The 70,413-nt window shown below is 48.8% G+C and overlaps 3 protein-coding genes across 6 annotated transcripts; all 3 read left to right on the top strand.

The window, feature by feature from the left end:
- The first annotated feature begins 9,084 nt into the window (after positions 1-9,084).
- Positions 9,085-18,039, top strand: LOC116967914 (protein fosB-like). The gene is made up of 4 exons (XM_033014575.1): positions 9,085-9,548; positions 14,665-14,946; positions 16,636-16,743; positions 17,568-18,039. The coding sequence occupies exons 1-4, from the start codon at positions 9,420-9,422 to the stop codon at positions 18,021-18,023; spliced, it is 975 nt and encodes a 324-aa protein (XP_032870466.1). The 5' UTR covers positions 9,085-9,419; the 3' UTR covers positions 18,024-18,039.
- A 14,879-nt stretch (positions 18,040-32,918) lies between these two features.
- LOC116967915 (vascular endothelial growth factor A-like) lies at positions 32,919-53,441 on the top strand. The gene is made up of 7 exons (XM_033014576.1): positions 32,919-33,431; positions 48,812-48,833; positions 50,015-50,211; positions 50,688-50,767; positions 51,854-51,883; positions 52,500-52,565; positions 53,257-53,441. The coding sequence occupies exons 1-7, from the start codon at positions 33,339-33,341 to the stop codon at positions 53,294-53,296; spliced, it is 528 nt and encodes a 175-aa protein (XP_032870467.1). The 5' UTR covers positions 32,919-33,338; the 3' UTR covers positions 53,297-53,441.
- A 4,065-nt stretch (positions 53,442-57,506) lies between these two features.
- cipc (CLOCK interacting pacemaker) lies at positions 57,507-69,865 on the top strand. Of its 4 annotated transcripts, none has more exons than XM_033014299.1 (4): positions 57,507-57,618; positions 63,445-63,669; positions 66,401-66,558; positions 68,165-69,865. In XM_033014299.1, the coding sequence occupies exons 2-4, from the start codon at positions 63,474-63,476 to the stop codon at positions 69,101-69,103; spliced, it is 1,293 nt and encodes a 430-aa protein (XP_032870190.1). In that variant the 5' UTR covers positions 57,507-57,618; positions 63,445-63,473; the 3' UTR covers positions 69,104-69,865. The 4 variants fall into 4 exon arrangements, with proteins under 4 accessions (XP_032870190.1, XP_032870191.1, XP_032870189.1 ...); XM_033014300.1 differs by having other exon boundaries at positions 57,514-57,613; XM_033014298.1 differs by having other exon boundaries at positions 57,514-57,655.
- The last annotated feature ends 548 nt before the right edge of the window (positions 69,866-70,413 follow it).

The following is a 70,413-nucleotide window of genomic DNA, read 5'->3' as shown; positions in this document are numbered from 1 at the left end:
GCATCCCCACAGACAGAAACAAACACACACACACACACACACACGCATACACACATGCACACACACACACACTCACATTAAGCACAAGCAAGCAAACACAAGCTCAAACACACATACACACACACATATACACACACACACGCACGCACACGCACGCACACACACTCACACACACTCACACACACTCACACACACACACACACGCACGCACAAGCACACTCACACACACACACACACACACACACACACACACACACACACACACACACACACACACACACACACTCACACACACACACACACACACACACACACACACGCTTGTTGAGATGAGCCAAGTCAGCAGATGGTGTGTGAGTTTTTGGCCAGTCTGGATCAGCCTCAGCATGCAGGACCCCTGCTGTGAGTTCTCATAACCGCATTACTGACTCTGCCAGAACTGGAAAATGTAGCTGCAAGGCAATAAAAGTGGAGAGGCTGGGATTATTTTACTTGGAAGGAAGGAGGTCGAGGGGAGACTTCATTGTGGTGAATAAAATTATGTTTTATGTAATAGGGAGGATTTCTTGCGCAGTTTCCCCCTGGCAGTATGAATATTGACTTCTATAACTTTGTAACCTTTGCTTTCCCTCTCTCTCTGTCCCTCTCCCACCCTAGTTTCACTGTCCTCCTGATTAATGTTACTGATTGTGTGCCTTGTACTCACCTTCCCCTCAGCCAATATTGAAACACTCTACATTCCCTTGAGCATCGTCTGCTTTGATCTGTCATTTTCACACCTTACCCTTCCATATCTCCAGGCTCCCTCTTCCCTGATTCTCAGTCTGAGCCAAAGACCCTATAAGCGAGCAAGATGGATCGCTTGACGAAAAAGACGTAGTACGGTCATGGGCAGATTCGCGGGTAATTTTCGGCCCCATTTCCGTAACCGGCTTCCGTCTCCGCACCAAAGATCCCGTAGCGGAGCAAAGATACAAGTGCGGAGACGGAAGCCGGTTACGGAAACATCCTGGTAAAAATAAAAGTTCTTTGGGAAAAATCTTCTCCTCATTTTCAGAATTATAATTTATTAACACAAACTGTTCCACCGCAACGTTGATTACACTGCGAGTAGGGTCGGGTCAGGTCGGGTCGGGTCGGGTTACTGAAATGGATGAAAAAAAGGCCCACGTTCCGCTCCGTTGCGTACTACACGTCAGCCCATTGCATTTAGCAGGAGTGGTCTATCTTGCTCCTCTATAGGATCTTTGGTCTGAACAAGGCTCTGGACCCGAAATATCACCCATTCCTTCTCTCTTGAGATGCTGCCTGTCCCGCAGTGTTACTCCAGCATTTTGTGTCTTCTTTCCTTTAGCCGAGGGTTCAAAGAATAAGGGACCCATTCTGCTGCAATGATCTTATGAACAGCTCTGATGGAGCAGGCTTGTTTTATATTACAGAGGCAAGCTTTCATTACTCTACACCATCTGCAAATTTTAGTTTAGATTAGTCTAGATCAAGGGTGGGGAACCTGTGGCCTTAAGGCCGCATGCAACCTCTTGGCCATTAAGTGCGGCCTTTTGAATGAATCCAAATTTTGTAGAACAAATCCTTTATTTTTATTAATATGTTTTTGTTCATCTTTTATTATTTTTATTTTTATTTAAAAATGAACGTATTTAAAATACCAAAGAGTAAAAGAATATTCAACAAAACAATCCTCCCCGAATGACAGCCACAATTAAAACATTAGCAAGTCACGAGGGCTATTTTAACACCTGTTATGCTCATGATTTAGTTCTAATGCGACTCTAGAATGTACATTAACTTTGACATGCACGAAAAATGCTTTCTTGCTTTTCAACCACTTATTGCTGCCAATCTGCATTCTCTTACCTAACCCAAATCAAGACGCCCTTAAGGTCATGAATGACGGATACCCATCTAGAAGATCAGCTGAAACTGCGTACCTCCAAGTTGCAACCAAATATTCAAATGTTTTCCCACAAAAAAGCAGTCACAACAAAGTAATTAAAAGATTAGTTAACTTTAGAATTAACAAAATGTTTTCATCTTCTTGAAGTTAGTACATAGTAGTTAGATTTTTACAAAATAATGTACATTTTGAAGTGTATCTAATTGAAGTTTCTTGGATGTGGCCTTATTAGATTACAGCTAGCTTAATGCGGTCTTCCAACATGAAAAGGTTCCCCACACTTCCAAAAGACTTGGTCTGCATTTATCGACTTACTACAAGTATAAGATGCAACAAAACTCTGAAAAGAAATGGTTTCAGGACCTGGTGAGGGGGGATGAAAAATACGAAGTTGGTATAAACCTTCCAGCTCTGTTTCCTTAACATAGCTTTTGTTTCTTTTTCTCTTTTTTCTTTTCTACGGCCTATTTCTTAACTTTTTTCTCTAACTCTTCGCGTATTGAGTCTTTTCTCTTGATCACTTTTTTCACACACTCACGATTCTATCTCACTTTCTTTACCTTTTTCTCTTTTTAAAGCTTAAAAAATGTGAAGTGGTACAAGAAATGTATTAAGTTATATTTGGCTTGTATTATTGTAATTGTATTGTGTTTTGTATTTAATTCTGTCTTTACTTTGTGTACTAGTCATGTCTCTACTATTTATTTCATTCCTCTTACATGTTTTTCCTCTACATGCTCAATTTTTGTAAGGTGTCCTTGAGACTCTTGGAAGGCGCCCATAAATAAAATTTATTATTATTGTAATGTACTTTACTTCTAATAAATAAAATAAAAAAAAAAAAAAAAAGAAAAGGTTCCCCACCCCTGGTCAAGAGATACAGCGTGGAATTAGCCCTTTGGGCCACCGAGTCTGTGCCGACCAGCAATCCCTGCACACTAACACTGTCCTACACACACTAGGGACAATTTACAATCTTTACCGAAGCCAACTAACCTACAAACCTGAAAGTACACAAAATTGCTGGGGAAACTCAGCGGGTGCAGCAGCATCTATGGAGCGAAGGAAATAGGCGACGTTTCGGGCCGAAACCCTTCTTCAGACCTACAAACCTGTACATCTTTGGAGTGTGGGAGAATACCGGAGATCCCGGAGAAAACCCACGCGGGTCACAGGGAGAACGTGCAAACTCTGTACAGGCAGCACCCGTAGTCGGGATCGAACCCGGTTCTCGGGCGCTGTGAGGCAGTGACTCTACCACTGTGCCACCTTGGTAGAGGAATTAGACGGAAGGTGAAGTGAAGGGTGGTGGAGGTCTGGAACTCACTGCCCAAGAGGGTGTAGGAGGAGGAACATTTTAGTACATTCACACGGGACTTCAACATTGACTTGAAGAGTCACGGCCTGCAGGTAGACACAAAATGCCGGAGTAACTCAACAGGTCAGGCAGCATCTCTGGAGAGAAGGAATGGGGGACGTTTTGGATCGGGACCCTTCTTCATGACCTGCAGGGCTGGCAGGTGGGATTGGGCTAGGTGGCAAAGAACAGACGGTGGGCTGAAGGGCCTCCTCAGTGATTCCACTGTTAGTCCAGGTTTAAGTTTATTATCATCACATGTAGTGAGGTACAGTGAAAGGCTTTGTTGCGAATTCACTACACTTAAATACAATCACATCAAACTCAGGTGCAACAGGTAGAGCAAAGTGGAAGATACAGAGTGCAGAATATAGTTCTCAGCATTGTGGCGCATCAGTTCCACAGACAAAGTCCAATGTCCGCAATGGGGTAGAGGTGAATCGGACAGTACCCTAGCTTATTGAAGGACCGTTCAGAAGCCTGACAACAGAGGGGAAGAAGCTGTTCCTGAGTCTGGTGGTGCGGGCTGTCAAGCTTCTGTACCTTCTGCCGGATGGGAGCAGGGAGAAGAAGGAATGTCTGGGGTGGGACAAGTCTTTGATTGTGTTGCTGCTTTTCCGGGGCAGTGTGAAGTGTAGATGGAGTCAGTGGTGGGGGGGAGTCTGTTTATCCATTTTGTAAATAGCCGTTGGTTAATCCTGTGTGGGAGACAAATGTAGAATTTTCCAAACTGAGGGGGTCTTTGTTGATCAGCATTCACAAAATCCAGAACACTGCAGGACCCTCACCGTGAATGCCAAGGGCTTGGGAAGTGTAGTACAGCAGAGGGAGCTAGGAGTACAGGGACATTGTTCGCTGAGAGTGGCATTACAAGTGGATAGGATGGACAAAGTATTATAAAGGACATTTCCCACCCCGGACACTCCCTGTTTGAACTGTTACCGTCAGGCAGACGGTACAGATCTACAAGGACAAGGACAAACAGACTTAAAAACAGTTTTTACCCCACTGCTATAAAGGCACTAAATGTAGCCGCCAAGGAACGCAGGGGCGATACATACATACATGAAATCGACAGAAGGATGTAGGGCTGGGTGTTTATGCGTGCTATTTTTATGATATTTATTTTAGTTGTTTATCTTTTTAAATATTTTACTTTGTATGTATCGTTAGCTTTTAGAAATGTTTGAATGGTGCACTGACTGGCTGACATTTTACAATTTCGTTGTACATGGTTCATGTTACAATGACAATAAAGAAACTATTCTATTCTATTCTATTCTATTCAAGAAGACTTTCCCTACATTGTCTTTCATCATGGGCACCATATCTGAGGAAGGATGTGCTGGCTCTGGAGAGGGTCCAGAGGAGGTTCACAAGAATGATCGCAGGAACGAGTAGGTTAACCTATGATGAGCGTTTGTCGGCACTGGGCCTGTACTCGCTGGAGTTTAGAAGAATGAGTGGGGGACCTCGTTGAAATGTACAGAATAGTGAAACATAGATACACAGAGAAACATAGAAAATAGATGCAGGAGTAGGCCATTCGGCCCTTCGAGCCTGCACCGCCATTCAATATGATCATTGCTGATCATCCAACTCAGTATCCTGTACCTGCCTCTCTTCATACTCCCTAATCCCTTTAGCCACAAGGGCCACATCTAACTCCCTCTTAAATATAGCCAATGAACTGGCCTCAACTACCTTCTGTGGCAGAGAATTCCAGAGATTCACCATTTTGTGTGAAAAATGTTTTTCTCATCTCGGTCCTAAAGGATTTCCCCTTTATCCTTAAAGGGGAAATCCTGGATAGAGTGGATGTGGAGAGGATGTTTCCACTGGTGGGAGAGTCTAGGACTAGAGGTCATAGACTCAGAATTTTCCCCAAAGTAGCGGAATTGAGAACCAGAGGGCATAGGTTTAAGGTGAGGTGGGAAAGATTAAATAGGAACCTGAGGGATAACAATTTTACACAAAGGGTGGTGGGTGTATGGAATGAGCAGCCGGAGGAGTTAGTTGAGGCTGGGACTATTGCAATGTTTAAGAAGCATTTTGGCAGCTACATGGCTAGGACAGGTTTAGAGGAATATGGGCCAAACGCGGGCAGGTGGGACAAGTGTAGATGCGGCATGTTGGTCAGCATGGGCAAGTTGGGCCGAAGGGCCTGTTTCCGCACTGTTAGACTATGATATTCTTGATAGTTTAGTTCAGTTTAGTTTATTGCCACGTGTACTGAGGTACAGTGAAAAGCCTTTTGTTGCGTGCTAACCAGTCAGCAGAAAGACAATACATGATTACAATCGAGCCATTTACAGTGTATAGATACATGATAAGGGAATAACGTTTAGTGCAAGGTAAAGCCAGCAAAGTCTGATCAAGGATAGTCCAAAGCAGATAGTAGTTCAGCACCGCTCTCTGGTTGCGGTAGGATGGTTCAGTTGCCTGATATCCTCAGGGAAGACACTGTCCCCGAATCTGGTGGTGTGCGTTTTCATGCTTCTGTACTTTTTGCCTGATATTCTATGATATTCCACAAAAGGCTTTGGAGGCCACAAGTCAGTGGATAGATTTAAGGCAGAGATGGATAGATTCTTGATTAGTACGGGTGTCCGAGGTTATGTGGAGAAGGCAGGAGAATGGAGTTAGGAGGGAGAGATAGATCACCCAGTTTGGATCTTATAGAAACATATAAAATTATAAAAGGACTGGACAAGCTAGATGCAGGAAAAAAAATTCAAAAGTTGGGCGAGTCCAGAATCAGGGGCCACAGTCTTAGAATAAAGGGGAGGCCATTTAAGACTGAGGTGAGAGAAAGACCTTTTCACCCTGAGAGTTGTGAATTTGTGGAATTCCCTGCCACAGAGGGCAGTGGAGGCCAAGTCACTGGATGGATTTAAGAGAGAGTTAGATAGAGCTCTAGGGGCTAGTGGAATCAAGGGATATGGGGAGAAGGCAGGTACGGGTTATTGATTGGGGACGATCAGCCATGATCGCAATGAATGGCGGTGCTGGCTCGAAGGGCCGAATGGCCTCCTCCTGCACCTATTTTCTATGTTTCTATGTTTCTATGATTGAATGGCAGAGTAGACTTGATGGGCTGAATGGCCTAATTCTACTCCTATCACTTATGATCTTATGATCTTCTTCGATTATATTCTTGCATGGAGGACTGCCATGTTGCAGGAAGGACAATGTTGTTGGTTTAAACCGAAGATAGACACAAAATGTTGGAGTAACTCAGCGGGACAGGCAGCATCTCTGGAGAGAAGGGATGGGTGACGTTTCGGGTCGAGACCCTTCTTCACCACACGCTGCCCTGCATGGAGGTGTTGGGCTGGGCCCGGTGTAGCAGTCTGCACTCACCTTTCAGCATTGAGCAGGGACCTGGGTCAGCAGCCAGTCCATGCAGCAGGAACCACAGGCAGCGCTGATCCAACACACCCGTTAAACCCAAGCCCTGTGTGCGCTGTGCTGGTTGGGGGATAAATACTGGGCAGGCCACCACACGCCGTTGAAGTTTTGGGCTCACTTGCAAATGCCGGGACTCCGTGAACTCTCGAGAGGATCAGTGTTCTGATCACAAGGTCATAAGTGGCAGGAGCAGTTCGGCCATTCAGCCCTTCGAGCCAGCACCACCATTCAATGTGACCATGGCTGATCATCCCCAATCAGTACCCCGTTCCTGCCTTCTCCCCATATCCCCTGACTCCGCTATTTTTAAGAGCCCTATCTAGCTCTCTCTTGAAAGCATCCAGAGAACCTGCCTCCACCGCCCTCTGAGGCAGAGAATTCCACAGACTCACCACTCTCTGTGAGAAAAAGTGTTTCCTCGCCTCCGTTCTAAATGGCTTACTCCTTATTCTTAAACTGTGGCTAAATGTTTAAGAAGGAACTGCAGATGCTGGAAAATCGAAGGTACACAAAAATGCTGGAGAAACTCAGCGGGTGCAGCAGCATCTATGGAGCGAAGGAAATAGGCAACGTTTCGGCCCGAAACGTTGCCTATTTCCTTCTCTCCATAGATGCTGCTACACCCGCTGAGTTTCTCCAGCATTTTTGTGTATCTTAAACTGTGGCCCCTGGTTCTGGAAATTGCCTTCGAAGAGGTTTGCTGTCGAGAAATGCTTACATTTCCTCGTTTTCCTAATCAATTATTAATGTCAAGTTCTACGGTTTCTTTCCCAAACTTTGTCTGAAGTTTCACTGGCATTCAGCGGCAGAGCGGGTGTAATGTTGGTGAAGGTGTTGTGTTTTCATTGGAGTTAGGCCAGCGCTAGCTGGGTTCAAGTAACAGTAACTTGGCTCTGCTTACAGGAATCTCGGCCCTTCCTCATAAATCAAGCATTGCCCGCTCCCGGAATGTAAACACGACTGTCTGAAAAAAAGATCTCGCTGTGGGGGTGGCCCCTCCCTCTCTAAACGCACCTGGGGCTAACATCTCTAGAAAGGCGAAGAAAGTAGTTTTCGCTGGTGAACTCTCTCGACTCAAAACGTCACCCATTCCTTCTCTCCAGGGATAGAAACATAGAAACATAGAAAATAGGTGCAGGAGTAGGCCATTCGGCCCTTCGAGCCTGCACCGCCATTCAATATGATCATGGCTGATCATCCAACTCAGTATCCTGTACCTGCCTTCTCTCCATACCCCCTGATCCCTTTAGCCACAAGGGCCACATCTAACTCCCTCTTAAATATAGCCAATGAACTGGCCTCAACTACCTTCTGTGGCAGAGAATTCCAGAGATTCACCACTCTCTGTGAAAAATGTTTTCCTCATCTCGGTCCAAAAAGATTTCCCCCTTATCCTTAAACGGTGACCCCTTGTCCATGTGCCTGTCTAACTGTTTCTTAAATGTTGGGATAGTCCCAGCCTCAACTACCTCCTGTGGCAGCTTGTTCCATACACCCACCACCCTTTGTGTGAAGTTTGGGCCGGAACCAGCGTGCATTATCCTAGATACAACAAACTCAACTAAGTTTAAACTAAAACGTCTTGTGGGCACCTTTAAAAAAGAGGAATGTCAATTATGCAGCTTCCTCTAAGTTATTTGTTAAAAATCTTTTCGCGGTTTGTTCTCGTGTTGAAATTTACAACCGAGAGTCAGAAATATTAGTCGAGACACGGAGAGACGGGCACAGAATGCTGGAGTAACTCAGCGGGACAGGCAGCATCTCTGGAGAGAAGGAATATACACTGAGCTATCGTTTAGTTTGGTGGACCAGGCCCTTCGGCCCACCGAGTCACCAGACATTAACACAATCCTACACACACCAGGGACAATGTTACAGTTCTAATTAACCTACAAACCTGTACGCCTTTGGCTTGTGGGAGGATTCCCACGCAGGTCACAGGGAGAACGTACAGACAGCGCCCGAGGTTGGGATTGAACCCGGGCCTCTGGCGGTGTGAGGCACCAACTCTGCCGCTGAGCCTGCGCCACTGTGCCGCCAATATATACATGTATTTAAGGGATATATTATATATTGTTTGCAGGTAAGAGCGAATGGATGGTATATTATGCACCCCTGGAGAAATTTAAATCTTATACTATTTAAAAGATAGAATTTATGGCATAAAATTAAAAAATAAAGACTTGGTTTCTATTTAAAACTCTGTCTATGTTGAAGCCGCTGTCTAGAGAGGGATTCCCTCTGTCGTCATTGCTTGGTTACCAGTAAACAGCAAACTACACAGTTCCATATTTGGGCATGTACGTCAGGGATCCCGGATGGGCGGCGCTTCCTCGCAGGAGGGGTTTTATCGCGTATCCTGGGCAATAAAACAGAGTGGGAGCTCGGTTGGAGTGCCATTTGCAGCTCGGGCCACGGCGGTTTCACGTCTGCTAGTCGAGGACCCGCTGGTTTTTTCGTCGAGCGCGGAATTTGACCATTTCCCTCCATCTGGCAGCTTGCTATTCTAATGAGCCTGACGTCGGTGGATACATGGTTATAAGAAGGCAGGGCGAGGAACTGGTTCATTCATAAAGTGAGCGGCGCAGCGAGTAGGAGCAGCAGCAGCGGGAGCACCATCATCGGACGCTAGAACACCGCACAGGATTTATTTTAAAGAAAAATAGTTGTTCTCTTACAAACGGGAAACTGGATTCAAGAGGAAACAAATCGTGGCTGTTCAACGATTGGGAGGACATGTACCAGGGATTCTCAGGCGACTTCGACTCGGCTTCAAGATGCAGCTCTTCGCCCTCGGAGCCTCAGTATCTGTCATCCGTGGATTCCTTCAGTCAGAGTATTGGCAGCCCGACCACCGCGGCCCAGGTAAGCGGAGCTTAATACCAGGCGGAGTTTACATTGCAAAGTGCCGGAGTAACTCAGCGGGTCAGGGCAAGCGTCTCCGGAGAACATAATACTCCAGCATTTGGTTTAAACCAGCATCTGCAGTTCCTTGGTACTACCCTTAAACTTTAATACGTGTTGCAACCGGGAGTATTTGTGGTAACAATATTAGCAATAGATAAAGGAAAATGTTGAAGATAGACACAAAAAGCTGGAGTATCTCAGCGGGACAGGCAGCATCTCTGGAGAGAATGAATGGGTGACGTTTCTGGTCCAGACCCTTCTTCAGACTGAGAGTCAGGGGAGAGGGAGAGTAGAGGCATGGAAGGGTCAGGTGTGAAAACGACAGCTCAAAGCAGACGATTATCAAATACATGTGGAATGGTTATTTGATAGTTGGCTGAGGGGAATGGTGGCATCGAAGCATTTAACCGGGACAGAAATATATTGATTATTGAGATGTGCAGGTCAATAAAGGTCACTGTAGCTGAATTGGGGCAGTTAATATTGGTGTTAATGACAAATGCATGTGGCCGCGGCTGCATTAGAGCGCCGGGTCGATTGCAATCGATTTGAGGGTGAATAGCAATAGTTTGCTGCAAGTTGGAAACCTCTCGCCTGCACTGGGACGCGGTTACGTGCGTAAGGCTGACGTATAGGAACCCTCCGGGTGACGCTACGCCGGCCCCGCCCCCCCCGGGGCGCGACGTGCTGACGTCGGGCCGCGTTCTATTTTGGAACGTTGCTAGGGCAACCACGCTGTCGGCGCGGGTCCCGCCCACCGCTCGGTTATTTTATGAATGGAAAGCGGCGGGTTCCCGGACTGGCTACATTCCGCCAGGAGCCGGGAGTGTATTTCATTCATTGTGATGTGTGGCGAAGCGGAATACTTACACGCTTGCTTGCTTGCTTGCTTGCAGCCGCTGTACAGCAGGCTTGTAAACACAGCATCTCACAAGAGATAACGCCAGAGGCAAACAAAAAATAATATTAAATGAATATAGTGCAAAAAATAAACTCCAGTCTCTAGTGCAACAAGGCAGCCTGGCGTAACAAGGAACTGCAGATGTTAGCTTACAAAAAAAACACAAAGTGCTGGAGAATTCAGGGGGTCAAGGCAGCATTTGGTGGCGTTTCGGGTCTGACTCTGAACCCTGCGAGTTTGTAGTTCTGAGTTTATTTGGAATGCTCAATAGCCAGATGGTTTGATGGACAGATGCTGTTATGGAATCTGGACGTCCAGGAACCCCAGCTGCTCTCTGGCAGGTCGATTTGTAACTCGATGCAGTGGTCTGCACCACGGTATCCGCAGTGTGTGTATGTATGGCAGAGAGGAGGTGTCAGGAACTGCAGTTTGTCAGGAACTGCAGTTTCTGGTTTAATCAAAATAAAGCGTAGGAAAGAACTGCAGATGGTGGTCTGGAGAAGGGTCTCGACCCGAAACGTCACCCACTCCTTCTCTCCAGAGATGCTTGCTGCCTGGCCCGCTGAGTTACTCCAGCATTTTGTGTCTATCTTTAATCAAAAGGAAAAGCGAGTTCAGGAAGAAAGATACAGGCAGCTTGCCTTCCTGGGTTAGGACAAAGAATATAAACATTGCATGTTTGCACCACAAACACTGTTTAGACCGCATGTGGGGTGTAGTGTGTACTTCTGGCCACCACACTGTTACTGTAGGTAGGATTTATGTGTTAGAGAGAGTGGAGGGGGGGGGGGGGGGGTCACGGATATTGCCTCTATTATATTGGAGGACTTTAGTTATGAGGAGAGACTGGATGGACAGTTTTTCTCTGGAATTGCTTTCTCTGGATCCAATGAAGCCGATGAATAAACTAAGAGGGCAAGATAGGAGAGACAGAATCGTTTTTTCTCCCCCATGTAAGGGGGGGGGGGGGGGTCAAAACAAGGAGGCAGAGGTTTAAGACGAGCAAAAGTTTATTAAAGGAAATCTGAGGCACAAGTGTATTTTTGGAGTGGTTGATATCCAGAACGCGCTGCCAGACAAGTTAGTGGAGTCGAACACATTTTAGAAACTCCTTCACTGGCATTTGAATGGGTACGCCAATTTATATTGATGGACACAAGGGTCGCAATGGGCATGATGGGCCGAAGGGCCTGTTTTTCTGTGACGGCCAACTCTGACTTTCTAAAACCGGCGACCACGGGGTACAAAGGCATGAATAACATGATTAGATTTGTATTAGGGATACAATCATACAATCATACAGCGACTCCCCCCTGAACTAAGAACAGTTGTTAGATTCTCGTTTCCCTCTCCCCTAACTCTCAGTCCGAAGAAGGGTTTCGACCCAAAACGTCACCTATTCCTTCTCTCCAGAGATGCTGCCTGAGTCGCTGAGTTACATTAGTTCATAAGTGATGGGAGCAGAATTAGCCCATTCGGCCCATCGAGTCTACTCCGCCATTCAATCATGGCTGATCTATCTCTCCCTCCGAACCCCATTCTCCTGCCTTCTCCCCATAACCCCTGACACTCGTACGAATGAAGAATATATCTCTGCCTTAAAAATATCAATTGACTTGGCCTCCACAGCCGTCTGTGGCAAAGAATTCCACAGATTCACCACCCTCTGACTATAGTTACCCCATAATTTTAGTGGGTAGACAGAAATGCTGGAGAAACTCAGCGGGTGAGACAGCATCTATGGAGCGAAGGGGGGTATGTCTATTGTATTAAGCAGTGTATAGAAACATAGAAAATAGGTGCAGGAGTAGGCCATTCGGCCCTTCGAGCCTGCACCGCCATTCAATATGATCATGGCTGATCATCCAACTCAGTATCCCATCCCTGCCTTCTCTCCATACCCCCTGATCCCTTTAGCCACAAGGGCCACATCTAACTCCCTCTTAAATATAGCCAATGAACTGGCCTCAACTACCTTCTGTGGCAGAGAATTCCACAGATTCACCACTCTCTGTGTAAAAAATGATTTTCTCATCTCGGTCCTAAAAGACTTCCCTCTTATCCTTAAACTGTGACCCCTTGTTCTGGACTTCCCCAACATCGGGAACAATCTTGCTGCATCTAGCCTGTCCAACCCCTTAAGAATTTTGTAAGTTTCTATAAGATCCCCCCTCAAGCTTCTATGCAGTTCATTTGTATTACCCGTCTCTTCATAATGGGTTGAAGTGTTATTTTTGAATCTCTGTGGCTGCCTGCCCACGACCGGAGACCTGTGCATGTGTTGCAGGATGAGTAACCTTTGTATTGGGTCACGGGGTGATTCGTTACACAATTATCACCAGAGACGAGGCGCGTATTGACGCACAGACACGCAGAGAGGAACCTTCCTGCAACCAGTGACTATCACAAGGCGACTCCTCCTGGCCAAACCGTGAACTGCTTCTCTAATACTCCACAAGATATTGACACACACAAAACACTGGTGTAACTCAGCGGGACAGGCAGCATCTCTGGAGCGAAGGAATGGGTGACGTTTCAGATCGAGACCCTTCTTCAGACCCGTTCCTTCTCTCCAGAGATGCTGCCTGTCCCGCTGAGTTACTCCAGCGTTTGTGCGTCTATCTTCGGTTTAAACCAGCATCTGCAGTTCTTCTTCAGTCTGAGAGTGAGGGGAGAGGGGAAACGAGATATGGAAGGGTACAAAGCCAGTCCATTCCCTTGAAAGCTTTTCACTGTACCTCGGTACACGTGACAATAAACTAACCTCAGATACAAACTATTCATGTTCCTCAGAGATGCTGCCTGACCTACTCCAGCTGAGCTACTCCAGCATTTTGTCTTTTTTTTGTAAATCAGTATCTGCAGTTCTTTGTTTCTGTTAGTTTGTTGTCGTGTCTACACCAGCTCAATTGGGTTGTGTTTTGCATGAAGCTCAAAGTAAACAGTCAGGTGTTAAAGTCTGATACATGTCAATGCAAAACGGCCGAAGGGTGCAGAGAACAGTACAGCACAGGAACTGACCCTTCGGCCCACAATGTGGCTGCCGAACCTGAAGCAAAGTTAGACTAATCTTGTCTCTGCACATGATCCATCGCCTCCATTCTCTGCATTCTCATGTGCCTATCCAAAAGCCTCTTAAATCCCACTGTTGCATCTGCCCCCACCACCACCTCCACCCCTGGCAGTATGTTCCAGGCACCCACCACTCACAATGTAAATACAACACTTGGCCTGCACATCCCCTGTTGACTTTGCCTCCCCTCATTCTAAAGATGTGCCCTCTAGAGCTTGGCATTTCCACCCTGGGGGGTGGGGGGGGGGGGGGTGTTATTGTATCATCTGAAGTAGTGCAAAAAAAAATACTGAAGGCCAATAATGGAATGAGTATACAATGTGGCATCTCATCCACTCGAGAGTATGGTGTTGAAAGTGAAAGATTGGTCAGCATGGTCGAATGGCGGCGCACACTCGATGGGCCGAATGGCCTAATTCTGCTCCAATGACGTGTGTGAACATGAGCATGCTGTCCATACATTCCCTCCACAGATGCTGCCCGACCCCCCCCCCCCCCCCCCCCCCACCCGACCCCCACCCTGAGTGCCTCCAGCTATAAATGCCCAGATTAGGCGACAACCTTTTCAGTAAAGCAAGCCACATACTTGCTCATTTTTGTATATTTCTTTACGTACCATGTTTTTGTTTTAAATAACAAATAAGGATTCATGATCTCTCTCTGTTAGAACAGGGAATGGGTCAAAGGAGGGTGACGGTTGCCATACTTCCTCCTCCCCCTCCCCCCCCCCCCCCCCCCCCCTCCCCCCCCCTTCTCCTCTTGTAAGAGGTTCCCAAAAGCAAAACTCAATTTGAATTAGTTATGTGTGTCTCCAGCTATCTCAATGTATAAGGAACATTTGGACAGGTACATGGATAGGACAGGTTTAGAGGGATATGGGCCAAACGCAGGCAGGTGGGACTAGTGTAGATGGGGCATGTTGGCCGCTGTGGGCAAGTTGGGCTGAAGGGCCTGTTTCCATGCTCTGATCAAGAGGCTGAAACTCTCTGGAGAGTTTCCAACCTCTTGCCCCCCCCCCCCCCCCCCCCCATCAATGCCCATCCAGCCCCAAAATCCAAGACCTCCTCATGAACGATGTCCTCCGTTTGAATGTGTTTCAGGAGTGTGCGACGGGCGTTGGCGAGTTGCCAGGATCCTTTGTGCCAACTCTCACCGCCATTACCACCAGCCAGGATCTCCAGTGGATGGTTCAACCGACCGTCATTTCCTCGGTGGCTCAGACACAGCCCCAGCCTCCACTCCCCTCCATGGCCCATCCATCCATGGACCCGTATAACCTCCCGAGCACCAGCTACTCCGCCCCTGCCATGTGCTCCTATAGCAGCGGCGAGCCGTCCAGGCCCGCCCGAGCTGGCCGCTCCAGAAGGGCCCGCGATGAGACGGTGAGTGAGCCTTAAAGTGCGCGCTACACACACACACACATACTAGGGTCTAAACACACACACATACTAGGGCAGGCGGCTCCAAACGTGGAGGCAAAGTCTATTTGGATATATTTAAGGCAGAGATGGATAGATTCTCGATTATTACAGATGCATTTAAAAGAGAGTTGGATAGAGCTCTAGGGGCTAGCAGAATCAAGGGATATGGGGAGAAGGCAGGCACGGGTTACTGATTGTGGATGATGTATGGCGGTGTTGGCATGAAGGGCCGAATGGCCTCCTCCTGCACCTATTTTCAATGTTTCTATGGGTGTCTGAGGTTATGTGGAGAAGGCAGGAGAATGGGGTTTAGGAGGGAGAGATAGATCAGCCATTATTGAATGGTGGAGTAGACTTGATGGGCCGAATGGCCCCATTCTACCCCTATCACTTATGATTTATGATCCTCTTCTATGATATTCTTGCATGGTTGTAGCAGGGAACTGTAGATGCTGGTTTAAACCGAAGGTGGACTCAAAAAGCTGTAGTGTCTCATCGGGACAGGCAGCATCTCTGGAGAGGAGTGGGTGACGTTTCGGGTCGAGACCCTTCTTCAGACTCCATGACACCTTGGTGAACCAGAGATGGACATACTTCCAGCAGGGAAGCAGGCCCTTTGGCCCAAACTGTCCATGACGGCCGAGTTAGCATTCTGTGGGCTCGTCCAATTAACCCCTCATACCTACCCCTTGTCCCTCCAAACCCCTGCCCTTCCTTGTCTTCATAGGTTCGTAAGTTCTAGGAGCAGAATTGGCCTTTAGAACCGGTTTGGAGCCAGTAGATGGGACATGTTGGCCAGTGTGGGGAAGTTGGGCCGAAGGGCCTGTTTCCACGCTGTATCACTCTATGACTCGTGGTCTACTCTGCCTTTCAATCATGGCTGATCTATCTCTCCCTCTCAACCCCTTCTCCCCATAACCCCTGACTCCCTTACCAACCAATATTCTGTCCATCTCTGTTTTCAAAGTATCCACTGACTTGGCCTCCACTGCCGTCCGTGGCAATAAATTCCACAGATTCACCACATCATATTTCTCTGGGTGCCCTTTGAAATTCTTACTGTAATTGTATCTGCTTCCTCGAGAAACGGACTGCCCTCTGAGTGGAAAGTGAGATCCTTATTAAATCCCCCCCCTCTCCATTCTATGCCCTACCGTTTTAGCATGTGGGAGTGGGGGGATTCGCGTTATCCATGCGCCTGGTGATATTGTAGCCATTTGCCTGCGTCTAGGCCACATTGCCTCGATTACACCTTCCTCCAACCCCTTGTCCGAATACAGAACAGAGTTCCCTCCACAGTGGCCCATCAAACACTACAGGGCAGCTAGATCCTGAGTTAGTCCGTGTGTAGGTTCCCCATAATGCGAAACAAGGGACTGCAGATGCTGTTTTTAATTCCAGAACGTGTTTAATAAACACTGTCCAGGTCAGGACCTTTGTTTGACTGAATGAGGGTGAGGATGGAGGGTTGCAGAGAGGATTTTTTTTTGTTGTTGCAAGGATTGAGGGGTTTTGGGTAGGGAAGAGGGCTTTTGAGGGAGAGGGGTGTTGGATGGAGGGTTGTAGGTCGTGTTTCGCAGGGCAGGGAGCGGGGTTACCGTGGGAGCAGCGGGGACTGACCGAGCACCTTGTCCGTCTGCCCATTTACAGCTGACCGCCGAGGAGGAGGAGAAGCGCCGTGTCCGCAGAGAGAGAAACAAACTGGCCGCCGCCAAGTGTCGCAACCGGCGCCGGGAGCTGACCGACCGTCTGCAGAGCGTAAGTTGCTCCCCGTCCCCGTCTTTCCCCGCTCCCGTCTCACCCCCCACCCCGGCACCTCCTGCTCCGGCTATCGTAGCCTAGTTCCTGCTATCCCCCTCCACGTCTGGGTGTGAGAGTCTCTCTCTATCTACCCGCGTGTCTGTGTATCTCTCCGTCTCTATCTGTTTGGGTCTCTGTCTGTCTCTCTGTCTGTCTCTCTGTCTGTCTCTCTGTCTGTCTCTCTGTCTGTCTCTCTGTCTGTCTCTCTGTCTGTCTCTCTCTCTGTCTCTCTCTCTGTCTCTCTCTCTGTCTGTCTCTCTGTCTGTCTCTCTGTCTGTCTCTCTGTCTGTCTCTCTGTCTGTCTCTCTCTCTGTCTCTCTCTCTGTGTGTCCCCCTGTGTGTCCCCCTGTGTGTCCCCCTGTGTGTCCCCCTGTGTGTCCCCCTGTGTGTCCCCCTGTGTGTCTCTCTCTGACTGTGTGTGTGTCTCTCTCTGTCTGCCTGTCTCTCTGTCTCCCTCTCTGTCTCCCTCTCTGTCTCCCTCTCTGTCTCCCTCTCTGTCTCCCTCTCTGTCTCCCTCTCTGTCTCCCTCTCTGTCTCCCTCTCTGTCTCCCTCTCTGTCTCTCTCTCTGTCTCCCTCTCTGTCTCCCTCTCTGTCTCCCTCTCTGTCTCCCTCTCTGTCTCCCTCTCTGTCTCCCTCTCTGTCTCCCTCTCTGTCTCCCTCTCTGTGTTCCTCTCTGTTCCTCTCTGTTCCTCTCTGTGTCTCTCTGTGTCTCTCTGTCTGTGTCTCTCTGTCTGTCCGTGTGTCCAAGTTTCCCATTAACCGCCTCTGGTTTCCCCTTCAGGAGACGGACGAGCTAGAGGAGGAGAAGGCCGAGCTACAGTCTCAGATCGCCGAGCTTCACAAGGAGAAGGAGCGGCTGGAGTTTGTGCTGGTGGCCCACAAGCCCGCCTGTAAGATCCCGTTCCAGGACCCCCTGAACACGCAGCCGCCGAGTGCGGCCGGTGCCGAGGTGAGCTCTCTCGGATTGCCCCTGGGCATGGACGGGAAGGAGCCCACGTTGACCGGGAACTACCCGCCGGGCTACCAGCTGCCGGCGGAGGTACCGTTCAGTAGCCCTTTCTACCCGCCTTGCCAGACCGTCCAGCCATTTTTGAATAGTAGCGCCGACACCTCATACACGTCTTCATTTGTGTTCACCTACCCAGAGGGAAGTAGCTGCGGCCTCGTTCACCAGCGGAACAGCAACAGCGACCAATCCTCCGACTCTTTGAACTCGCCATCTCTGCTGGCTCTCTAACCTGCTCTAAACTCATGCACCCACCCACCCCCCCTCTACCCGAACCCCCTCTCTCAATCGTCCAGCGCTGCTTTACCCCCCTCCGGGCCCAGAGTGGACGAGGGATGGGAGGGAGGGGAAGGAGGGGATAGGGGGTCGGGGTAAGTGTGTGTGTGAGAGAGAGAGAGAGAGAGGAGAAGAAGTTGTTGGAGGCAAAATGCTTGAAGGGGGGGAGGAATCGCCAGCCTCGGATCACCCCCCCCCCCCCCTGTACCCGGGGACAGCGAGAGGATGAGGGGACGTGAGGACTACACTGTCGAAGGGCTCCGTCTTCAAATAACACACGCTTACACACCCGCTTACACGCGCACACACACCCACACATACACACGCTTGCACTCACCCACTCTTTCACGCTTACACACACTTACACACTTGCATGCCTACTTACACACACACCCACACACACTCACACCCACACACACTCACACTCACACTCACACACACAGGCTTACTTACATTTTCTCACACACACACTTACTCACACACTTGCATGCCTACTTACACACACTTACACACTTGCATGCCTACTTACACACACACATAGAGGCTTATTTACACTTTCTCACACATACTTCACACACACACACTTGCTTACACTCACACGTGTATACTCACACACACTTACTTACATTTCACTCACTCACAGACACACTCACACTCACACACTCACACACTCACACACTCACACACTCACACACTCACACTCACACTCACACTCCCACACACACACACTTACACACACACACACGGGGTAAATCAAGCCCCGTGGGGTGAGCCAGTTGCAGGCTTTGTGTTGGCCGTGTGCCAATATCACGCCAACACACCCCCACTGAATGTACGTTTGACCTGTTTTTAAGAGCAACCCCAGAGCCAGCGAATGCCCCGCTCTCTGGCCACGACCTCTCTCCCTCTCTCTCTCTGTGTTTACGCCAGCTGTACAAGCTCCGGGACGATTTGACTGTAATGTGGACAGAGCTGTTCTTTGGCTGATCGTAACTGGTCGCGGATTGTCCTCCTCGAATGTCCCCTCTATCCCCTCCGGAGTTTGGCCAGGGATGTTGCCCTAACTTACTGTGAATCCAGACATTTTGTCAATTGAGTGGAAAGATGACGCGGTTTTTTGTGTGTATCTGTGTGTGTGTGTGTGTGCGAGAGAGAGACAGGGGGGGGATAAGGGGGCGATCTATTTTCTGTAATGTAAAGAAAATGCCCCCCTCCCCCTTCAAGACGTGAATTTATTTTAAGAAAAGATTTTAAACTGCCAGAAACCAAAAGACAAAAAAAAAACGAGGGCGGCAATTACTAATATAATACCCGTCCTGGTTATATTATGACTCTTTGTATGGGTCACCGAGGTCAAGCTGGCTGTAAAACAGGCCCTTGGGATCTCTATTAACTTCACCCCCCCCCCCCCCCCCCCCTTCCCCCACCCAACCCCAAGCTCTTCAGCCTAGGTCATAAGTGCCGGTAGTAGAACTGAAGTAGGCCATTCGGCCCATCAAGTCTACTCCACCATTCAATCATGGCTGATCTATCTCTCCCTCCGAACCCCATTCAACCTGCCTTCTCCCCATAACCCCTGACACCCGCACTAATCAAGAATCTATCTATCTCTCTCTGCCTTGATGGGGGCTATGTCAGTCACGTTCACCACCCCATAGTGTGGCTTCGCCCTGTGCTGACTAGTTCGTCTGCCCAAGACCAACACAAAAAGCTGGAGTCACTCAGCGGCTCAGGCAGCATCTCTGGAGAGAAGGGATGGGTCGGGTCGATGGCCCTTCTTCAGACCCATTCCTTCTCTCCAGCGATGCTGCCTTTCCCGCTGAGTTACTCCAGCATTTTGTGTCTATCGTCAGTTTAAACCTGCGTCTTAGAATAAAGGGGAGGCCATTTAAGACTGAGGTGAGAAAAAAACTTTTTCACCCAGAGAGTTGTGGAATTCCCTGCCACAGAGGGCAGTGGAGGCCAAGTCACTGGATGGATTTAAGAGAGAGTTAGATAGAGCTCTAGGGGCTAGAGGAATCAAGGGATATGGGGAGAAGGCAGGCACGGGTTATTGATTGGGGATGATCAGCCATGATCACAATGAATGGCGGTGCTGGCTCAAAGGGCCGAATGGCCTCCTCCTGCACCTATTTTCTATGTTTCTATGTGCAGTTCCCTCCTACACATATTGAACATGGCACTGCTTGTACCAATGAAGCCTGTAGCTGTGTATTTGTGTGTGGAGAGGTGGGGGGGGGGGGGGGGGGGGGGGAACACAGTTGTGTTCCCAGTGGATTCCCTCCAGGGCAGGTTCTGTGGAGAATTAGGAGGGGGTGGGGTTGAGGGGGGAAGCAAATTGGCAAGGAGTAAAGACACATTGCTACAGAAGTGTGTAGCAATGTGAAATTGCCTCCTTTTTTTAAGATGTCCCTAACTGAGCCTGTGACTGTCCACTGAGGTTCGAATGGTCGACTCGTGATGAAGTTCCCTGCCCACCCTTCACCCTCTCCTGCCCCCATGCTGAAGATGCCAATTTAGAATGATGCCAGCACACCCTGGTTCCCTCAGCCACTGAGAATCAGAGTGGTGATCACTTTATCCACCCCCCACCTCCCCATGCTACTGTCCTATGGGTGTAAGCACTCTTCCTACATGAAGTACACCCACCCCACCGATTGGCAGTCTCGCTATAGCCAGCTGCCTCCATTTTATATTTTTATATTTTAATATTTATTTTTTTATTTCTATATGTACTTTTAAAGACGTGCAACTTGTTTTCTTCGCAAACAGAAGGAAAAAGATTAGATTGAATATGGGACTAGCTGTACAAAATGTCTGGAGCCATATACTGACTTGTTAAAAATGATTCCTAAAATGGCGGCGGGGGGAACAATTTAAGAGTCCTGCTGTGAGTCTATAGGATGCAAAAAACTACTGACCTCCCCTCGTCCCTTCTCCCTCTATGAAGCCTTGGTGTGGGATCAACTTGCTTCAACCTGCCACTGCTTATCCAGTGTTACTTCATCAATAGTGTCTAGTTTTGAGCTCTAGTTACTTAAAGCTTTTTTTACAAAAAAATGTTTAAAAATTTACGGTTATAAAAAAAAACTGCATGGAGACTTGCTACATCATTTCAGAAAACAGATCTGATATTTACTGTGGCCCAGGATTAACTGAAACTGTGTCGCTTCTGATGCTTGTATACTGTATGTTCCTGTGTCTGTATTATCATTATGTTCACGGTCGTTTATCAAAGATTATTCTGTAATTATTTCAACAATATAGAAATCTGTTTCTGAATTGGTGACGAGGGTTGTGTGTGTGTGTTTGTGTGTGTGTGTGTGTGTGTGCTCTGTGGCATTGCAAAAGATTTCAAGACCGCTTTCTTTCAATGCCCAGTTTGGGGACAGTTCTGGTGGCCGGTGCTAATATCCACTCACCCAACCCTTGACTAAAGCCTCTACGACTACCAGATTTGCCCTTGCCAACCTTGACCAGTTGGCAGCTCTGTGGTGCAGCTGGCAGAGCCGCCAGAGACCCCGGTTTCGAGCCTGACCTGTGCGCGTGTGTGTGTGCGTGGAGTTTGCACGTTCTCCCCGTGACTGTGTGGGTTTCCTCCCACATCCCAAAGACGTGCGGCTTTGTAGGTTAACTGGCCTCCATAAATGACCCCTCGTGTGTAGGGAGTGGATGAGAAAGTGGGATAGCATAGAATTATGTATGAACGGGTGATCGGTGGGGCAGCTGTGGAATAGATGGGCCGAATGGCATGTTTCCACGCTGTATTTCTAAACCAAATCCAGCAATACTATAGAAAAGTTGATTGTATTTAGCGACAAGTATTTGTTCTCAAGGGAAGTTGAACCTTGTGGGGTGCAATGGACCATGGAGATTGCCACCAACACCAAATTGTCCTTGATCTTTTTTTTCAATGGGAAAGCAGGCTTGGAGGGCCTGAATGGCCATTCCTATCCCCTGTGTCTTGTGTTGCCATTCCCTCTGTGGGCAGAAGCTACAAAACGTTCTTCTGCTGAAGATGAACCCAAAATGCTGGAGTAACTCAGCAAGGTCAGGCAGCATCTCTGGAGAGTAAGAATGGGCGATGTTTCGGGTTGAGACTTGAGGTTCAGGGGAGAGGGAGTCTAGAGATATGGAAGGATAAGGCGTGAAAAAGCCAATCAAAGCAGATGGTGATGGGAGAAAAGTCGAATGGTACATTGTGAGCTGAGGGGAAGGTGACAACGAGGCACACAATCAGTAAAATGTTATCAGGAGGACAGTGAAACTAGTCGAAGAACGAGGATGGGGGAGGGAGGGAGAGAGGGAAAGCAAGGGTTACATGAAGTTGGAGAAATCAATATTCATACCGCTAGGGTGCAGGCTGCCCAAGCAGAATATGAGGTGCTGTTCCTCCAATTTGCACTGGGCCTCTCTCTGGCAGTGGAGGAGGCCCAGGACAGAAGGTTCAGTTTGGGAACGGGAGGAGGGGGAGTTAAAAGTTAAAGCTACCTGTTCTTTGAGACCTTGAGAGGAGATTGGTGTCCTCTTCACTGGAGAAGATCCACTGTCAGGGGGGGGTGGGGGGGGGGGGGGGGGATAAGTGGGTCAGTTGTATGAACCCATCCACACGAGGTCAGTATTGGTCTAATTTTCTACTCTCAAACGAGCCACAACTCTGGGAGATTTGCTGCAGTCTTTGTGCAATGTTTCTCCAGGGCATGGAGCTGCTGGTGGCATCCGCAGAGCCCGCTGGATGCCTGGGCATGAAGTCACGAGCCCCATTCAGTCAGGGACCTTCACTGTAACCCCCCCTCCCCCCCCCCCCTAGAATCACCATCCCACAGCCTCTACAGAGAGTATGTGTGGAATCAACTCTTCATGTGAAACTGATATTGAGCCGCACTTTAATACTGAACTATTTATCATTCCGACAATCTCATGGACTCCTCTGTCTCCTTCCCATTCTTGTGTGTCTCTATGCATCTCCCTCTCCATTTCTCGATTTCCCACTATTTCTCTCCGTCTCTCTCCGTCCCTCTCCCTCCCTCTCCCTCCCTCTCCCTCCCTCTCCCTCCCTCTCCCTCCCTCTCCCTCCCTCTCCCTCCCTCTCTCTCCCTCTCTCTCTCCCTCTCTCTCCCTCTCTCTCCCTCTCTCTCCCTCTGTCTCCCTCTGTCTCCCTCTGTCTCCCTCTGTCTCCCTCTGTCTCCCTCTGTCTCCCTCTGTCTCCCTCTGTCTCCCTCTGTCTCCCTGTCTCTCCCTGTCTCTCCCTGTCTCTCCCTGTCTCTCCCTGCCTCTCCCTGCCTCTCCCTGCCTCTCCCTGCCTCTCCCTGCCTCTCCCTGCCTCTCCCTGCCTCTCCCTGCCTCTCCCTGCCTCTCCCTGCCTCTCTCTGCCTCTCTCTGCCTCTCTCTGCCTCTCTCTGCCTCTCTCTGCCCCTCTCTCTCTGCCCCTCTCTCTCTGCCCCTCTCTGCCCCTCTCTCTCTGCCCCTTTCTCTCTCTAGTCCCCATGACCTTGTTCCCCCAGACTCACTTTCTACGACCATTGCTCTGACGCCCTCAATCCACCAGAGTTTCATGCACTTTGTGAAATTAAGGTTTATTTTGATATTTATGAATATTTTGCTCCTGTTTCACGGAAACCTGAGTTTGTGGCATCAATAATCTGCATGAAATCTGAAATCTGCGATGTTTTATTATGTGTTAATAAAGGAACCATTGATGCTAAATCCACATTTGTATGTGTTCATTATTATAAATAACTGCATTTTTTGCTATCTTTTTTGCCTGTAATGTTTCCAAGATTGTGCCCAACCCTGGGGGTATTAGCGTGCCAGCCCACGGAAGATCCACAAACTCCTATCACAATCGCTCCACACTCTTAGATCTCCACTCCCACAATAAACCTCTACACTGTGAATGGCTCGATTGTAATGAGATAGACACAAAATGCTGGAGTAACTCAGCGGGACAGGCAGCATCTCTGGAGAGAAGGAATGGGTGACGATTCGGGTCGAGACCCTTCTTCAGACTGATTGTAATCATGTGTTGTCCTTCTGCTGACAACAAACAGCTGTTCACTGTACCTCGGTACACGTGACAATAAACTAAACTGTATAATCGATGCAAGAAGATAATGCTTGCCTCCATTGGTCAGGGCATCAGAAGAGTCGTATTGTAGCTTTACGGGACGTTTGTTGGGCTGTATTTAAAGTATTTGGTGCCGTTCTGGTCGCCCCCATTACATGCAGGACGCAGAGATCCTGGAGAGGGTGCAGAGTAGGTTCATCAGAATGCGGGCTGGATCAGAGGGCATTAGCTGAAGGAGGGGGTGGACAAATTTAGATTGTTTTCTCTGGAGCATCGGATCGCTGAGGGGAGCCCTGATCGAAGTGTGTAGTATTGTGAGAGGCATAGATAGGGTAGACAGTCTGAACCTTTATCCAAGGGTGGAAATGCTACAAACTCAGGAACATAGACAATAGACAATAGGTGCAGGAGTAGGCCATTTGGCCCTTCGAGACAGCACCACCATTCAATGTGATCATGGCTGATCATCCCCAATCAGTACCCCGTTCCTGCCTTCTCCCCATATCCCCTGACTCCGCTATTTTTAAGATCCCTATCTAGCTCTCTCTTGAAAGCATCCAGAGAACCCGCCTCCACCGCCCTCTGAGGCAGAGAATTCCACAGACTCACAACTCTCTGTGAGAAAAAGTGTTTCCTCATCTCCATTCTAAATGCCTTACTCCTTATTCTTAAACTGTGTGGCCCCTGGTTCTGGACTCCCCCAACATCGGGAACGTGTTTCCTGCCTCTAGTACGTCCAAACCCTTAACAATCTTATATGTTTCAATGAGAACCCCTCTCATCCTTCTAAACTCCAGAGTGTACAAGCCCAGCCGCTCCATTCTTAAGGTGCGAGGGGCAGGAGTTAAAGGAGATGTGCAGGGTATTTTTTTTAATTCAGAGTGGTGAGTGCCTGGAACACACTGCCATGGGTGGTGGAGGCAGATGGAATAGTGGCGTTTGAGAAGCTTGTGGATACATAATCTATAGCTCATGTACAGGCAGAGGGGATTAGTTTTAATCTGGTGTCGTGTCCGACACAGAGGTTGTGGGCCGAAGGGCCAGTTCCTGAACAGTTCCTATGCCCAGAACACAATGCAGCAGTAACTGGTCCCTGTGAGGTGGCGCAGCGGTAGAGTTACTGCCTTACAGTGCCAGGGTCCCAAGTTCGATCCCGACTACGGGTGCTGTCTGTACGGAGTTTGTACGTTCTCCCCGTGACCGGCCAGCGTGGGTTTTCTCCGAGCTCTGGTTTTTGGCTTGGTATAAATGTTAAAATTCTCCCAAATTCTCCCCAGGGATAGTGTTAGTGTGCGGGGATCGCTGGTCGGTGCGGACTCGGGGCCGAAGGGCCTGTATTTTTAAATTAAACTTAAAAAAAACCTCCCTCTGCACAAAGTTGACCTCAAGGGGCAGAGTAGTGGGGCATACAGTTAGAAATACAGGCCCTTCGGCCCATCGAGTCCGCACCGACCAGCGATTCCCGCACATTAACACTATCCTACACTGGGGGGAATACGACTCCAGGGGGCCACGTGAGTGACAAGGGTGTTTTGTGGGCCAACACTACTCAATACCCAACTATTGAATATCTCAACACTGAGAGTTTTTACACAGGTTTATTTTGTACTCTGTAAGTGTCTCGGTTGTAATCATGTATTGTCTTTCCATTGACTGGTTAGCACTCAACAAAAGCTTTTCGCTGTGCCACATTATACGTGCCAATAACCTAAGCCAAACTATGTATACAATGAACCATTGTTATTGTGGACGTCTTTTATGGTGGGTTTTGGTTGTAGCGACCTTCATCACCAGGCTGGGCCGCCAACTCCATTTCCAGACCAGACCTACCATCACCAACGGCTGCCCACTCACCTTCTCTGCCGTTTCCTGCCTGCCGCCGTTCACCCTTACCAGCACTCCGACCTCCCGCGAACCCCGATCATCGACTTCGCCAGTCCTCGCCGCTCCCCCGGTCAACTCACCTGGATTCCACGCCCAGTTACGGACCGAGAGTCTGAAGAGACCCGAAACGTCACCTATCTTCCTCAGAGATGCTGCCTGACCCGCTGAGTGTCCTTTTGTGTATTGACCAGCTGACCTGTCTCCACTGTGTATAACCACTTCCTCGATTTTGGCGGACAATCGACAATAAAGGATTATTTATAACCTATTATCACGTGGGTTTAATGTATTTTATTCTGAATAAGGTTTAGTTTTGGATGAAAAGATGTTGGAGATGAGAGGGTGCAGGAGCAGCTTGTCCAGCAGGTGCCTCTGTTCTCTGTGGTACAGGCATGGAGCAGTGCTTCTTAAACTGAATGAATGAATACGTTTATTGGCCAAGTATTCACATACAAGGAATTTGCCTTGGTGCTCCGCCCACAAGTGACAACATGCCATACAGTGAGAGTTAGGAATTTCACATAAAACATTAAACATTAATAATAAAACATTAGTGATTAAACATGTGACAATAGACAATAGTCAATAGGTACAGGAGTAGGCCATTCGGCCCTTCGAGCCAGCACCGCTATTCAATGTGATCATGGCCGATCATCCACAATCAGTACCCCGTTCCTGCCTTCTCCCCACATCCCCTGACGCTGCTATTTTTAAGAGCCCTATCTAGCTCTCTCTTGAAAGTATCCAGAGAACCTGCCTCCACCGCCCTCTGAGGCAGCGAATTCCACCGACTCATCACTCTCTGTGAGAAAAAGTGTTTCCTCGTCTCCGTTCTAAATGGCTTACTCCTTATTCTTAAACTGTGTGGTCCCTGGTTCTGGACTCCCCCAACATCGGGAACATGTTTCCTGCCTCTAGCGTGTCCAAACCTTTAACAATCTTATATGTTTCAATGAGATGACCTCTCATCCTTCTAAACTCCAGAGTGTACAAAGTGTTTAAGAAGGAACTGCAGATGCTGGAAAATCGAAGGTAGACAAAAGTGCTGGAGAAACTCAGCGAGTGCTGCAGCATTTATGGAGCGAAGGAAATAGGCAACGTTTTGGGCCGAAACCCTTCTTAAGACGAAAATTACCAAAAAACTTAAGAACATTTAGTCGAGGGTGAATGAAATTTTGTGATAAAGACTCGTCAAGAGTCAAGTGTTTATTGTCATGTGTCCCAGATAGGACAATGAAATTCTTGCTTTGCTTCAGCACAACAGAATATAGTAGGCATTGACTACAGAACAGATCAGTGTGTCCATATACCATTATATAAATATATACACACATGAATAAATAAACAGATAAAGTGCAAATAAACAGATAATGGGCTATTAATGTTCAGAGATTTGTTTGAGTTGAGTTTAATAGCCTGATGGCTGTGGGGAAGCAGGTATTCCTGAACCTGGACGTTGCAGTCTTCAGGCTCCTGTACCTTCTACCTGAATGTAGCGGGGAGATGAGTGTGTGGCCAGGATGGTGTGGGTCCTTGATGATACTGCCAGCCCTTTTGAGGCAGCGACTGCGATAGATCCCCTCGATGGTAGGGAGGTCAGAGCCGATGATGGACTGGGCAGTGTTTACTACTTTTTGCAGCCTTTTCCGCTCCTGGACGCTCAAGTTGCCGAACCAAGCCACGATGCAACCGGTCAGCATGCTCTCTACTGTGCACCTGTAGAAGTTCGAGAGAGTCCTCCTTGACAAACCGACTCTCCGTAATCTTCTCAGGAAGTCGAGGCGCTGATGAGCTTTCTTAATAATTGCATCAGTGTTCTGGGACCAGGAAAGATATTCAGAGATGTGCACGGCCAGGAATTTGAAGCTCTTGACCCCACCATCGACCCGTTAATATATACGGGGCTGTGGGTCACCATCCTACCCCTTCCAAAGTCCACAAAATCAGTTCCTTGGTTTTGCTGGTGTTGAGGGCCAGGTTATTGCGCTGGCACCATATGGTCAGTCGGTCGATCTCTCTTCTATACTCTGACTCGTCACCATCAGTGATACATCCCACAACAGTGGTGTCGTCAGCGAACTTGATGATGGTGTTCGCACTATGACCGGCTGCGCAGTCATGAGTATAGAGTGAGTACAGCAGTGGGCTGAGCACGCAGCAGGGGTGAATGACACTGAAATGATTCAAGAAGCATTGGCATAGAGGACCTTTCTGGAGGACAGCCCATAGACCAGCTTCTGCAGTTCCTTCCCACACACTAAAGGTGGCCAGAAAGATTGGGCAGCTGGTCTTGTGGTGCCATCTACTGACAGTACAGAGACACTACAGTGCAGTTCCCCAGCCTCTCCAGACAGCGGTGAGATTGGACTTTGCAGATACAACAAGAGCCAAACAGGCTCGTTTTCCCACCCAGCCCACACCGATCAGCGATCACCCCATGTCTACACTATCCTACACACTAGGCACCATTTACCGTATTTACCGAAGCCAATTAAGCTTCAAATCAATCCATACGTCTCTGTGAGAGAGTGTGCATGTGTGTGTGTGTGTGTGTGTGTGTGTGTGTGTGTGTGTGTGTGTGTGTGTGTGTGTGTGTGTGTGTGTGTGTGTGTGTGAGTGTGTGTGTTTGTGTGTGTGTGTGTGTGTGTGTGAGTTTGTGTGTGTGTGTGTTTGTGTGTGTGTGTGTGTATGAGAGAGTGTGTGTGTGAGAGTGTGTGTCTGTGTGTGTGTGTGTGAGTGTGTGTGTGTGAGTGTGTGTGTGTGTGAGTGTGTGAGAGTGTGTGTGTGTGAGTGTGTGAGTGTGTGTGTGTGAGTGTGTGTGTGAGTGTGCGTGTGAGAGTGCGAGTTTGTGTGTGTGCGCATGTGTTTGAGTGTGTGTGAGAGAGTGTGAGTTTGTGTGTGTCAGTGTGTGTGTGTGTGAGAGAGAGAGTGTGTGTGAGAGAGTGTGTGTGTGTGTGTGTGTGTGTGAGAGAGAGTGTGTGTGTGTGTCAGTGTGTGTGTGTGTGAGAGAGAGAGTGTGTGTGAGTGTGTATGAGTGCGTGTGTGTCAGTGGGTGTGTGTGTGAGTGTGTGTACCAGTGTGTGCATGCTTGTGTGTGTGTTTGTGTATCTGTGTAAGTGCGTGTTCGCCCATGTATTCTCTCTCATTCTCTCTCCCACTTTCCCTTCATCTCCTTCTGCCTCTCCCACTCTGTTTATCTCTCTCTCTATCTCTTGTACTCTCTCTCTATCAATCCCTCTATCTCTTCCTGTCTCTCTCTCGGTATCTCTCCCTCCCTCCCACATATATATATATTCCACATGTCTGTCTGGATGTGGATCATCTGTGGGGAGGTAAGAGATGGTCTTGGCATAATATTCGACACAGACATTGTCCACTGAAGGCTGTTCCCTCTATTTCTCTCTCTCTCTCCCTCACTCTGTCTGTCTCACCCTGGCTGTGTGCGTCCGTGTGTGCCAGAGAGACTCACATAGTATGTGTTTGCCGTGAGAGTCAGACTGTGCTGTAATTAGCCCGGTGCCAGACGGCAGCGTGTGTATGGACCTACATTGCTGAATAATAAACAAAGATGGGGATTGATGGCCTGAGGGTGGGGGGGGGGTGGGTGGGTGGGGGGGGGGGGGGGGGCTCCACACGGAACACAGGAAGTCCAGGCACTCGGAGTGACTGATAACAATATCTGTAGGCAGAGGCCACCTCACCCTAGCAGCGGTGAGAGTGCCGCAGGGCAGCATGGAGTCACAGAGACTGAAGGGTCTTGACCTGAAACACCACCCATTCCCTCTCTCCAGAAATGCTGCCTGTCCAACCTAGTCACTGCAGCACTTTGTGTAAACCAGCATCTGCAGTTCCTTCCTACACATTATCTCCCTCCCCTCACTCTCAGTCAATTCAATTTCAATTTTTCAATTTTCAATTTAAAAAACTTTATTGGCATGATAAAATACATCGTTATATTGCCAAAGTATAAAACATGACATACATATTTATAATGCATAAGTATAAATACAAGTATACAGTGCATGGATAGATATGTCCCTGTACATAAACTCGCAATAGACCTATAGCCCTTTATTGATTGCTACACGTTCTTGTAGCTGTAAGCAGTACAACACAATAGCAAGTTTAGCAATTCAATATTAATTTCTTAGTTACACAAAAATTCTGGAGAAACTCAGCGGGTGCAGCAGCATCTATGGAGCGAAGGAAATAGGCAACGTTTCGGGCCGAAACCCTTCTTCAGATTTCTTAATTTATAATTTTAATATAATTATAATATTAATTTCTTAGTGTCAGTTAATGTCTCTCTCTCTCTCTCGCCCACTTTCTTCCTCATACGTTGTCTGGAGATTCTCTTTTTCGCTCTATTTCATATTCTCTGTCTCTCTCTCTCTCACTCTCTCTCTCCAGAGATGCTGCCTGTCCCGCTGAGTTACTCCAGCATTTTGTGTCTATCGTCAGTGTAAACCAGCATCAGCAGTTGCTTCCTACCCAGAGACTGCAACCTCCACGTGCCTTTGGTCCTTGTTTCCGACATTTCTAAGCCCCACGCTCGTGTGAAGCCCAGCCCGCTGTACAATGTGGACACAAATAGATAGTTTGCACACTATGACTTCATGCTCATAAGTGATAGAAGCAGAATGAGGCCATTCAGCCCATTCGCAACATGCGATGGTATGTTGGCATTCATAGCAAGCGAATGGTATGTTAGCAATCATAGCAAGAGGATTGAGGATAGGAGCAAGGAGGTTCTACTGCAGTTGTACAGGGGCTTGGTGAGACCACACCTGGAGTATTGCGTACAGTTTCGGTCTCCTAATCTGAGGAAAGGCATTCTTACCATAGAGGGAGTACAGAGAAGGTTCACCAGACTGATTCCTGGGATGGCAGGACTTTCATATGAAGAAAGACTGGATAGACTCGGCTTGTACTCACTAGAATTTAGAAGATTGAGGGGGGATCTTATAGAAACGTACAAAATTTTTAAGGGATTGGACAGGCTAGATGCAGGAAGATTGTTCCTGATGTTGGGGAAGTCCAGAACAAGGGGTCACAGTTTAAGGATAAAGGGGAAGTCTTTTAGGACCGAGATGAGAAATTTTTTTTCACACAGAGAGTGGTGAATCTGTGGAATTCTCTGTCACAGAAGGTAGTTGAGGCCAGTTCATTGGCTATATTTAAGAGGGAGTTAGATGTGGCCCTTGTGGCTAAAGGGATCAGCGGTATGGAGAGAAGGCAGGTACAGGATACTGAGTTGGATGATCAGCCATGATCATATTGAATGGCGGTGCAGGCTCGAAGGGCCGAATGGCCTCTTCCTGCACCTATTTGCTATGTTTCTATGTTTCTATTAAGTCTACTTAAGTTCGTTGTTGTCTACAACCTCGCTCTGGCAGCTCCTGCGACGGCGCTGGTGCCAAAGTGTAACGGCCCTGCTGTTCCTTTGGATCGATCAGTGACGTGGAGAGGGGGGACGTGCTGCATGGGCAACAGCCTGTCCTCCATATGACATCGATCGCCCAGGCTTGCATCCACCCGACCAGGATGCATCACCCATGGTCAGTCATGACCGAGAGGGGCCTACTACTAGATGCTGCCTCACACCCGCTAAGTTACACCAGCATTTGGGTGTCAACCTTTGATTTACCAGCATCTGCAGTTCTTTCTTAAACATAATATATATATGATGAAGGATCAGGCAGCATCTCTGAAGAAATAAGGACGGGAGATGCTGTGGTTGTGTCTCTATGCTGCATCACTAAACAAAACCTCTGTGCAATGACAATAAAGATATCTTATTATTATTAAAATAAACTAACTGAAACTAAACTGAAATTTACAATGACACTACCAGAACTTGAAGGCCTGAGTTACAGAGAGAGGCTTCCACGTTGTATCTCTAAACTGAACTTGGACACACTAGAGGCAGGAAACATGATATGACAGTGGCCAGTAATGCACTAACGGGGCCAGGCGGAGGGGGGGAGGGGGGTTCCTGGGGGCCAGTCTGCTGTCCTGTCCTTGCCCAGGGGTGTGGGGGACGGACGCAGCTCCCTGGGGAGGGGGTGGTGGGCGAGGGCAGAGGGAGGGGAGGGGAGGGGAGAAGAGCAGAGATACAGGGGGCAGCAGACATCGCGCTGACTCACACCTGAGCTATGACAAGGTCGGACACACATTCCTCTCATGCTATGCTCCACACATTCCACTCTGGGGCGGCGGCTGTTTGTAATCACCCAGCACTTGCTTTCCCCGCTGTCCCTCTAACCCCTACATCTTCCTTAGTCCCACACAAGCTTATAGACAATAGACAATAGGTGCAGGAGTAGGCCATTCGGCCCTTCGAGCCAGCACCGCCATTCAATGTGATCGTGGCTGATCATCCCCAATCAGTACCCCGTTCCTGCCTTCTCCCCATATCCCCTGACTCCGCTATTTTTAAGAGCCCTATCTATCTGAGTTGGATGATCAGCCATGATCATATTGAATGGCGGTGCAGGCTCGAAGGGCTGAATGGCCTCCTCCTGCACCTGTTTTCTATGTTTCTATGTTTCTAGCTCTCTCTTGAAAGCATCCACTTTTTCTCACAGAGTTGTGAGTCTGTGGAATTCTCTGAGAATTCCACAGACTCACAACTCTGTGAGAAAAAGTGTTTCCTCGTCTCCGTTCTAAATGGCTTACTCCTTATTCTTAAACTGTGTGTGGCCCCTGGTTCTGGACTCCCCACCCCCCACCCCCCACCAACATCGGGCACAGAAGACCGCGGACACCCGCATATGTTTCACAACCAAGCCCAGGCTCGCCCCCTGCCAGCGATCCCGTGACTCGGGGGCGCGCCGGGAATCCCGTGACTCAGGAGCGCGCCCAAGATGTGAAAAAGCCATGAAAGGTTCCGCTATAGGATGTTTGGTTTCAGTGAAGCGGCTGGGCTGTGGGGAAGAGAGTGTCTGAGACCGGGGAGGGGGGGGGAGAGTGTGTGAGAGAGGGAGCCGGGGACAGTAACAGCAACAGTAACCATGCTGTGAATGTCCCCGCCTGACACACTGTATCCGTCTGTGTTGCCATTTACACTCAGACCGCAGCGGAGCCGCGTCTTTGTAACATGTTGTTGCAACTCCACCCCTTGTCTGTTACACTGTTTATCTAATCTGTATCTCTCTGTCTGTCTCTCACACACACACACACACACACGCCTCTGCCGCCCAGTTCCTGACTCTCTCTCCCTGTTCACTCACTGATCTCTGGAGGGATTTCTCCCCTGGTCGGACCCCCCTCCTCTCCTCTCCTCTCCTCTCCTCTCTCTGTCTCCCCCCGCGGCTCCCATGAAGGGTCCCGGGACACGGCAGCGATGCGCCAGGTCGCCTCTCCGGCCCGTTCTGCTACCGATACCGTTACTGCTACTGTCCGTGTGTCAGGTACGTCCCGGGGGGGGAGTTAGTGTGTGTTTTTTTGGGGGTGAGTTAGTGTGTGTTTTGGGGAGAGGGGGGGGGGGTAGTGTGTGTTTTGGGGAGGGGGGCGGTTAGTGTGTGTTTTGGGGAGGGGGTGTTCGGGGGAGGGGAAAGGGACTTGTGAGGTGAGTGTGTGTTTTAAGGGAGCGAGGGTTATGGATGGGGGAGAGTATATAATGGGGAGCGGTTGGGGTCGAGTGCTTGGGGGGGGGGGGGTCGCGGGGTTGAGGATAGGGGAAGGAGGTGTTTTGGGGAGAGGGGGTTGATGATTGTCGGGGGGGGGGGGGATTGAGGACTGTGGGTGCTTTTGGGGAGGGGATAGACAATAGGTGCAGGAGTTGGCCATTCGGCCCTCCGAGCCAGCACCGCTATTCAATGTGATCATGGCTGATCATCCCCAATCAGTACCCCGTTCCTGCCTTCTCCCCATATCCCTTGATTCCGTTAGCCCAAAGAGCTAAATCTAACTCTTTTGAATGCATCCAGCGAATCGGCCTCCACTGCCTTCTGAGGCAGAGAGTTCCACAGATTTTCACTCTCTATGTGTAAAAGGTTTTCCTCATCTCAGTTCTAAATGGCCTACCCCTTATTCTTAAACTGTGTGTGGCCCCTGGTTCTGGACTCCCCCAACTTCGGGAACATGTTTCCTGCATACAGCGTGTCCAATCCCTTAATAAGTTTCACTCACCAACTTCGCCCTTTGTAATAGATGGTGTTGAATGTTGCCTGTTACAGCCCGTGCCGGTAAATCTACTGGAGGTCAATGATGTTTGGGGGGGGGCGGTGAGGGGGGTGGAGGAGAGAATGGGACATTGGAATACCATCCTGCAAGTTGCATTTCAATGAATTACATGAGTATGCAGTTACAAAACCGGGTGATATAATCCGGGGCCGCAGCGGTGGAGTTGCTGCCTCACAGCGCCAGAGACCCGGGTTCGATCCCGACTACGGGTGCTGTCAGTACGGAGTTTGTACTTTTCTCCCCGTGACCCGCGTGGGTTTTCTCCGGGAGCTCTGGTTTCCTCCCGACACTCCAAAGACGTGTTGTAGTGTTGTAGGTTAATTGGCTCGGTATATCCCGAGCGGGTGTAGGGTGCTGTTAGTGTGCGGGGAGTGGGTTAATGTTTTAATGCGCTTTACGTATGGGAAGGAACTGCAGATGCTGGTTTACATTGAAGATAGACACAAAATGCTGGAGTAACTCAGCGGGACGGGCAGCATCTCTGGCGAGAAGGAATGAGTCGAGACCTGCATTTAAATCCCTCTCCTCCCCCAGTCTGACTCAGGCTGGTGTATTGATTGCTAGCCCTGTCTGGCCAATTTAGTTTGCTTTAGCGATACAGCGCGGAAACAGGCCCTTCGGCCCACCGAGTCCGCCCCGGCCGGCGATTCTCCACTATCCTACACACACTGGTGAAGCCAAATTAGCCTACAAACCTGTCCGTCTTTGGAGTGTGGGAGGAAACCGGAGCACCCGGAGGAAAACCCACGCGGGTCACGGGGAGAACGTACAAACTCCGGACAGACAGCTCCCGTAGTCGGGATCGAACCCGGGTCTCTGGCGCTGTGAGGCGGCAACACTACCGCTGCACCACCGTGCAAAGTACTCTGTGAATTAACTTTTATTTCTTTCACCTCTCGCCTTCAAGCCATGTCCCTGGTTTGCATCTTGCAATGGGGACGTGTGTGGAGACTTGGAGTGAGTAAGGATACAAACAGGAGGGGAGGGGGCAGTTCAGACACAAACAGCTGGAGTAACTCAGCGGGACAGGCAGCATCTCTGGAGAGAAGGAATGGGTGGCGTTTCGGGTGGAGAATTTTCTTCAGACTGGAAACACTTTAACTCCCCCTCCCATTCCCACACTGACCTTCCTGTCCTGGGCCTCCAAGAGTGAGGCCCAGCGCAAATTGGAGGAACAGCACCTCGTATTCCGCTTGGGCAACTTACACCCCAGCGGTATGAACATTGACTTCTCTAACTTCAAGTAACCCTTGCTTTCCCTCTCTCCATCCCTACCCAGTCCCAGTTCTCCCACCAGTCTGACTGCCTCCTTGATTACATTTTAGGCCTCGTTCCCCTAACTAACGATGATCTATTGTACATTTTTCCTTGACTCCCCTTTGATCTCTCGTTTTCACACCTCGCCCTTCCATATCTCTCGTTTCCCTCTCCCCTGACTCTCAGTCTCAAGATGAGTCTCGACCGGAAACGTCACCCATTCCTTCGCTCAAGGGGTACTCCAGCACTCTGTGTCTATCTTCGGTTTAATCTGCAGTTCCTTCCGACACATACAAACAGTAGTGTTATTATAGCCCTGTCCCACGGTACGAGTTCATTCCAAGAGCTCTCTCTCCCGAGTTTGCCCTGATTCGAACTCGGAGATTTACAGTAATGGCCGCTCGTCGGTACTCGGGGCTCTCGTGGACATTTTTCATCATGTTGAAAAATCTTCACCAGTCTTCCCGTGCTTCCCTGCCGTTAACGAGTCTTCCCGAGTACCTGCCGTTAGTGCTAAGAGACGTCCCCGAGCTCCGACGTACCCGCTATGTTCATTCTCTGTGCTTACCACGAGTTTGATTTTTTTTAAACTCGGGAGAGCGCTTGGAATGAACTCGTACCGTGGGACAGGGCTTTAAGCTCGGGAAGACTCGTGAAGATTTTTCAACATGATGAAAAATGTCCACGAGAGCCCCGAGTACCGACGAGCGGCCATTACCGTAAATCTCCGCGTTCGAATCAGGGCAAACTCGGGAGAACTCTTGGAATGAACTCGTAGAGTGGGATAGGGGGTTGAGTTTGAGTTTGGGCTTTCAGGAGGTGAAAGTTGAACATCAGACCGGATAGAATTGGAACAGGCAGCAGAGAGAGGGTGTTGATCAGGAGAGGAATAGATGGGGTAAACGCACAATCTTTTTCCAAGTGTAAGGGAATCGAGAACCAGAGGGCATAGGTTTAAGGTGAGGGGGGAAAGATTTAATAGGAACCCGAGGGGTAACTTTTTTAGACTTATTATTGTCACGTACTGAGGTACAGTGAAAAATCTGCTTTGAATGCTATCCAAACAGATGTGTAAGAAAGAACTGCAGATGCTGGTTTAAATCGAAGGTAGACACAAAATGCTGGAGTAACTCAGCGGGTGAGGCAGCATCTCTGGAGAGAAGGAATGGGCGGCATCGCCCATTCCTTCTCTCCAGAGATGCTGCCTCACCCGCTGAGTTACTCCAGCATTTTGTGTCTACCTCAGATCAGATATATCGTGCATCATTACAAGTGCAATAGGCAGAGCAACGTGGATGGTACAGAGTGTGGAATACATGTATCGGAAGGAACGGCAGATGCTGGTTTAAACCAAAGACACACACAGACTTCAGACCAGTGTGAGGAAGGGTCTCCACCTGAAACATCACCCATTCCTTCTCTCCAGGGATGCTGCCTCACCCAGATAAAACTAGGATGCTCGAACAAAGTGCTGGAAGAGCTCAGTGGGTCGGGCAGGTTCTGTGGTGGGAAATAGACAGGGATAACATAGAACTGACATGAACGGGTGATCGATGGTCGGTGTGGACTCGGTGGGCCGAAGGGCCAGTTCCTTTGCTATATCTTTCAATCGATCATTTAAATCAATCAATGGGCCAGACGCATGCGCGCGCGTGCGTGTGTGTGTGTGCGTGTGTGTGCATGTACGTGTGTGTATGCAGCTGTATTTCCCCCAGTGAGTGTAAACACAAGCTGTGTAAACACGCTCGCATTGTCTAATGGAGTCACGTTGATGCTACCTCTCCTGATCCACTCTGTATTCTGCCTGTCGTGGGCCAATTGAGTGAGCGATGGATTTTGCTTCCTGTGCCAGACGTGCAGAAGGTTTTTTTGTTCGTGAGCAGCATAATTGGCACAGAGAAAGCTAACACTTGACAAACGGCCATGAGTCAAAGAGTATTAAATCCAATGAGAGGCCCAATGGATGAATGGCCTTGAGTCGAGGAGCAACAAAGAACCCTCTCTTCTGTCCCTAACCTTGCCCATTTCTCATCTGAAGGTTGCAGGTTCGAATCTTACTCCAGAGAGTTTTCCGGAGTTTCCCCAATGCACGGAAGGGGGTTGTCCACCTCATCCGTTCACCAGAACATTCCCACTGCTGCCGCCTACACCCCGTCTTAAGGGGTTGGACAGGCTAGATGCAGGAAGATTGTTCCCGATGTTGGGGAAGTCCAGAACAAGGGGTCACAGTTTAAGGATAAGGGGGAAATCTTTTAGGACTGAGATGAGGAAAACATTTTTCACACAGAGAGTGGTGAATCTCTGGAATTCTCTGCCACAGAAGGTAGTTGAGGCCAGTTCATTGGCTATATTTAAGAGGGAGTTAGATGTGGCCCTTGTGGCTAAATGGATCAGGGGGTATGGAGAGAAGGCAGGTACAGGATACCGAGTTGGATGATCAGCCATGATCATATTGAATGGGGGTGCAGGCTCGAAGGGCCGAATGGCCTACTCCTGCACCTATTGTCTATGTTTCTATGTCTTGCATTCGCCCACGCACCTGGGCCAACTGATGTGGGTGGAAAGTGGAGGGCCTGTTCCACTTGGCCGTCATTTGCGCATCACGCCCGAGTGCCGTTTCTAAACAGCTGCTTCCTCTTGGATCAAATAGAGTCACAAGACTTTGCCTCCCCTCCCCACCCCCCACTGTTCTTTGTTCTTACCCTTGGACGCAGCCCGCGGCCTCTGCTCAGCTTGTCTCCCGTCGGCTATTCCATGGTTTCCCACGCTAGTTGGAGTTTGGCACGGATACCCTCCCCTGGGACTTCCCCGTTGTAAACCTCCCCGGCCCATATGCTTTTGGTTAAAGACTTAGTTGACTCATCCTCCCACTTCTCTGGCTGGCCCTGCTCCTATTGAAGGGCCCTTTGCCCACTCCAGGTTCATCCTAACGAAACACATTCCCACCAACTATCCCCCAGGTAAAGGTCACTCGTTCTCCTGTCCACCGTGAAGAAGGTTCCTTGCAGAGTCACGGAGAGGTATGGCGCCAGAGCAGGCCCTTCGGCCCGTCGAGTCCGCACCCACCCATCAGATAGGATGAGAATTTTTATACTGACGAATTGTAATGTTTATGTTGGCCTAAAATAGGACACCTTGATAGTGGCCTCTGTGATGTTCAAAGGAAAGACTCTGAACTCTTGAACTGCGCCCATCCAAGCCTACAGCGCCAGAGACCCGGTTCGATCCTGACTACGGGTGCTGTCTGTACGGAGTTTGTACGTTCTCCCCGTGACCACGTGGGTTTTCTCCGGGTGCTCCGGTTTCCTCCCACACTCCAAAGACGTGCAGGTTTAGGTTACTTGGCTTGGTATGAATGTAAAATGATCCCCAGTGTGTGTAGGATAGTGTTAATGTTCAGGGATGGCTGGTCTCGGCACTGATATCTTTGGGACGACAGATGGCACAATGGGCTAAGTGTTCGGCTGGCGACCGGAAGGTGGCCGGTTCGAATCCCGCTTGGAGTGCATACTGTCGTTGTGTCCTTGGGCAAGACACTTCACCCACCTTTGCCTGTGTGTGAATGTGTGTGAGTGATTGGTGGTGGTCGGAGGGGCCGTAGGCGCAGATTGGCAGCCACGCTTCCGTCAGTCTGCCCCAGGGCAGCTGTGGCTACAGAAGTAGCTCACCACCACCGAGTGTGACTGAGGAGTGAATGAATAATGCGATGTAAAGCGCCTTGAGTATTAGAAAGGCGCTATATAAATCCCATCCATTATTATTATTATTATTATCTTTGCTCCGCTACGGGATCTTTGGTGCGGAGACGGAAGCCGGTTACGGAAATGGGGCCGAATATTACCCATGAATCTGCCCATGACCGTACAATGTCTTTTTCGTCGAGTGGACCATCTTGCTCGCTAATGACCTCAGACAGGGCTTGTTGTTCTAGTCCCTGCCTCGACTACCTCCTCTGGCAGCAAAGTTCCGTATTCCCACCAACCTCTGCGTGGGGAAGTTACTCCTCGCGTTCCTATTAAATCTTTCCCCTTTGACCTTCAACCTATGTCCTCTGGTTCTCGATTCCCCGACTCTGGGTAAAAGACTCTGTGCATTCACCCTGTCTATTCCACTCATCATTTTATACACTTCTAGAAGATTATCCATCATCCTCGTGCACTCCATGGAATAAACTCTGAGCCTGCCCAACCTCTCGATCGAGTTTCTGTCGTCAGAGGGTGGTGAATCTGTGGAGTTCATTGCCACAGACGTCTGTGGAGGACAAGTCATTGCGTATGTCTAAAGCGGAGATTGATGGGTTCTTGGTTAGTTATGGCGTCAAGGGTTTTGGGGAGAAGGCAGGAGAATGGGGTTGAGAGAGAAAGATAGATCAGCCATGATCGAATGGTGGAGTAGACTTGATGGGCCGAATGGCCCAATTCTGCTCCTATGTTCAGGTCCTTGGTCTTATGGCCTCCCCCAGTAGCTTATTAACAAATGCTCAGATGACTCTGCAATGTGTTATAGAAACTTTTTTCTAGAGCCCTGGCAACATTCTCGACAGTCTTGTCTGCATTCTAAGTTGAGTGGAGTCTATTTTGATCGACACCTATTTCCCAACATATGATGAGTGTTTGATTGTTCTCGCTGGAGTTTAGGAAGAGGGAGTGGGGAGGAGGGGAGGGCCTCATTGAAACTCACAGAACAGTGAAAGGCCTGCATAGAGTGGATGTGGAGAAGATGTTTCCACTAGAGAGAGAGAGTCGAGGACTAGAGGTCACAGCCTCAGAATTAAAGGACGTTCCTTTAGGAAGGAGATGAGGAGGAATTCCTATAGTCAGCGGGTGGTGAATCTGTGGAATTCATTGCCACAGAAGGCTGTGGAGGACAAGTCAGTGGATATTTTTAAGGCAGAGATAGATAGATTCTTGATTAGTGCCAGTGTCTGGGGTTACGGGGAGAAGGCAGGAGAATGGGGTTAGGGGGAAGAGATAGATCAGCCATGATTGAATGGCGGAGTAGACTTGATGGGCCGAATGGCCTAATTCTACTCCTGTCACTTATGAACATTTGCTCAGATAACTCTGCAATGTGTTCTAGAAATCCGTTCTGTGGGAACTCCCGTGGGTTTCCTCCGAGTGCTCCGGTTTCCTCCCACATCCTAAAGGACCTGTGGGTTTGTAGGTTAATTGGGCCTCTGTAAATGTGTGTTGGGAGTGGATGAGAGAGAGGGATAACATGTATGAGCGGGTGGTCGATGGTTGGCATGGACTCTGTGGGCCAAAGGGCCTGTTTACATGCTGTGCCTCTGAACTAAACTAAGTCACTCACTGGTGAGATCCAGTTTTCATGCCTCTTGCTGAGGGCGTTCAGAGGGCAGTTGAAAACAGTACAGTCATAGCTCGGAGTTAACATTTCTTCCTACACGCTGTATCTCCCAAACCCACCAGCAGATCTAGCCACTACCTGCTCATCTGCTCTGTTCTGCTGTGTGTGTGTGTGTGCGTGTGTGTCCGACTGTGCGTGTGTGACTGTCTGTCTGTGTGTGCCTGTGTGTGTCTGTCTGTGCGACTGTCTCTGTCTGTGTGTGTCTGTCTCTGTGTGACTGTGTCTGTCTCTGTGTGACTGTGTCTGTCTCTGTGTGACTGTCTGTGTCTGTGTGACTGTCTGTGTCTGTGTGACTGTCTGTGTCTCTGTGTGTCTGTCTCTGTGTGACTGTCTGTGTGTGTGTGTGTGTGTGTGTGTGTGTGACTGTCTCTGTCTCTGCGTGTCTGTCTCTCTGTGTGTGTGTGTGTGTGTGTGTGTGTGTGTGTGTGTGTCTCTGAGAGAGACTGCAGCACCCACTCTCTGAGTCCTCCTGCTCTCTGCCTCTACATCCATGTTTTAACCCAAACTGGCATTCATTAGTTCTATATATCTCTCATTTCCCTCTCCCCCGACTCTCAGTCTGAAGAAGGGTCTCGACCCGAAACTTCACCTATTCCATTTCTCCTGAGATGCTGCCTGTCCCGCTGAGTTTCTCCAGCATTTTTGTCTACCTACGATTTTCCAGCATCTGCAGTTCCTTCTTAAACATCCAGCATTTTGTGTCTGTTTCTGGTATAAACCAGCATCTGTAGCTCCTTCCTGCAGGTGAATTGACTTCCCGAGTGTGTTGGATAATGCAGATTAGCTCCTTCCCCACACTGGCACTTTCTAAGCCCCTTTTAAAAGAGTCTGGGGACTTTCCGACTGTTCTTTCAGCTCTCTGATTTGTGGCCCGTGTCTCGGGTCCAGGAGGGGGTGGGGGGAGGGGAAGGGGGATGAGAGTTACAAGTTCACTTCGGCTCGCGGGGGGGGGGGGGGGGGGGGGGGGGGGGGGGCCTCTCTGTCTGCCCGCTCGGTCCCAAAGGGGTTTTGTGTACTCCGGCAATGATTGTGGAAATTGCATCAGCTGTGGATTTAAACTGCGAGTTGCAACCTGCCCAAAAATAGCCAGTGTAGGAAGCAAAATCTCTTGGCTCTGGCCCACCAGTGCTGTCTGCGTGACTGTCCCTGCTCAGACATGGGTGTCATTGTCACAAAATGCTGGAGTAACTCAACGGTTCAGGCAGCTTCTCTGGAGAGAAGGAACGGGTGACCTTTTGGGTCTAGAACCTTCTTCAGAGCATTTCTAGATACAGCACTCCCCCCCCCGGCCCCCTCTGGCCACCCACTCATCCTTAGAAACATAGAAAATAGGTGCAGGAGTAGGCTATTCGGCCTACGAGCCAGCACAGCCATTCAATATGATCATGGCAGATCATCCGAAATCAGTTTCCCCCGTTCCTGCTTTTTCCCCCATATCCTCTGACTCTGTTAGCTCTAAGAGCTAAATCCAACTCTCTCTTGAAAACATAGAAAATAGGTGCAGGAGTAGGCCATTCGGCCCTTCGAGCCTGCACCGCCATTCAATATGATCATGGCTGATCATCCAACTCAGTATCCCATCCCTGCCTTCTCTCCATACCACCTGATCCCTTTAGCCACAAGGGCCACATCTAACTCCCTCTTAAATATAGCAAATGAACTGGCCTCAACTACCTTCTGTGGCAGAGAATTCCACAGATTCACAACTCTCTGGATGAAAGGGTTTTTTCACATCTCAGTCCAAAATGGCCGACCCCTTAGTCTTAAACTGTGTGCGACTACTGGTTCTGGCTCGTGGCCCTCCATGCCCTCATTTCTTCCTCATTTCTCAAGAAAGACTGGATAGGCTCGGCTTGTACTCGCTAGAATTTAGAAGATTGAGGGGGGATCTTATAGAAACTTACAAAATTCTTAAGGGATTGGACAGGCTAGATGCAGGAAGATTGTTCCCGATGTTGGGGAAGTCCAGAACAAGGGGTCACAGTTTAAGGATAAGGGGGGAATCTTTTAGGACCGAGATGAGAGAAAACAAATTCACACAGAGAGTGGTGAATCTGTGGAATTCTCTGCCACAGAAGGTAGTTGAGACCAGTTCATTGGCTATATTTAAGAGGGAGTTAGATGTGGCCCTTGTGGCTAAAGGGATCAGGGGGTATGGAGAGAAGGCAGGTACAGGATACTGAGTTGGATGATCAGCCATGATCATATTGAATGGCGGTGCTGGCTCGAAGGGCCGAATGGCCTACTCCTGCACCTAATTTCTATGTTTCTATGTTTCCTCCACCAAAGTCCCTCAAAATCACCTCCACCCCCTTCAAGGCCCGGAATGGGATAGTATCTCCCCCCCCCCCCCACCCCCCACTTCTGAATCACGCCCCCCCCTCTATTCCCATACGATACAAATGCTTCTCGGTGCCACAGTGAGGGCTGGCGTTCAGAGAGCACTTTCCTCCGTCTCTTTGTTTCCCTGCCAAGGACATTTCGTCCTCTTTATTGGAGAAGTTTCCAAGTTGTAGATTTTTTATTTTTTTTTGTAACTCTACCACAGAGACGTTTAATAGCAGCGAGGAATTTAACCGATGTGCGTTGCAGGTGGAAGTCTCTGAACGTGCGAACTCTAACTTAACCCCGCGTTGGAGTGGCGTTCAGTTTATTGCCACGTGTACCGAGGTACAGTGAAAAGCGTCTTGTTGTGTGCTCTCCAGCCAGCAGAATGACAATACATGATTACAATCAAGCTATTTATACGAGTCTGCTGATCTAAGATCCCAAGAGTCCGTTTCCCACCCCCGCCCTCCCGCTCCCCTTCAAGATTCAAGAGAGTTTATTGTCATGTGTCCCAGATAGGACAATGAAATTCTTGCTTTGCTGCAGCTCAACAGAATATAGTAGGCATGAATACAGAACAGATCAGTGTGTCCATATACCATTGTATAAATATATACACACATGAATAAATAAAACAGATAAAGTGCAAATAAACAGATAATAGGCTATTAATGTTCAGAGTTTTGTTTGAGTTGAGTTTAATAGCCTGATGGTTGTGGGGAAGTAGCTATTCCTGGACCTGGATGTTGCAGTCTTCAGGCTCCTGTACCTTCTACCTGAAGGTAGTGGGGAGATGAGTGTGTGGCCAGGATGGTGTGGGTCCTTGATGATGCTGCCAGCCTTTTTGAGGCAGCGACTGCGATAGATCTCTTCGCATCCAGTGATAAAACCCTATCGGTTGCCAGAGACCTGAATCGCTGCTGTAACTCGTATTTAAGGTGAGGGGAGAAAGATTTAATAGGAACCTGAGGGCTAACTTTTTCTCATTAAGGGTGGTGGATGTATGGAATCAGCTGCCAGAGGAGGCAGGTACTATAACAGCATTTGGACAGGTCCATTTCCTTCGCTCCATAGATGCTGCCGCACCTGCTGAGTTTCTCCAGCACTTTTGTCTACCTTCCATGGAAAGGACAGGTTTAGAGGGATATGGGCCAAACCAGGGGTGGGGAACCTTTTCATGTTGGAATGCCGCATTAAATTAGCTGTAATCTAATAAGGCCGCATCCAAGAAACTTCAATTGGATATACTTCAAAATGTACATTATTTTGTTAAAATAGCCCTCATGACTTACTAATGGTTTAATTGTGGCCGTCATTCGGGGAGGATTATTTTGTTGAATCTTCATTTACTCTTTGGTATTTTAAATACGTTCATTTTAAGTTTAAAATAAAAATAATAAAAGACAAACAAAAACATATTAATAATAATAAAAAGATTTGTTCTACAGAATTTGGATTCATTCAAAAGGCCGCACCTAATGGCTTAGAAGGCCGCAGGTTCCCCACCCCTGGGCCAAACGCAGGCAGGTGGACGAGTATAGGTGGGGCATGTTGGTCGGTGTGGGCAAGCTGGGCCGTCTCCACACTGTATAACTCGGAGCTTCAGACGTTCAACTTTAGAGATACAGCGTGGAAACAAACAGGCCCTTCAGCCCATGAGTTGGATCAGAAAACAATGAGATCGGGGGTAGATAAAAATGCTGGAGAAACTCAGCGGGTGAGGCAGCATCGGTGGAGCGAAGGAAATAGGCAACGTTTTGGGCCAAAACCTAAAACCCTTCTTCAGACTGATGTGAGGATGGGAGGGAGAACGGATCAGGGGGATGACTGGAGCTGCGGATTTTTAAAAGAGCGATTTTTATTTCTTGAAGTGGTGTGTGGACAAGATGTCTGGTGACTGAGCGGTTGTGTTAGAATGGGAATAAGTCTGAGTTGTAGATCTCCCTCTGACTCAGTGCAGCCATGCTGCTGCCAAGAGTAGTCCTGGAAAACTAATCTTTGTCAGATCCATGATTGCCAGCTGGAAGAAAGATCAGAAGCTGCTGCTTTTATTTTATTTTTAATTAACTTTAAGACGTTATTCAATGCCTGAGGGAGGCATACAGCACAGATCCAATCTCTTTGGCCAGCTGACCATTCTTACGCTAATCTGACTCTAATCCTTTACTCCTGTCAACTCTCATCGAGTCGTAGATTCATACAGCATGGAAACAGGCCCTTCAGCCCATAGGGGCACAAAGTGCTGGAGGAACTCAGCGGGCCAGGCAGCATCTCTGGAGAACATGGATAGGAGACATTTCAGGTCCGGACATTTCTTTGACATGGATAGGTGACGTTTTGTGTCAAGACCCTTCAGGTCCCCTATCCATGTTTAGTTCAGTTTAGAGAACTTCTTCTTTTGTGTGGCGTGCACAGTCTAAAATTGTTGGACAACTTGTTCTATTTGATCTTCTGTTTGTGCACGTTAAGTTGATTGCATTAGTCGAAACAGGGCGGACCATGTGAAGGTTGCAATCTTCTACCCCAGTTTAGAGATACAGCATGGAAACAGGCCCTTCGGCCCACCGGGTCCGCGCCGACCAGCGATCCCCGCACATTAACACTATCCTACACCCACTAGGGACAATTTTTACATTTATACCAAGCCAATTAACCTACAAACCTGCACGTCTTTGGAGTGTGGGAGGAAACCGAAGATCTCGGAGAAAACCCACGCAGGTCACGGGGAGATCGTGCAAACTCCGTAGTCAGGATCGAACACAGGTCTCTGGCGCTGCATTCGCTGTAAGTCAGCAACTCTACTGCTGCTTTAGGGTAGTGCTACCGCTGCCCTAAGAGGGTCCCAACCCAAAACATCCCTTTAGATTCCAACCCGAAACGTCACCTATCCACGCTCTCCAGCGATGCTGCCTGACCCGCTGAGTTACTCCAGCACGTTGTGTTCTTTTGTGTATTGACCAGCATCTGCAGTTCTTTGTTTCTACCCTTCGGCCCAACTTGCCCATGCTGACCAAGATGCCCCTGCAAGATGCATCTACACTAGCCTCACTTGGCCCAGGTGCCACCAAACCATTCCCACCCATGCAGTTGTCCCAGATTCTTCCTGTTGCCCGCACTCCAGGGGCAAGTTACAGCCACCAAATAACTCGTCAAACGCACGTCTTTAGTTTTTAGAGTTATCTCTTCTTTTTAGTTTAGAGATACAGGTTGGGTCCTTTGCCTCACTGAGTTCACGTCAGCCAGCGATCGCCCCGTACACTAGCACTATCCTACACACTAGAGACAAGTTTACAACTTGCCAAAGCCAATCTACCTACAAACCTGTACATCTTTGAAATGTGGGAGGAAACAGCACCAGGAGTAAACCCACGCGGTCACACGGAGAAGTACACACTCTGTACAGACAGTACCCATAGTGGGATCGAACCCGGGTCTCTGGCGCTGTGAGGCATCAACTCTACCGCTGCGCCACCGTGCATCTATTGCCACCGTTGAAGAAGTGTACACCAACATCAGACCCCAAACGTCACCTATTCCTTCTCTCCAGAGACGCTGCATGGCCCGCTGAGTTACTCCAGCTTTTTGTGTCTATCTTCGGTTCAAACCAGCATCTGCAGTTCCTCCCTTACATGAATGAGTTGGATCAGAGAACAATGAGATAAGGGAAGTGACTGGAGCTGTGGATTTTTTTAAAAAGCCACTTTAATTTCTTAACAAGTGGGACCCGTTGGGTCCCTGTCACATTGGAGGCCTGGTCCCCCAATGCAACCTGTTCCCCAATGCAATATTCCACCACTAACCCATAGCCCCCACGGGAGATGTGGTCCCCCAACTCCTCCAACCCGTTGCGGAATGTAAAATTCCAGCACTCCCCTGCCTCCCCCAGCACTGGACTTAAAAAAAAATAAAAAAATCCAATTGCAATTCCCTAATTGCAATACCAATTCGCCCTTCCCCTCCTGTTCTGCCAGGAGCTGGAGTAAGTGTTGTATGATGGCAACATTGTTGCAAATGTCAGGTGGAGGACTGTGATATCCCATTCAGGTGAAAAGGGTTTCCGGTATTGCAACTTTGTATCAAAGTTTGTTGGAAGCTGGCAGGAAGGATTTTAACAGTAAAAAATCTTGTTAAAGTTTTGTAAACCTTGAAATATCATTAACTTGTGAAATATAACCTCAAATGTGAAGAAACGTGATACGAATTCCCACGGGAAAAATCTGAGTAAGTTTCTGCAAATAATTTTCGTGCTATTGTGTACCGTTTTGGCATAGCTCCTGAGATCACAGACAGCCAGAAAAATAAACAAGTCGAGACTTTTAATAGTATATAGATGTGGTGTGGACATGAAGTATGGTGACTGAGTGGTTATGTTAGAAGGGGAATGTGGGAGATCGGTGGGAGGAATCGGGGTAAATCCCACCACAACTGCTGATCCTACAACAAATCCGACCACATCTGTAGGAATGAGCGTAAAACCCCGCCACAACTGCTGAAGAATGAACGCTATTAATCATTCACATCTGGCGTTGTGAGCCATTGCCAGATGTTGTGGAAGCACTGGATTAACATTAAAACCCAGATGGTTTACACAAGTACTTTGTGGGCGGAAATATTAGCTCCAGAGTGATGGCCATTACGCTGTTCTGATCTGCCCTCTGAAACCCCCTTCAAACTTTAGTGTGGATACAGACCCTTCGGCCGACCAAGGACTTGATGGGCCGAATGGCCTAATTCTGCTCCTATCCTTTATGAACACGAACCTTGACCTTACCCTGGAGTCAAGCACACATGGTCTGAAGAAGGGTCTCGACCCGAATTGTCACCCATTCCATCTCTCCAGAGATGATGCCTGGCTCGCTGAGTTACTCCAGCATATCGTGTCTATGGTGTAAAGCAGCATCTGCAGTTCCTTGCTGTGCAGACTCACTGGTTGTGTTCAGGCTCATCGTCCAGCTTGTCTTCTCCTTCCTACACACTTTAGACATCCTTCAATTGCCTGTCCTGTCTCCAACCCCTCTCAGTGAGTCTGCAATAAGGTCATATGGGATAGGAGCAGAATTAGGCCATTCGGCCCATCCAGTCCTCTCTGCCATTCAATCATGGCTGATCTATCTCTCCCTCTCAACCCCATTCTCCTGCCTTCTCCCCATAACCCTTGACACCCGTACTACTGAAGAATCTATCTATCTCTGCCTTAAAAATATCCATTGACGTGGCCTCCACAGCCTTCTGTGGCAAAGAACTCCACCACCTCCAGTTTAAATTCCATTTGGAATATTTTGGAGGACCAAGGAATTTCTTTAGTTAGAGGGTGGTGAAAGAAGATTCACCACCCTCTGACTAAAGAAATTCCTCCTCATCTCCTTCCTAAAGGAACATCCTTTAATTCTGAGGCTATGACCTAGACTCTCCCACTAGTTGAAACATCCTCTCCACATCCACTCTATCCAAGCCTTTCACTATTCAGTACGTTCCAATGAAGACCCCCTCATCCTTCTAAACTCCAGTGAGCACAGGCCCAGCGCCCGGGCATGTTTTGCTCACTTTTAGCTCAGAGACCTATGGCCTGGAAGTGGAGAGGTTGAGGAAGGGGAGAGGGGAGGGCGATTTCTGTAAGTTACAAGCACTAAATGTCTCTCTCTTCTTCTTCCAGCTGTCCAGCCAGGCTCCAGGAGGTAAGCTTTGATGCACATGAGATCCAGATTATTTCTGGGCAAAGATAGGAGACCGGGGGAGGGGCAGACCTGCTGGGACTGAGTGTCACCTTAGTGTGTCCAAGTATTGCACCTCTACTCCCTTCCCTCCCCTGAGCAGACACTCAGTCCCCCTCCCATTCCCACGCTGTCCTTTCTGTTCTGGGCCTCCTCCAATGTCAGAGTGAGGCCCAGCGCAAATTGGAGGAGCAGCATCTCATCTTTCGCTTGGGTAGCTTGCACCAAAGATCCTATAGATAGGATCTTTGGTGCAGACTCAGCAAGATAGACCACTCCTGCTAAATCCAATGGGCTGACGTGTAGTACGCAACGGAGCGGAACGTGGGCCTTTTTTTCATCCATTTCAGTAACCCGACCCGACCCGACTCGCAGTGTAATCAACGTTGCGGGGGAACAGTTTGTGTTAATAAATTATAATTCTGAAAATGAGAAGATTTTTTCCAAAGAACTTTTATTTTTACGAGGATGTTTCCGTAACCGGCTTCCGTCTCCGCACTAGTATCTTTGCTCCGCTACGGGATCTTTGGTGCGGAGACGGAAGCCGGTTACGGAAATGGGGCCGAAAATTACCCATGAATCTGCCCATGACCGTACTACATCTTTTTCGTTGAGTGATCTATCTTGCTCGCTATAGGATCTTTGGCTTGCACCCTAGCAGAATGAACACTGACTTCTCTAACTTCAAGTAACTCTTGCTTTCCCTCTCTCTCCACCCCCCTCCCCCACCCTAGTTCTCCGACTATTTCCACCGTCCTCCTGATTAAATGTTACTGATTGTGTGCCTCGTTGTCACCTTCCCCTCAGCTCACAATGAACCGTTCTATATCTCCTTGGTCATCGTCCCCTTTGATCTGTGTTTTCTATATATCTGTCTCCCTCTCTCCTGACTCCTAGTCCTTCTGCAGTTCCTTCCAACGCATTCTCCCTCTCCCCCTCTTCTCTTTTTAACTTTATTACATATTTCTCCTCTCCCCCTCTGTGCTGCCCATGGATAGTTCCTCGTATAATAAAGTTCTACTAAGTTTGGGGTGGGATGGGGACTGGGAAACACTGCCTGAGTCTTGGCCAGTCCACAGTAAGGCTCGGCCTCAGCATGGTGACCCAGCCAGACGGGTGATGTGTGTGTGTGTGTGTTCCCGCAGTCATACCGTTTGAGGAGGTGTGGAACCGGAGCTATTGCCGCACCATCGAGGTGCTGGTGGAGGTTGTGCGGGAGTTTCCCACCGAGTCCGAGTGGATCTTCAAGCCCTCCTGCGTCCCCCTCCTGCGCTGCGCTGGCTGCTGCGGGGACGAGAAGCTGCGATGTACAGCACGGGACGTGTACAACATCACCTTACAGGTGAGGGTATATCATCACCATACAGGTGTGGGGATATGTACAGCATCACCATACAGGTGTGGGGATATGTACAACATTACCATACAGGTGAGGTGACATGTACAACATTACTGTACAGGTGAGAAGAGATGTACAACATTACCATACAGGTGAGGGGTATAATGTCACCTTACAGGTAAGGGGCATGTACAACCCTCACCATCAGTTTAACCATCGGTTAAAAATAGCAAATTGTCCCTAGTGTGTAGGATAGTGTTTATGCAGTGATCGTTGGTCGGCAAGGACTCGATGGGCCGAAGGTCCTGATTCCCGGCTCTATGTCTAAAGTAAACTAAAGTAAGAGTAAAAGACTGCGGGCGTGTGGCTGGGTGACTGACTCGGGTGACGGGGGGGGGCTCGGTGCTGAGCGGGCGGCTGTGGGGAAAACCCCTCGTGCTTCAAGGGTAACCAACCTTCAAACGCCCGGTGTTTTCCAGGTCATTAAGTTAAAGCCTTTGGAGCAGGTGACCAGGCCCGAGGAGATGACCTTCATGGAGCACAGTAGCTGTGAATGCCGGTGAGCAAGGTGTGGGGTCGGTGGGTGGTCTAAGTGCTGACTTGTTAAAGTGGGGAGAGGGGAGGGAGGGCTCGTTCACAGGGTTCTCTCCAACCCCCTGCCCCCACTCCCCCCCCCGACAGGAACCCTCCTCCAGAGAGAACAGTTAAAGAGTCTGAAGAAGGGTCTCGACCCGAAACGTCACCTATCCCATCGCTCCATAGACGCTGCCTCACCTGCTGAGTTTCTCCAGCATTTTTGTCCATCTTTGGGATGTGGGAGGAAAACAGAAAAAACCCACAGAGTCACATGGAGAACGTGTAAACTCCACATAGACAGCATTCTAAAGTCTTGTGAACGCCACTCCCTGGAGCCAAAACTCAAAGTGCTGGAGTAAGTCGGTGGCTCAGGCAGCATTTACTGGAGGACATTTAGTTTAGTTTGGAGATACAGCTTGGAAACAGGCCCTTCGGCCCATTGAGTCCCCACGCCTGCTAGCAATCACCCCGTACTCTAGCACTATCCTACACACACTGGGGACAATTTACAGAAGCTAAAAAATCTACAAACCTGTACATCTTTGGGATGTGTGACGAATCCGGAGCACCCGGAGAAAACCCACGCGGGTCACGGGGAAAGCGTACAATCTCCTTACAGACAGCACCCGTGGTCAGGATCGAACCTGGGTCTCTGCTGCTCTGTAATCGTGCCGGCCCTTCCCTTGTAACAGATTCAGACATAACTTAGAAAAAGTGCTGGACATGTATTTAAACGAGATATTTACAGGGTCATAAGGTCAGAAGGAATAGGAGTAGAATTAGGCCATTCGGCCCATCAAGTCTACTCCGCCATTCAACCATGCCTGATCTATCTCACCCTCCTAACCCCATTCTCCTGCCTTCTCCCCATAACTCCTGACACCCATACTAATCAAGAATCTATCTATCTATCTCTGCCTTAATAATATCCACTGATCCAGCAGGGCTATTGTTAGAGGAGAAAAGAGTTGGATAGCAGTCAGTGCTAGCAAGCATAAGATGGGTAGAATGGCCTCTGCTGGAGGTGTATTGTATTACATTTCCCTCTTATATCTCTCCTCTGTTTCAGACCAAGGCGGAAACGATTGAAAGGCGACAGGTACGTAAATCCCAGTATTGGTTCAACATCCGAGAATGTATCTGGAAATCTCTTTGACGTTCGCTGGAACTTTAGAATGATGAGAGGGGATCTTGTAGAAATTCTTAAGAGATTGGACTGGCTAGATGCGGAAAACACGTTCCCGATGTTGGGGGAGTCCAGAACCAGGGGTCACACACAGTTTAAGAATAAGGGGTCAGCCATTTTGGACTGAGATGAGGAAAAGCTTTTTCACCCAGAGAGTTGTGAATCGGTGGAATTCTCTGCCACAGAAGGCAGTGGAGGCCGATTCACTGGATGTTTTCAAGAGTTGGATTTAGCTCCTAGGGCTAACGGAATCGAGGGATATGGGGAACGGGGTACTGATTTCGGATGATCAGCGATGATCATATTGAATGGCGGTGCTGGCTCGAAGGGCCGAATGGCCTACATCTGCACCTATTTTCTATTGCCTGATGGGAGAGGGGAGAAGAGGGAATGTCCAGGCTGAGACTGGTCCTTGGTTATGCTGCTGGCCTTGCCGAGGCAGTGAAGTGTAGATGGAGTCAATGGAAGGGAGGTGGTTTTGTGTGATGGTTTTCTAAGTTTTACGAAACGGGCAAATGGTTTCTTTCAGGAGAAGCGGCAAGAGGAGAGGTCAACGGAAGAGGATCAAGCTAGACGATGAGCCTGAACACAACCAGTGAGTATGCAATTGGTTTACAGCGAAGATAGACACAAAATGCTGGAGTAACTCAGCAGGACAGGCAGCATCTCTGGAGAGAAGGAATGGGTGACTTTTCCGGTTGAGACCCTTCTTCAGACTAAGATTCAGGGGAGAGGGAGACAAAGAGAAATGGAAGTGAGATATGGAAATCTGAAGTCTTTTTTGTTATTTAATATCAAATATAAAAGATATTTTAGATAAAAATTAGAAAGATATTTGAGTCTGAAGAAGGGTCTCGACCCAAAACGTCGCCTACTCCTTCTCTCCATAGATGCTGCCTCACCCGCTGAGTTTCTCCAGCATTTTTATGCTGGAGAAAGAGATATGGAAGGGTATGGTGTGAAAACGAGAGATCAAAGGGTATCATGCAGTCAGTCCATGCGTACAGAAGATACGAGGAACAGCAGATGCTGGGGTCTTGTGTAGAACTTGGATCTTTGGGGCAGCACAGTAGCGCAGCGGTAGAGTTGCTGCCTCACAGCGCCAGTGACCTGGGTTCGATCCTGATTACGTGTGCTGTCTGCGCGGAGTTTGCACGCTCTGCCCATGACCGGGTTCATCCGGTCTATTCCCCTCGTGATGTTATGCACCTCGAAGACACTGAGCCAAAAGATATCCCCTCCCGATGCACACTCTCTCTCTCTCTCTGTGTCTCTTCCTTTTCAAGATGCCCCACAGTGCGGAGAAAGAGACCCCAGACAGCGTGAGAGAAGGGGGTCGTTGGTGGACACGGGGGCCGGTGAACCGAGATACCGTCTGAACCGCGGGGAGACTTTGAAGAGGAAGTGTGTCGGTGCCAATGAAGAATGGTGATGGCTTCCGTCTGCTGCAGGGACAGAGAGAGGGGGGGGGGGGGGTTGGGGACTGTGGGGAATGATCCTTGTACTTCCTGATGTGACTATCCTCGGTGAATGGGAGCCCTCTCACGGAGGAAGTGGGGAGGGGAGAGGAGGAGGAGATAGCAATCAGGAGCGGGTCCCTCTTACAAACTTTCAAAACAGTGGCTTCACCCCACACCCAGAGCAGCTCCTATCCATCAGTTTCAGTGTAAACGCTGGCCCAGCGGTAGAGTTGCCGCCTCACAGCGCCAGAGACCCGGGTTCGATCCTGACTATGGGTGCTGTCTGCACGGAGTTTGTACGTTCTCCCCGTGAGCTGCGTGGGTTTTCTCCGGGTGCTCCGGTTTCCTCCCACACTCCAAAGACGTGCAGGTTTTTAGGTTAATTGGCTTCGGTAAATTGTCCCTAGTGTGTGTAGGATAGCGTTAATGTGTGGGGATCGCTGGTCGGCGCGGGCTCGGTGGGCCGAAGGGCCTGTTTCCAAGAACCCCGACAGCCCTTTCGGGTTAGGCAGAGATTCACTCGCACCTCCTCCAACCTCATCCACTGCATCCGTTGTTCAAGATGTGGACTCTGATACATCGGCGAGACCAAACCGAGACTGGGCGATCGTTTCGCTGAACACCTTCACCTAGTCAGCCTGTCCATTGATTTGTCTAACTTCAAGTAACCCTTGCATATCTTGGTATCTGGGTGTCCACTGATCAGTGTGGGCTCGGTGGGTCGAAGGGCCTGTTTCCCTGCTGTATCTCTAAACTAAACTAAACCCAGACTGCTTGCGTTTCCTCCGGGTGCTCCGGTTTCCTCCCACATCCCAAAGATGTACCGTTAATTGGCTTCTGCAAATTGTCCCTGGTGTGTAGGGAGTGGTTTAGAAAGTGGGGTAACATATAAAAAGTGTGATCAGTGGTCGGCATGGAGTGAAGGGCCAGTTTCCATGCTAAAACTGAAGATTCAGGCAGCTTTCAGTGCCGAAAGACAGGGTTAATGTTTCGGGTCTGCTCCAGTTTCGTAAGAACAGATTAGTAATATGAGGAGCCAGGAGACAGACTAGCCTTATCACTGCAGACACTTAATCCATGCAGGGCCATCAGACTGGTGTGTACTGATCTGCCCTGTTGTTGATGCTGGGCGATAGTACAACACTGGCCTTCCATTCTAGCTCATGTTTCCTGTTGTGACTAGGATGAAGTAATTCCTCAACTAATGGAAGTATCTGTAGATATCGGAGTCATCTGCGGTTTTATCCTTATCTAGGCCACTCGTCTGCTCCTGCATGTGTCTGCCCGCAAGTTAATGTTTGATGTTACTTTGCCGACTGACCGTATCTCATCTCATTCCTCCTGAGAGCCTGGCTTAGATCCAGCGCTGAGGTGGGACTCGCGGATTCAAACCCTGCACCAGACTGTAGGGCAATAATCGCCTACTTTAGGGAACTCTCACACACATAATGCAGCACAGTGGCGCAGCCGGTAGAGCCACTGCTTCACAGCGCCAGGGACCTGGGTTCGATCCTGACCTCGGGTGCTGTCTGTGTGGAGTTTGCACGTTCTTCCTGTGACCACGCCAATTCCCTCCGCGTGCTCTGATTTCCTCCCACATTCCCAGAGATGTGCGGGCTTGTAGATTAATTGGCCCTCTGTAAATTGCCCCTAATGTGTAGGGAGTGGATGATAAATCTAGTGTGAATGGGTGATCGACAGTCAGCGTGGACCCGATGGGCCGAAGGGCCTGTTTCCATGCTGTATCTCTAAACTAACTGTGGACATATGTGGGAAACGGGAACTAATTCTATACCCTGATTCCACTGCAGAAACTAATTATAAAACAAATGTTTTGACTTTTGTGAATTATTGTTTAAAATGGGGGGAATAACCTGAAGTTTAATGTATAAAATGTACCAACTGTTTATTATTCTGAATAATTAAAATATGTGTTTTTAATTGTTTTACTTTGAGTAATATACTTGTTTGCTCTGGAGGTCATTATTTCTTCTGTCCTGGAATATTTTAAGATGATTTATTTTAGAGTAACATTCCTTGAACTCCATACATACTGCATGACCCACTGAGTTACTTCAGCACTTTGTGGCCATCTTGAGATTTCCAGGACAGAATTCAAAATGCTGTGTTAATAGAAGTGTTTGGCAGAGTAATAAATTACATGGGCTGCGGTAGAGTTGCTGCCTCACAGCACAAGAGACCCGGGTTCGATCCTGACCTCGGGTGCTCTCTGTCTTTCCTCAGATTAGGAGACCAAAACTGTACGCAATACTCCAGGTGTGGTCTCACCAAGACCCTGTACAACTGCAGTAGAACCTCCCTGCTCCTATACTCAAATCCTTTTGCTATGAATGCTAACATACCATTCGCGGAGTTTGTACATGCGTGGGTTTTCTCCGATTTCCTCCCACACTCCAAATACTTGCAGGTTTGTAGGTTAATTGGCTTGGTATAATTATAAATTATCCCTAATGTTCAAGTTACAAGTTACATTTATTGTCATATTCACCAATTTGAGTTACCATACAGCCACACAAATAAAATAAAATGAACACAACACTATAGAATTTAGCATAAACATCCCCCACAGCAGAATCAACGTTTCCCACTGTGAGGGAAGGCAATAAAGTTCAGTCATCTTCCTCTTGTTCAACCGTGTTCGGGGCCTCCCGAGCCCTCCGCAGTCGCCGCTATGGACGGCCCGATATTCAGGCTCCCTCAACGGCATGATCAGAGCTCCGGTGTCGGAACGGAAGAACACTCTCAGCGGCTTGGAGTTCCGAATCGGACACTTCCTACCGGAGACTGTGGCTTCCGAAGTTCACATGCGGAGATGCGCCACCGTGCAGCCCACAGTGTGTGTAGGATAGTGGTCGGCGCGGACTCGGTGGGCCGAAGGGCCTGTTTTTGCACCGTATCTTTCAATTAAACTAAACCCACTTTGTTTAAAAACAAGAACGTGAATTAAAACATTGCCCCCCACAGGGTCAGGCCCAGCAATGGAGCACACACTCCTGGGTGTGGATAAAGTCATGGAAGAGGGTAGAGTGTATTGAGTGGAAGGTTATGACACTCCATTCCCAGGGTATGAATCCTAACTTATACAAGCAAGCTGCCCATACTATTAAATTCAATAGAGACCCAGTCTTGGGGGGGAAAAAACTGTTTCCATGTAACCTCCCTGCAGTAATCAGGTACCATTGTCTTTCAAGAACACAGGCTGCTAGTTTTGCGTATAGAACAGGGAACAGTACAACACAGGAACAGGCCCTTCGGCCCACAATGTCTATGCTGAACATGATGCCAAGTTCAACCGATCTCATCTGCTTGTACATGATCCAAATTCCTCTATTTCCTGCACTTCCAAGTTTCTATCCAAAAGCTTCTTAAATGCCACTATCACATCTGCCTACACCACCTCCTCTGGCAGCGCGTTCCAGGTCCCCACCATCTGTGTAAAAAATACTTTTTTTCGGAGAGAGGAGCATGTCTTTCTCAAGCTACTGCACGGATTGCTGCACCGACCGGTGCACGATTGCTGCACGGATTGCTGCACGTCCTACTGCACGGATTGCTGCCCCGATCACTGCATGATTGCAACACGGATTGCTGCACCTCCTACTGCACGGATTGCTGCCCCGATCACTGCATGATTGCAACACGGATTGCTGCACCTCCTACTGCACGGATTGCTGCCCCGACCACTGCATGCTGCATGGATTGCTAAAACCGCCTATTGCACGGATTGCTGCACCTCCTACTGCACGGATTGCTACCGCCTGTCACCTGTCATGCAGAGCCTCACGTTGCAGCGCACGCCTGTCACCTGGCGCTCGCGGCTGCCGGCCCCGGCGTCGCCATGGCCACCGCCTGTCACTCACGCGGCCCTCACGCGGCAGCGCACGGGAGCGCGGCGCAACCTAACCTGCTGCCGCCGCCGCCGCGCCGCCCCCCATTGGCCCGTCGCGGCGCCGCCCCCTGCCCATCACACCCCAATTGGCCCGCGCTGCTGTCGGTCACAGGGAGGGGCGGGGGCGGGGGCGGGGGCGGGACGTCGGCGGTGGGTTTGGTTGAGAGGCGGCGCCCGCCTGAAGCTTCGCGAAGGAGGCGGCGGTTGGAGAAGGTGAAGGAGAAGGAGCGGCGGCCGGGCTGAAGCTTCGTGAAGGCGGCGGCAGCGGCGGCGGTGAGGTGAGGTGAAGGACGATCCGAGCGATCGCCGCTCTCGGTGGGTGCGGGAGGGGAGGGGAGGGGGCGTCTCTGCCCCAGAGATCAGGTCGAGCACCGGCACCGATGGCCGGGATGGGAGAGAGGGAGAGGGAGAGGACGAAGATGGGATGATGATGATGGAGGGAGGTGAGGAGCAGGGGGAAGGGAGGGAGAGAGGGAAAGGGGGAGGACGAGGGAGAGGAGGGAGAGGAGGGAGAAGTGGGAGGGAGGAGGAGGGGAGAGGGAGCAGGAGGAGGAGGAAGAGGAGGAGGGAGTGGTGAGAGGAGGAGGGTTAATGATGATGGAGGAGGGGTAGAGGTGGAGGAGGGTTGGGGAGAAGAGGGTGAAGGGGAGAGGGGGTGGACAAGGGGAAGGAAGAATTCAATTCAATTCAATTCAACTTTAATGTCATTGCACAAATACTGAGTATGGGTACAACGAAATGCAGTTTTGCGTCAGTCCGTAGTAGTAATGCATATAGAAATTTAAAAAAAAAGAAGATACAGAATAATCAAAAATACAGAATAATTAAACAATGGGGACGGAGGGACCGGAGAAATCTATCGGCGGGACTCCGAGTTCAGCAATGTGATGGTATAATTGTAGAAGCTGTTCCTCATCCTACTGGTACGAGACCTGAGGCTCCTGTACCGCCTCCCTGATGGGAGGAGGGCAAACAGTCCATGGTTGGGGTGGGAGGGGTCTTTAATGATCTTCCCAGCCCGTCTCAGACACCGTTTTCGGTGGAGGGCATCCATGGCAGGGAGCGGGGCACCGATGATGTGCTGCGCGGTTTTCACCACCCGTTGTAGTGCCTTCCTGTCCGCAACAGTGCAGCTGCTGTACCATACCGTGAAGCAGGTGGTCAGGATGCTCTCGATGGTACAGCGGTAGAAGTTGGTCAGGATCTGGGGGGACAGGTGGGCTTTCTTGAGCCTCCTCAGGAAGTAAAGGCGCTGGGAGGGGAGATGGAGGTAGGAGGATAGTGGGGAAGGTAATTAGGGAAGGAGAGGGAGAGGATGAAGATGGGATGATGATGGATGGAGATGAGGAGCAGGGGGAAGGGAGGGAGAGAAGGAAAGGGGAGGAGAAGGGAGGGAGAGGAGGAATAAGTGGGAGGGAGGAGGGGAAGGGGAGAGGGAGCAAGAGGAGGAGGAGGGAGTGGTGAGAGGAGGAGGGTTAAGGATGATGGAGGAGGGGTAGAGGTGGAGGAGGGTTGGGGAGAAGAGGGTGAAGAGGAGAAGGGGGTAGGAGAGGGGGTGGACAAGGGGAAGGAAGAATTCAATTCAATTCAATTCAACTTTAATGTCATTGCACAAATACTGAGTATGGGTACAACGAAATGCAGTTTTGCGTCAGTCCGTAGTAGTAATGCATATAGAAATTTAAAAAAAAAGAAGATACAGAATAATCAAAAATACAGAATAATTAAACAATGGGGACGGAGGGACCGGAGAAATCTATCGGCGGGATTCCGAGTTCAGCAATGTGATGGTATAATTGTAGAAGCTGTTCCTCATCCTACTGGTACGAGACCTGAGGCTCCTGTACCGCCTCCCTGATGGGAGGAGGGCAAACAGTCCATGGTTGGGGTGGGAGGGGTCTTTAATGATCTTCCCAGCCCGTCTCAGACACCGTATTCGGTGGAGGGCATCCATGGCAGGGAGCGGGGCACCGATGATGTGCTGCGCGGTTTTCACCACCCGTTGTAGTGCCTTCCTGTCCGCAACAGTGCAGCTGCTGTACCATACCGTGAAGCAGGTGGTCAGGATGCTCTCGATGGTACAGCGGTAGAAGTTGGTCAGGATCTGGGGGGACAGGTGGGCTTTCTTGAGCCTCCTCAGGAAGTAAAGGCGCTGGGAGGGGAGATGGAGGTAGGAGGATAGTGGGGAAGGTAATTAGGGAAGGAGAGAGGGAGAGGATGAAGATGGGATGATGATGGATGGAGATGAGGAGCAGGGGGAAGGGAGGGAGAGGAGGAATAAGTGGGAGGGAGGAGGGGAAGGGGAGAGGGAGCAAGAGGAGGAGGAGGGAGTGGTGAGAGGAGGAGGGTTAAGGATGATGGAGGACGGGTAGAGGTGGAGGAGGGTTGGGGAAAAGAGGGTGAAGAGGAGAAGGGGGTAGAACAGGGGTGGACAAGGGGAAGGAAGAAGAGGAAAAGGGAGGACAGATGGAGGTAGGAGGATAGTGGGGAAGGTAATTAGGGGAGGAGAGAGAGTGAGGGAGAGAGTGGGAGTTAGGTGGCTAGTGTGATGCTAACCTTTAGTGTGATACAACTAAAATTAAGTTAGCTCTTTCTTCCCAAAACCCCTTTCTGGCTTAAGTCTTCCCTCCACCACCTCCAGTTTAAATTCCTTTTGGAGGACCAAGAAACCAAGAAGAACCTTGGAGGGAGGGATGCAGTGGGTGCGGAAAGGTAGGATATAAAGGGGAAGTGCCACAGAAGACTGTGGAGGAGAAGTCAGTGGATATATTTGAGGCAGAAATAGATTCTTGATTAGTACAGGTGTCGGAGGTTATGGGGCGTAGGCAGGGGAATGGGGTTAGGAGGGAAAGATAGATCAGCCATGATTGAATGTTGGAGTAGACTTGATGGGCGGAATGGCCTAATTCTGCTCCTATCACACGATCTTGTGAAGCCCTGTAATTCATATGGTGAAGATACTCTTACATTGACATTGAGGCGATTTTAGAGTTGATTATAAAGTATGAGGTTACGCAGTACTTAGAACTTCACGATAAAATAGGCCAAAGTCAGCATGGTTTTGTGAAGGGAAGATCTTGCCTGCTGAATCTGCTGGGGTTCTTTGAGGGATAATAGCAGGTCAGACAGAGGGAAGGGTGTAGATGTTCTTTACCTGATTTTTCAAAGTGCTGCACGTCAGGCTGCTAGGGAAGATGAGAGTCCATGGGATTAATGGGAAGATACTAGCTTGGATAGCAGGTTGGCTGGATGGCAGAAGGCAAAGAGATGCAATAAAAGGCATGTTTGAGGAAGGATGTGCTGGCTCTGGAGAGAGTCCAGAGGAGATTTACAAGAATTATTCCAGGAATGAGTGAGTTAGCATATGATGAGCGCATGACAGCACTGGACCTCTACTCACTGGAGTTTAGAGGTTGAGAGGGGACCTTATTGAAACTTACAGAATAATGAAAGACATAGATAGAATGGATGTGGAAAGGATGTTTCCACTGGTGGGAGAGTCTAGTACCAGAGGTCGTAGCCTCAGAGTTAAAGGGTGCTCCTTTAGAATGGAGGTGAGGAGGAACTTCTTTAGTCAGAGGTAATTAATCTGTGGAACTCATTGCCACAGAGGGCTGTGGAGGCCAAGGCAGTGGATATTTGTACGGCAGAGATAGACAAATTCTTGATTAGAACAGGTGTCAAAGGTTATTATCGGGAGAAGGCAGGAAAATGCGATTAGGAGGCAGAGAGCAGCCATAATTGAGTGGCATAGTAGACTCGGTGGACCAAATGGCCTAATTCTACTCCTATAACTTGTGAAGGGTTACCATGAATTTTTTTTATTATTGAGAGAACAACCTTGTATTCATAGAAACATAGAAACATAGAAATTAGGTGCAGGAGTAGGCCATTCGGCCCTTCGAGCCTGCACCGCCATTCAATATGATCATGGCTGATCATCCAACTCAGTATCCCGTACCTGCCTTCTCTCCATACCCTCTGATCCCCTTAGCCACAAGGGCCACATCTAACTCCCTCTTAAATATAGCCAATGAACTGGCCTCGACTACCCTCTGTGGCAGGGAGTTCCAGAGATTCACCACTCTCTGTGTGAAAAAGGTTCTTCTCATCTCGGTTTTAAAGGATTTCCCCCTTATCCTTAAGCTGTGACCCCTTGTCCTGGACTTCCCCAACATCGGGAGCAATCTTCCTGCATCTAGCCTGTCCAACCCCTTAAGAATTTTGTAAGTTTCTATAAGATCCCCTCTCAATCTCCTAAATTCTAGAGAGTATAAACCAAGTCTATCCAGTCTTTCTTCATAAGACAGTCCTGACATCCCAGGAATCAGTCTGGTGAACCTCTCTGCACTCCCTCTATGGCAATAATGTCCTTCCTCAGATTTGGAGACCAAAACTGTACGCAATACTCCAGGTGTGGTCTCACCAAGACCCTGTACAATTGCAGTAGAACCTCCCTGCTCCTATACTCAAATCCTTTTGCTATGAAAGCTAACATACCATTCGCTTTCTTCACTGCCTGCTGCACCTGCATGCCCACTTTCAATGACTGGTGTACCATGACACCCAGGTCTCGCTGCATCTCCCCTTTTCCTAGTCGGCCACCATTTAGATAATAGTCTGCTTTCCTGTTTTTGCCACCAAAATGGATAACCTCACATTTATCCACATTATACTGCATCTGCCAAACATTTGCCCACTCACCCAGCCTATCCAAGTCACCTTGCAGTCTCCTAGCATCCTCCTCACAGCTAACACTGCCCCCCAGCTTAGTGTCATCCGCAAACTTGGAGATATTGCCTTCAATTCCCTCATCCAGATCATTATTCAAATCTGAAGGACCACATCCCATACATTCAAGTGTTCTGACAGTACAAAAATGATGACTGTGAGCAGGGAGGAAGATGCAAAGAGGCATCAACGCTATAAACAGAATTTGAATGAATTGGCAAGGACAAGGCAGTTGGAATACAATGTGGGAAAAGATGAGTTTGGACACTTTGTTGCGCATAAATCAAGCAAAAAAAAGTCAGAAGCATTTTACAAAAAGGTGACGTTGGATTATGTTGATGTTCAAAGGGGCATGCAATCTTGTATGCAAGTCTTTTAAAATGAATGCACAAGTGCACAAGTAATTAGGAAAGCAATTAGTTTGCTGCCCATTTTTACAAGCTGGTGGGTAAAGAACTGATGGGCCGAATGGTCTAATTCTGCTCATCACTTATGAACTCGTGGAGTCGTAGGTAGATAGGGTGGTCAAAAAGGCTTTTGGCACGTTGACCATCATCAGTCAAAGAGTATTGAGTGTAGAGATGTTGGGAGGTCATGTGCAGTTGTAGAAGACGTTGGTGAGACTGCATTTAGAGTATTGTGTTCAGTTCTGGGCACCATGTTATAGGGAAGATATTGTCAAGCTTGAAACGGTACAGAGAAGGTTTACGAGGATGTTGCCAGGGCTAGAGGGTATGAGCTATAGGGAGAGGTTGAGTAGGCTAGAACTCTATTCCTTGCGGTGCAGGAGAATGAGAGATGATCTTATAGAGGTGTATAAAATCATGAGAGGAATAGATCGGGTAGATGCACAGTCTCTTGCCCAGAGTAGGGGAATCATGGACCAGAGGACATCGTTTTAAGGTGAAGGGGAAAGGTTTTAATAAGAATCTGAGGGGTAACTTTTCACACAAAGGGTGGTGGGTGTATGGAACAAGCTTCCAGAGGAGGTAGTTGAGGCTGAGACTACCCCAATGTTTAAGAAACAGTTAGACAGGTACATGGATAGGACAGGTTTGGAGGGATATGGGCCAAGCGCAGGAAGGTGGGACTAGTGTTGCTGGGACATGTTCGCCGGTGTGGGCAAGTTAGGTTGATATTTTAAGATATTAAGCATTTCCTGATCTGGCAGGACAGTTTATTCTTTGGAAACCTTTACTAACATTTTAAATAAAAAGAAAGGTGGAAAGGTAAATGATGGCTTTGTGGGACCTCCCTCTGTTTACGTGGTAGAGCTGGATAAGCAGGTTTAAGCAACGTGACTATGTAATGCACGTGTTAAATATGAAGTGGTGCATATTCCAGAAGAAATTAATGGCACTCTTTTCCTTCAGAACTTTTTACTGACCGTGAAGAGGTGTCCATGACCAAAGTTCCCATGGCGGAAAACTACAGACCATCACGCAAAGGCGCAAAGGAGAGGATAAGTGCGGTGTCCATTAAACTGGAGAATCCACCAGATGCTCGATACGGCCAATCGGAGAAAAATCCCGCTGGTGTTGCTGAGAAGAAACAGAAGTCGATACCACGCGGGTCGGAGAAAGATTCTGGATTTTCGGGTAATGGGAGGCATTATGGATTGATTACAGAGAAGTTGTGCTGACACAACCTTTCTTCACAGGATTTTACTTGCATCATGAAGTTGATGGGACCTTCATTGTTTGTGTATTTAGTATTGAGAAATATATGTGGAGTAATATTGGTCAGTCACAACAGATAACACAGGAAACAGCCTATACACATTATACTGGGGAAAACAGACAAGAAGGTCAGTCAAACTTGAACCACCTTTGAGAAAAACAAAGTGCTGGGATTTTCTTGCTTACGGTGTACACAGCCTAAAGTTGTAGGACAGCTTGTTCTATTTGATCTTATTTGTTTGTGCAAGCCAGGTTGATTGCATTCGTCGAAACAGGGCGGACCACGTGAAGGTTGCAATCTCCCACCCCAGTCTGGGATAACTCAGCAGGTCATGCAGCAACTTTGGGGAATATAAATCGCTGGCATTTTGGCTCTGGACCCTTCTTCAGTCTGAAGAATAGTTCCCACCCAAAGCGTCACCGATCTGTGCTTGCTATGGATGCCGCCGGACCCACTGAGTTACTCCAGCACTTTATTTTATTTTTTTGTAAACCAGCATCTGTAGTTCCTTCTGCCTTAAATCATTCATTATGATTGTGTCTGACCTTCTTAATTAAAAACTTGTTGGTCCCTTCCCATTTCCTTTGTTTGATTCAACAAGTGAGTATCCAGACTGCCTTTAATTCCCCCCCACCCCCAACCACTGTATCCCACTGGTTAGAACAATCTAAAAATCCACGACACTCTGTGTGAAGAAATGTTTCCTCTTCACACACAAGTTATAAGTGGCCATTATCCTTCCTTTCCGGCTGTTCCTGTTTCCTCCCACATCTCAATGATGTGAGGAGATTAATTGACCTTTGTAAAGAGCCTCCAGTGGAGTGTGTAGAACTAGTGTGTGAACGGGTTATCGATGGTTGGCATGGGCTTGGTTGGCCAAAGGACCTGTTTCCATGCTGGATCTCTAAACTAAACTTGTCAGGCCTCCCAAAAAGCTCCCAGATACCTGGCAGCTGATATTACTGGGGTGCTGACTGGTTTGATTTATGGATTGCCACACAAACGTCTTGTATAAATGATCCTGTTCACTTGCCGGTCCTGCCCAAAGCTGGTTGTTGACGCATTGAGATTTTGCCTTATATTCATATATTCAACCACAACAGTCACTGGATTTGGCAACTGTCCTTTCCCAAGCACACCCATCCCTCTGGAGCTGTTGTGAAATGAGAATTAACTCCAGTTTTTGGACCAGCCTTCATGGACAACTTACCAGTCTAAGACACAGATGTGAAAACCACTGTAGAAGTGTAGCAGCTGCCTTGACTTCTGAAACGAATGCTGCTTCCAGTGCTTGGTTCCTCCCAGTCCCTGTGGTTTCTTCCATTCTGTGTGCACATCAGTTTATGTTTAAGATTAGGGCTGTTGTATCTAGCCCCTTCGATCTGGCCAGGGGGTCGTATGCATCATCCAAAAGAAAAGTTTAGAACTTTAACTGTATTTGTAGAAACAAGAGCTGCAGGTGCTGGTTTACAAAAAAAGGAGTAACTGGGTCAGGCAGCATCTCTGGACAACATGGATAGGCAACATTTTTGGTCGGGAGCTTTCTTCAGGCTGATTGTAGGGTGAGCGGAGGAAAGAAAGCCGTTGGATGCTCATTTGTTGATTTAAAAAAATAAGGGATAAGAGAAGCGGCAAGAAAGCTGAAGAAAGGTCTCAACTTGAAATATCACCTCTCCATGTTCTCCAGAGATGCTGCTTGACCCGCTGTGTTACTCCAGCACTTTTGTGTCCTTTTAATGACTGATTCTCTTGGGGGGGGGGGTTACCTATATCTGTTACTTGACGATTAATTTTGAAAGCATTTCCTAATATGAATGCAAAGGCCACACAAAAAGAATTGTTCCATTAGAGAGTAAAATAGAGGAACCTGGATGTAAACGGGTACCAGCACAGAGAAATAACGGCCCACCTGTATTTCCATATCAAAGATCAGGGATGTTCCTGCACAGTGCCCTCCATAATGTTTGGGACAAAGACCCATCATTTATTTATTTGACCTTTGTAAAGAGCCTCCAGTGGAGTGTGTAGAACTAGTGTGTGAACGGGTTTGAGATTTGTAATAGAAAAAAATCACATGTGGTTAAAGTGCGCATTGTCAGATTTTATTAAGGGGTATTTTTATACATTTTGTGTAGAAATTACAGCTGAGCTTATACATAGTCCCCCATTTCAAGGCACCATAATGTTTGGGACACATGGCTTCACTGGTGTTTGTAATTGCCCAGATGTGTTTAATTGCCTCCTTAATGCAGGTATAAGACAGCTCTCAGCACCTAGTCTTTCCTCCAGTCTTTCCATCACATTTGGAAACTTTTATTGCTGTTTATCAACATGAGGAGCAAACTTTTAGTGCACAGAATTATGATATGGCTGAAAGGATGATAGAAGTAAATCAAGTAGTAATTTTCCAAATGGGACAATGTTTTCAGGACTGCGGCAAGATGAGAACAGTAATGAAAAGTTAGATGGCTTTTTGCAAAGAACCAGCGTGGGTACAGTTTGTTGAATGGCATCTTGGTGTTGTGGGATTTAGTGGTCAGTCGGCAGAGCTTCCTTGCTAATCTCCAGTGGGTGGAAGTGTATAGGCAATCTGTGTTGCCTCTGTGTTCTATTGCTGATTGTGCTGCTCTTTCTGTGCCTTGTTCTCAGATACCAGCTCGGAGTACCTGAGTTTGGTAGAACAGGTGGAGGCGGAGGATCGGTCTGCCCCGGCGTCGTTGAGTTCTGCAGGGAGGTCGTCTACAGCACAAAGCTCGTTCCAAAACCTGACTCCTGTGTACTTTGTGGAAAATGTCCTTGTGAAAGAGGTACAAATGTGTTCTCTACAATCCTATGCACTGAAAATCTGTCTTGGAGCAGAGCACACTACACACATGATCAGACACGGGTCGGGTCGGGTCCCTTCTTCAACTGATTGTGGCGGGGGGGGGGGGGGGGGGGGGGGGGGGTGGAGGAATCAGTCTACGTTTCCCAGAGATGCTGCCTGAACACCTGATTACCTGATCTACTCTGGCACTTTGTGCCCTTTTGTGAAACCAGCATCTACAGTTCCTTGTTTCTACATACAGTTGTGATCAGTGGTGGACCAGCTTGTGGTGTGAGCAGGGTTTCGAGATTCTATTGCGAGAAATATACTGCTGGAAGAACTCAGCAGGTCATCTGTGCTCCAGCTTCCTCCCACATCCCAAAGAAGTGCGAGTGTGTTGGTTAATTGGCCTCTGTAAATTGCCCCGATAGTGTGTAGGGAGTGGATGAGAATGTGGGATAACGTGGAACTAGTGTGAACGGATCAGCATGGACACACAGTGGGGCGAAGTACACGTTTCATTGCTGTATCTTTCAATCAATCAATTTTGTTTTTACATCTCTCCCAGACAAATCAGCCGTGATTCGCCAGCCGCCCTCTCAGCTGGTATCACCAGTTTTTATATAATTTATTCGCTCTTAGTTTCCACTGTCTCACAGCCATTACCCGATCCCCATCCTTTCTCTCAACTTAACTTGTTTGACTTATCTTCTTCTTCTTGCGTATGGTGTGCACAGCCTAAAGTTGTAGGACAACTTGTTCTATCTGATCTTACTTGATGTGCACGCCGGATTGATTGCATTCGTCGAAACAGTGAAGGTTGCAATCTCCCACCCCGTTTGACTTATAACTCTTCCTAACTAATTAAATGTCATCAACCTGACATATCCACCCTGTATCTTTCTCTGCAGACAATACCTTACCTGCTGAGCATCTCCAGAATATATTTTTTGTACCTCGCCAAGTATGGTTTGTTAGCAAGATATAAGTTCAGTGACAAATACAGAAGCTAATTGTGTGATAGTTGCAGAGACATGGAAACAAGGAACTGCAGATACTGGTTTACAATAAAGTAAGTAAAGTGCTGGAGTAACTCAGTGGGTCAGACAGCATGATATGTGACCTTTCAGATCGGGACCCTTCTTCAAACCAAAGTCCAATCAGGATGAAGAAACGTCCCAACCTGAAACGTCACCAATCCATGTTCTCTAGAGAGGGTCAGGTAGCATCTCTGGAAAATATAGATAGGTGACATTTCAGGTTGGGACCTTTCACCACCCTGGTACCATCAGCTTTTGTATCATTTATTCTCTCTTGGGAATAAAAAGAGATCACATACAAAAAAGATCACAGTGTTTGTGTTCCTCCGGCACTTTGTGATCTTTTTCGTGCGATTGTTGTTATAGGAATATTGATCAGCTAATCCACCAATGCAGCAAACATACACCTAGTGCATTATCATCACGCATTGACATTAAATGGAGGAATGCATTCCTCTAGACGTGTTTGAGCATGTTATGCAACTGCACTGAATGTAATTTGAATGCTGTGTGTAATCTGTGTGTCATCTGATGCAGCATAACTAGTGTTGCTCCTGTTTTGCACAGCCTGTGTCCGTCCCTGCAAGGAACCAGTTTGTGTGCGCTCAGCCGCAGCGCTGGGACAGCCAGAGGTCCCACGCTTCCCCACCAGGCCAGACCCGGGTGGTCTTCATCCGACAATCTCTGCCACCTTCCTTGAAAGTTCAGAATGCGGAGGTGAAGTGCGGATCGAGGAAGGACACCTATCTCCCCATCTTGAACTCCTACCCCCGGATCGCCCCGCACCCAGTGAAAGACCGCCACCGTAAAGCGGGGCAGGAGCAGACGGATCAGCATACCGCCCCAGACAATGCCACCGACCACAAGAGTAAACGGCTGTGCGTCGGCGAGACTGCATCTCCGTCACCCCAGGGTGGGCAAACAGCGCCTGTATCGCTGGCCGTGCATTGCCAGGGCCCCTGGCAAGGAGAGAACTCTAAGCAGCAGCTGTGGTTGGGGGCAGCGAGCGTTGTGAGTCAGTTTGACATGTCCGTCTGCCCGTCGCCAGTGCTGTCTCCCCAGTCGGAGTGCTGGGAGTCGTCCTCCACCTCCTCCTCGTCCTGCTGCTCCCTGTCGTCCTGCGCTCCCAGCACACAGCTGTCGGGCAGCGAGCCCCCCTCCCCCTCCTGCCTCTCCCGGCACCACCGCTTCCGCAACACCATGGTGATCCTCAACCGCTCCGGGCTGCTGGAGATCACGCTGCGGACCAAGGAGCTGATCCGCCAGTACGGCAGCACGCAGCGGCAGATCAACGAGCTGAAGGAGCACGCGCGCATGTTCTGCTGCGCCGTGCGGAGCAGCGACCCCCGAGACATCCTCCGGCTACAGGAGGCCATGAAGTGTTCTGGGGCATACGGACCGGTGGCCAGAACGCCATCCTCCTCCCCGCCCTCCTCTCTCTCTGCCACCTCCAGTCCCAGGTCGGGTGCCAGTCAAAGTGTCTCCGACCATGCGTCACTACCTTAACCGGAGCCTCTTTGCTGAATGGTCATCGCTGGCAACAAACACTCTAAGATGGGGGTGAAAACCCTCAGATGGATGTTAAAGCATTGTCCAGAGTAGGGGCAATCTGCCAGTATTGCAGACACCGTTTCCCCCTCTCTCCACTGACCTTGCTGCCGTTTGTGGAACTTTTACACATTGCATGGTTACAATATGAGCTTAATCTGAGTGAGACATCTGCAACCAAGCTGATGAACCACTGGAGATAGATGCTGAACCACTAGAATCGAGGCAGGACTTCCAGCAATACCTCTCCGACCATTGTCAACGGCAAATTAATCTGTGGGATCGTCCTGCCCCTTTGAACTGTGTGCGCGAGTGTCAGTAATTTGTGGGACATTGCCATCGCAGAGTTTCCCTGGCGATCAGGGGTCAGACCACTTCTGTGCAGGAACGTCTGCGGAGTTCGGCTGGAGTGTCAAAGAAGAAGCTGACAATTGTTGAGAAGTCGAAGATAGGCACAACATGCTGGAGTAACTCAGCGGGACAGGCAGCATCTCTGGAGAGAAGGGATGGGTGAGACCTATTCGGGCTGAGACCCTTCTTCAAACTTAAGAAACATCTACCCAGAGAGGCTGCAAACATCTGCCCAGAAAGCTAACAAAGGGTTTTGGAAACCTATCCCTGCACTTTTTCTTCTTCTACTCCCATTGCTACCCGACCCAAAGCACCATTTTCTGCACCTTTTCCCACCTTCCAATGTCAGAACTCACACAACCTCAAGTGGACTTACAAACTTACAAAATTCTTAAGGGGTTGGACAGGCTAGATGCAGGAAGATTGCTCCCGATGTTGAGGAAGTGCAGGACAAGGGGTCACAGCTTAAGGATAAGGGGGAAATCCTTTAAAACCGAGATGAGAAGAACTTTTTTCACACAGAGAGTGGTGAATCTCTGGAACTCTCTGCCACAGAGGGTAGTCGAGGCCAGTTCATTGGCTATATTTAAGAGGGAGTTAGATGTGGCCCTTGTGGCTAAGGGGATCAGAGGGTATTGAGAGAAGGCAGGTACGGGATACTGAGTTGGATGATCAGCCATGATCATATTGAATGGCGGTGCAGGCTCGAAGGGCCGAATGGCCTACTGCTGCACCTAATTTCTATGTTTCTATGGAAGCAACTCGTTCCCCATCCCGAGAATGCCAAAGGAGCAGAGGAACGTCGAAGGGAGTTTTGGAACATTGCGTCTGGCCGACTGAATCACAGAGCCACAGATTCCCAATGAAACCGTTAATACAAACCTGGAATAGAAATGGAAAACGTGGATTAACTCAGC

The sequence above is a fragment of the Amblyraja radiata genome, chromosome 41 (assembly GCF_010909765.2).
Source record: "Amblyraja radiata isolate CabotCenter1 chromosome 41, sAmbRad1.1.pri, whole genome shotgun sequence".
Classification (NCBI taxonomy): Eukaryota; Metazoa; Chordata; class Chondrichthyes; order Rajiformes; family Rajidae; genus Amblyraja; species Amblyraja radiata.
Note: the sequence above shows the minus strand (reverse complement) of the source record. Positions and strands in the feature narration are given on the sequence as shown.

Excerpts from the sequence above, each read along its gene's own strand:
- LOC116967914 (XM_033014575.1), top strand. The coding sequence starts at position 9,420 with ATGTACCAGGGATTCTCAGGCGACTTCGACTCGGCTTCAAGATGCAGC. Across the intron at positions 14,947-16,635 it reads GAAGGGCCCGCGATGAGACG|CTGACCGCCGAGGAGGAGGA; the intron begins GTGAGTGAGCCT and ends GCCCATTTACAG. Across the intron at positions 16,744-17,567 it reads TGACCGACCGTCTGCAGAGC|GAGACGGACGAGCTAGAGGA; the intron begins GTAAGTTGCTCC and ends TTTCCCCTTCAG.
- LOC116967915 (XM_033014576.1), top strand. The coding sequence starts at position 33,339 with ATGAAGGGTCCCGGGACACGGCAGCGATGCGCCAGGTCGCCTCTCCGG. Across the intron at positions 48,834-50,014 it reads GTCCAGCCAGGCTCCAGGAG|TCATACCGTTTGAGGAGGTG; the intron begins GTAAGCTTTGAT and ends GTGTTCCCGCAG. Across the intron at positions 50,212-50,687 it reads TGTACAACATCACCTTACAG|GTCATTAAGTTAAAGCCTTT; the intron begins GTGAGGGTATAT and ends GGTGTTTTCCAG.
- cipc (XM_033014299.1), top strand. The coding sequence starts at position 63,474 with ATGACCAAAGTTCCCATGGCGGAAAACTACAGACCATCACGCAAAGGC. Across the intron at positions 63,670-66,400 it reads GAAAGATTCTGGATTTTCGG|ATACCAGCTCGGAGTACCTG; the intron begins GTAATGGGAGGC and ends CCTTGTTCTCAG. Across the intron at positions 66,559-68,164 it reads AAAATGTCCTTGTGAAAGAG|CCTGTGTCCGTCCCTGCAAG; the intron begins GTACAAATGTGT and ends TGTTTTGCACAG.